Consider the following 60948-nt stretch of genomic DNA (forward strand, 5'->3'; position numbering starts at 1 on the left):
TTCAACTTCTTAATGGAAGAAGGCAAGTTCGCGGCAATCTTCACCTGCGGACGCTGGGTCAGATACAACTAGCTGTCCTCCCCCTTCACCAGTGGGCTAAGGACAACACAAGCCCGGAGTAGTGGGAGGGTAGGCTGAACCTTGTGAAGACCCGCCTTGGCCACAAAGGCCAAGAGAGTGCGCCAACTATTAGGCGCCAGTTGGGAGGGGGACACCCGGTAGTACTCGAGGGCCTCTACTATACTTGAGAGCTATCCTCCGCTTCCTGGGCAGCTGTACATCTAAAGACTCACCACCCTCGCCCCTTACCAACCGCCTCCTTTTCCTTGGCGGAGCCATCTCTACTACTTCTACCGACTCGGAAGACAGACTCTGAGAACCGGTTGCGACAAACATCGTAAAATAATCAAATGTCGGACGGAGTAAAAAAACACAGAACTCACCAGGGAAGAAGACTTTGGTGAAGGGCAACACGTAGAAAAACCGCTGCAGAAGAAAGCCCGTCTCGCCCAAGGAAGACGAAGAAGTAAGAACAAAATGAAATCCCCAAAAAGGCTTTAAAAAGAAGAGCTAGGGTTTCAACACGCGTCGATTGGTCTCCTTTCCTTCTAATCCGATGGGACGCGGAAATTCGAGGAAACCGCCAAAAATCGAAGCGCCATGCCCCCGACGGAAAAGACGCTGCTACCCCTACCACTAAGTGACTTCTCCAGCAAGCCATCCCTAAATTCTCCCCGCCCAAGGGGGAGGAAGGGCCCAGATGGAAAATACCACGTACGGTCGGGAAAAGCTCGAGACCTATTGTTAGGGCCCGACATACAATTCCACAAGATGGAATATATCACGTACGGTCAGGAAAGGCTCGGGACACATCACGGGGGTCCGGCATACAAGGTGACTAGAATGAAAAATACATAAACCGAGCGCAGCGAAAAGGGCTCGGGTCGCATGGTAAAGGCCCGATCTCACTTCTACCGCTACGCTCGAAACATTACGACTACTATGCAAAAGGAAAGGAAACATAAAGCACAAGTCGCAGATACCAAAAAAGGAGAGCCATTCATAAACTAGTTCCTTCTGGCCCACGGGCCTAAAAAAAGGGGGGGGAAAAAAGGGTAAAAACAAAAAGATAAGGGCACGCATGCCTGGGCCCCAAAGACCCCCGACAACAAAAAAAAAAGAAAAAAAAAGGGAACTCCTCCAAAACCCCATCGCCTCCGGCCCAGAAGTAACTAGCCGCTGAAAGAATTTTCTCCGTCAGAGAGCTCCTTATCACTATGCTCCTCCTCCGAAGAACTCCTCCAGCGCCGATCCTCAGCAAATCGAGTCTGGTCATTTAACCACCTCACTCGATTCCTCAACAAATCATTCTCTGCACGCAAGGCCGCTATCTCTCGATCCATGTCGATCATCCGGCTACACACCTCCATCTCCCTACGATGGACATGAGAGAAGAATGAGTGGTGGCGACAGAAAAAATCTTCATGGGACTCCCTCTCGTAAAGGGGAGGAAGATGAGAGCGCGGGGAAAGCCCTTGAGGCAAGTCCCTCCCAGGAATCGTTCGCCGAGACCCCAACCCATCAGGGTTTATCTCGGGGCTACTGGGAGGACTCCCCTCGATAGCAACTCTCCCCTCGCCGCTTATAGAGAGACCTTGGAAAGACGACGACATCTCCGACAAACCCGAAGAAAGGCTAAAAGAAAGCAAAAAGGGAAAGAGGAATGAAAAAGCAATCTGCCTAAAAAATGGAAGGACTCACCCCTTATAAAACCTGTGGGAGACCCTTGGATAGGAAAACGAAGCAACTCGCCCTACGCATGTCCGTTTCCGATTGGATGACCAACCGGCACCACGTAATGGCACCACAAATCCTCGGGAAGAAGCCGCCGGACAAAACGGCATGTCCTCTCGTACCCCAAGGCTCCCATAAATGCTCTCGTCACGATATTCCTTGGATCATTCAATGGACCAAAGGTAGTATTATGAGGGACGTAAAAACGGCGCTGCTCTCAGGTCTCGCCACGTGTCGCCCCTACACCCATGCAGCCTAAACTTCATAAAGAAACGCGATGGGAAACAGCAAGACCGTATGAACTTGACATATGTCACTTCCTCACCACCCAAACCTCATCATCACAAATCACTTCCGACTCCTCCCCACCGAATAAGAGGGAGGGGCCCGGAGGTAGGAAACCAAGCAGAGGGGTCCGACCTCAATCGCACCAGAGGAGAAACACGCACCCAGGCCCGGGGCCCCGACGCGAGGCCACGACGTACGAACACAACAGGCGAAGGAAATTAAAAGCGCTAGGAAAAGGCTCGGAATCCCGCGTAGGTTCGGACAGAACATCACAATTCCTCACAACAAAGATAATTTATATCAAACAGATGAAAAAAGCAACACAAAGAGACATGACACCAATTCATAAAGATCGTCCATTCACATCCTCCTGGCCTACAGGCCTACAAAAAGAAAGGGAAACAAGAAACAGAAACAGGGCACGCAGGCCCCAAAATCCCCGATAGGAAAGAGGCAGAAAGAAAAACACGCAGAAAAACAGGAAAGGTCAGGGACTAATCGGAAGAAGACTCCTCTCCCGAAGGGTTCCCCTCCTCTTCCCAGGAGCTCTCCAGTAGGGGGTCCACCTCATATTCAAACAGCTGCTCATTGAGGAAGCGAACCTTTTTCTGCAAAGCCTCGTTCTCCCGCCTCAACTCCTCGATTTCCTTACCCATCTTCGAAACACGGCCACGCAGTTCCATTCCCTGGTGATAGGCTCGGGAGAAAAAAGACCACTCTCTGGCGACACGGGACCGAGATGACTTGTTCTCCCTAGGCAAGGAGGAAAGGCGAAGAGGGAGAAAGCCCGAGGAAGGGCCCGAGCTCCTCCTAGTCTTCTTCCGACGAGCCGCAAGATCCTCCTCCGGATCGGGAGACAAGTCGGGGTCACTCGACGATTCCGGGGGAAGACAGGCCTTGCCCCTGACTAGCGAAGGAGAACCAGACATGTTGCTGAAGAAGGCACGGAAGAACACCTAGTATAAAAGAAAGGCGGGGACAGAGAGCCACAACAAAGCGCCAGGGTAATCTCCCTTTTTAAGCACAAGAAAGGAAACCTGGTGCCTCGAAACAAGGCAACCCGCCTAACGACGCCACCACTTCCCGAGGACGGCCGCCGGATAAAACGGCACGTCTCCTTGTACTCCGGAGCCCCCATAAATGCCCTCATCATGACGTCGCTCGAACAAAACGTTACTCCCTTGGCCCATTCAATGGACCAAAGGAGTAAGGGAGAGTTATGATGGGACACAAATACGGCATCGCCCACAGAAATCGCCAAGTGTTGCTCATGCACAAATAAGGCCTAAACCATCATGAAGAAAGGCGTGGGGAAACGGCAAGACCATACGATCACGACACATGTCGCTCTCTCGCCGTCCAGGCCTCATCATCACAAGTTATGGAAGAAAATATCCGGCAAAGCCACGCGCGCCGGCGGAGCAGGGGAACGGCCCAATCCTGCAAATGAAGGTTTTCTCTCCTTAATGATGAAAAGACCCGCCCACCTCCCTTTAAAAGGGAGGGAAGGGAAGAAGAGAGCGATCCACGTTTTTTTGGAGAGACTTCCCCTTTTCTCAGCTCCCGCAGAACAACTGGAGAAAGAGGCGAGGCAACAACAGAGGAGACTAGGAACTCAATCCTATTCTCCCTGCTAGTCCCCTCCGACCCACTCATTCACACCCAGAAAAGAACCCGCGTTGTGATCCTGGTAACCCTGATCAAACCCCCTCCTCTTCTCGCCGTCATTTATATTGATTGGTCGAAGGATCTGACTTGGGTGTCGAAGTGGTCGTCCGGGACCCACCCCGGACCCCCTGACCCCCTTTGTTTGTGATTGCAGACCCCGCGGAGGCCCTCTATCGACCGCGCGATCGCAGACCCGGATTCAGATGCCATCACTTGGCTAGTTGCATCATGGCGTTTGTGTGGCTTTGTGCTGGGAATGGAATGCAAACAACATGTTGTTTTTCAACTACAGGAGGTTCAAACTCCATGTATAAGATTGAGGGAAAAGGCTATATATGAAAAACACACAAGAATATAGTATTCAGGAGAGGTAACTGAAGTGTAGCGTAGTCTTACTATCTTTTTATTAGAAATGAGGGAGTAGAGATAAGGCTTTAAGAGCAATCCGTTTTTTAGCTGTGGAAAACTTTTTAGTGATCATAATTAAATGAAAGAATGTTCATACAAGGACACAAAAGGAGGGAATATGGTTAGCTGTCACAAGTCCGGCCTAATACAGTTGATCTCCATTCGTCATCACAATTGGACCACTTAATAGTGCTTTTGATATTGGTCCCAATCACAAGGCACATTAGGGTCCGTTTATATGGTCTCAATAACCAACCACATAATGGTGAATTAGATAAATGGTCCCAATCATGCGTGGTCTTTTCTAAGAGACTTGGTTTTAGTATGCTTCATTTGAGTAAAAATTGAGTGAAATGAGGGGAAGAGGGTATATACAAGTCTGAAGATTGCTAGCAAAATGGAAATCTGTTTCGTGAAATAAAAAAAATGGGTTCCTCTTTTCTGACACTTGATCGAGAGGACAAGGAAGAGAGCTCCAATCCGCACAAAACACCAAAAATAGCCAAAAAAGTGTTGTTATTATTTATTGGATGTGAGTACTAAAATACCATCCCAGGGAAGTGCACCAAGGTACCCACACAAATTTTTAAAGGGGAAAGTGCAGTGAGAGTATACGCTCTGAAAGCTCGTATTTTTTAATAAAATTTTGATTATAATTTGAGGAGAAATTATACGTTGAAGGGCCGTATAAACATGTAAAGGTGGTACGATAGTGGTACCACACTTGATATTTGATCCAACAGCACCTCCTCAAACGGTGAGCTGCTGTTGGATCAAATATCAAGGACGGGATGATGAGTATGTGTTTATAAGGCCCTTCGTCTTATAATTTCTAAGGAAAAATTGCCAATGGGGGACATCAAATTACAATGGGCGACATCAAATTACGAGAATTGCCAACTGGGGACACACTTTTGAAAAATTGTTAGAGAGGGACGAAATGGGGGTTATGAAGTCTCTAAATAGGTATTGACATGCCCACTTGAGAGAGAGGATCAACAGTGCCTTTACTTGGATAGCTTTCGCATCTTAAGTTTATGTGTACTTACCCTAAAAATATCATACTCTAGCGCCCCCTTGTAGCTGGTTTTTGCAAGGGTACCCTTCACTTTAGCATTTCTCAACTTATCTATTCAATCAAAGTCACGAATCCTACGATGTCGAGTGAGATTCAGCAAATCCCTTGACTCATGACTCGAAATGGGATTATTTTGGAGCATATTTTCTTACTAATATATGGATGTTGTAGATATATTTATATTTTTTACTTTAAAAGATACAAACACTATTAAACGCCGCAGTTGAGGTCACTTAATTTGCCACAAAATAGAACCGGCAGTTTCAGAACAATTATTTGCTTTTACTTATGAGTTTTTGGAAAGTCTTCTCATTTTTCTAGTGAGAATAATCGAATTGGGAGAGTATCGAGTTGACTCAACGAGTTTAGCTCAATTCTTCAAATATTCATACAGGCTAGTAGAGTTAAGTCAGTCATGTCTTAGTTGAAGCACCTCGGAAATTAGTTTATCAAGATTAGTCCCAGAAGATCCTCCTTGTCTGGTAGCATTTTCTGCACTCTCCTTCCACTTCATAGCCTTCAATCGCATCTCCTTCCCCTTCCCTCTTCCCATCACTTCCCGAACAACGTGCTCAATTTCCTCTCTTTTTACATCATTACCAATCTCGACGCCTATTCCCCATTCATTGCATGTGTAACGGCAATTAATCAGTTGATCGCTAAATTGAGGCCAGCAAATCATGGGTACACCACCACAGATACTCTCCACTGTCGAATTCCATCCGCAGTGTGTTAGAAAACAAGCTATAGAAGGGTGGGAGAGCACATCTTCTTGTGGGCACCAATTTGCTAACAGAGCCCGACTCTCTATCTCTGTCATGAAATCCTCTGGCAAAATTGCTTGCCCATCAGTCACAATGTCACGCCTTATGATCCACAAGAAAGGATGCTTTGTATTCGCAAGTCCCCAAGCAAATTCATTCAACTGTTGTTTTGTCACGAGTGTAAGGCTCCCAAAATTCACATAAAGGACCGAAGCAGGCTCTTGCTTGTCCAACCATTCCAAACACTCTCTCTCTTCTTTCCACAAGTTTGTGGTAATTGATTTCAAACTACTCTGAGGCATCAGACGGCAATGCAATGTCAATGGGCCTATGGTATAAACGCGAAGATTGATGGATCTCATAGCTGATATTACCTCATGTTCCAAGTCATCAAATGTGTTGAGAACAATAGCTGAAGCCTTGAAGCTATTTTGGGTTTCCTCTGCTATGAATTTAAGCACACTGTTGTTGGGATCTGTCGTTCTATCGAATTGTGAGAAATCCTTGAGATGGGTACCTCTCATACCTGGTATCCAATCAATGGTCCCATTGCTCAATAAACTCTCGTCTGCATGCATATGAAATTTTCATTAAGAGTTGGGTGGTCGGAAAATTTTGAGCATGAAGCAAATTATGCATGATATCTAATATTAACTATTTTTGTACTCAACTATATGAGCATTTCATTCTACACATAAAGAGTACCACAGTGATATTAGGCACTTATCCCTTCCGATAAATACTGGCCTTTACTGGATTTTATATGAAGTATTAGAAATAAGATACAATAAATGATCAGCATAGGAACAACACTAGTTCTTGGTCTTAGCAATAAGATATTATAAATTTGTGGTGCATTAATTATTAGGGCCCCAACTATACATACATGTGTATGTGTATGTGTGTGTGTGTGTGTGTTTGGGGGGCGGGAGGGGGTTGGGTTGTTCTTTACTTGATGGATGTCCATAATTCTGCAAGGAAAAATATGAGCAGGAAAAGTCAAAATAGGAGCCACTTTCTCAAAATATAAGCACGAAAGTTAAACTTTCTCAATGATTCAAACCATTTATTTATTTATTTCACCTTGCTCCTCAAGGGCTTGGAAGAAAAATTTACCCCGATAATGAGACAATCTCACCTCGCCTTCTCTTTTCCTTTGTAATTTGGCTGCTAAGAGCTTTCTGGGAATTGCAATAGATTTTGACTGCTATTTAAATAATAAAAGATTATCAATAGTTATCAAAACATGGTAGTGAGAATATCAATAGTAGCGAGAATATCATATGCATCATATACAATGTCACGGAGCCTCAAGAAGGAGATAGAGCGGGATGTGTGTGGGGGGTGGCGTGGGCGTGGGGTGGGGGGAATAAGACATTGCTTGGGCTAGAACCATAAACTCCAATAAGAAAATTGTCGAATTGGGCCCAAATCACAAGTTATTATCATACTCACTGAGTCAACTCAAAACCCCCGTCACTTAACTTGGCTTGCTAGCAAAACAGTTGACTCGCCCCCAACTCGTCGCCCGCCGCGAAAAAGCAGAAAACCCAGAAGAACCAATGAACTCAATGTAAACCTAGAATCATTGTATTCAATCAATATGTCAAGATCATAAACAAAATAGAACTAATGAAACAGTATTACAAATCTATTAATCCAAGGATCTAACCATGCACGGTACTAAAATACAAAAGAAAGATAAAAAACTTATGTTGATCGGCCATGGCGGTGATTGACAAGGCTGGATCTTCCACTTTCTCTCTGGTCTACTTGATCTCTAGAGACGGAGATCTCCTTTGGTCAAGTTAAAAGACAACATAGACCAACCTTATATTTATAGAAAATGACACCCTAGAGTTCCACCCCAATAGCACTCTATTTGGCTTAATTTGTTTAACTATCTACACTATCCACACTTAATTGATGTATGTGAATTGGGAAACTCACTAACCATCCATGTCTCAATAGGAATGTGAGGCACTGACCTTATACCTTTTACTGATCACTATGGTCAATCGGTAACTCCAGTCATTTCCCTCTTAATCTCATTCTTCAATATAGACCGTCAATCTTAGATCAATGATTGCCCACATAGGATCTTACGCCCATGACCTCTTTTAGTGTAGAATGTGTGAAACAACCAATTACTCAAAAAGCTTAAGCAGTTAGAGTTGGTGTTATTTAATCATTAATTTTTGAATGGTTATTTAATCATTAATACTTCAAAATGAACCAAACCACTGCAACTTGCATCTTTTATTTATTAATAGAAAAATATATGTGCGCAAGGTCTTTTCTAGCTCGACGTTTCTTCTTCGAGTTGACTCAAGCAAAGTTTTTTAACTATGATCCAAAAGTGTATGAAATTCGCAGGGTTTTTAAGATCAACAAGGCAAAATCATCACACGTTACTACCTTTTAGCGGAAGGAGGTCTCTTTCGATCATAATTGGAATATGGATGAAGCCCATGAGACTACAAGCTGCGATTGGCCAGAAGAGGACGCCCGGGATGCCACATTCTTCTGCAACTCGTAGAGTGAAGGTCATGCCCCCGTCGGAAACTATGCAACTGACTCGAGGAACGTTCGTTGACTGATTCAATTTTGTTACAAGATTACGGAATGGAATAAGGCAATTCTTCTGTGTGGAAACGCAGACCATCCGAAGATCTTGTGTTGTGTCTTCTTCGGAAAACTGCATGCCATCGGTTATTGTTTCGAATCGGAATTCGTCTGAGCCCTTAACGGAATCTGGGCCTTGATATCTGAGCAGGCGTGTGTAGAAGAACTCAGTGAGGACAAAGGTGACATAGAAGCCTTTTGAATTGAGGAGCTTGGCTAGTTGCATCATGGCGTTTATGTGGCTTTGTGCAGGGAATGGAATACAAACAACATGTTGTTTTTCAACTACAGGAGGTTCAAACTCCATGTATAAGATTGAGGGAAAATGCTATATATGAAAAACACACAAGAATATAGTATTCAGGTGAGGTAACTGAATTGTAGCGTACTCTTACTATCCTTTTTTTAGAAATGAGGGAGTAGAGATAAGCCTTTAATTGGTCGGGACCTAATTGCCGTTAAGAGGGCTCATGTAATGGGATTTGGGTAGGGGTTTTTGGCTTTTAGTAATCATGTACATATGGGATTGCTTGATGGGACATCTTGTCCCTATTGCCTGTAACATTGGAGAAAAACCTTTTTAGTAATCATAATTAAATGAAGGAATGTTCTAGGCAATTTAGCAAAAAGCCATTTTAAGGCTCACTTTTTCATATAAGGACGCAAAAGGAGGGAATATTGTTAGCTGTCACAAGTCCGGCCTAATACACTTGATCTCCATTCGTCATCAGACTTGGACCCCTTAGTTGTGCTTTTGATATTGGTCCCAATCACCAAGCACATTTTAAATGGTCTCAAGAACCAAGCACATAATGGTGAGTTAGATAAATGGTCCCAAACATGCTTGGTCTTTTCTAAGAGAGTCGGGTATATACAAGTTTTAGGATTGCTAGTAACATGGAATTCTGTTTTGTGAAATAAAATGGGGTCCTCTGTTTTTTTTTTTTTTTTTTTTGAAATGGCAAATTTTATAAAAGAATCAGAAGGGACACTTGAAAGGGAATACCTTTTTTATGCCATTGAAAGCCGCTTGGACTTCCGCCTCCGTAGCATCAGTCACACCTAAAGAGCCCCAAAAAGTCCAAAGAACCTTGCCGGCGGCTGGACCAGAATTCTCAAAGCAAGCACCATCGAAGTTTATTTTTAACACTCCTTGAGGCGGTGGTTCCCATCTCTACACAACTTTATTAGCCCACTCACTACTCAAACACACCACACCCCATCCTTCCCAAAGATCAAACGCTGAGACAAACCGGAAAGATGGATGGCATCTCGTCCAATTAATAACCAATGCAATAATCCGCATATAAAGATAATGAGGAGCCTTGGACATTCCCTCAAACACCCGTGCATTTCTCTCCTTCCATACCACCCACCAAGTGGCAAGCAAGCATACTTCCCACAAAATTTTTCCTTTCTTCTTCCAAGGCACGATGCTTCATTGTTGTAACAACAATTCAATAGATCTAGGGATAATTCAGCTAATCCCAAATCTCAGAAATATGCGACCCCATATAGACCTGGTGAATGAACAATGCATAAATAGATGATCCGCAGATTCCCCATCCGCAAGACATAGGGGGCAATGATCAACAAGCCACATACCACGGTTTCTCAGAAAGTTAATGGTTTGTATCCTATCGCGACATGCGGCCCAACCAAAGATACTTACCCGCGGCGGACAATGAAATTTCCACACCTTTGCTGAAAAGGACGGAGTCGGGCAGGGCATCAGGCTCATATAGAAAGATCTGACAGAAAAAACCCAGAAGAATCTGCAGTCCATATTCTCTTATCCATCCCATTTCTTTTAATGTAACCATTATCCAAAAGCCTCCTAAGTCTAGCAGCAGAATCTTACTCCCAAGCGAAGAACCTTCTTCTATAAGAATGGCACCATTCCCAAACACCATCCCTACTAACCATACACACACTCACCATAGCTTATTTATTCACCGCAACCCGAAAGATTTTCGGGAACAACAACCTGAGTGTGCTATCACCACACCATAAATCACTCCAAAACTTAATTCTATCCCCTCCATAAACCCTAAATCTAATCTTCAGGTAGAATAGGGAGGACATTTTTAAAATATCTCTCCACACCGTTAGACCATTTTTCTTAAAATTATCGAAAGACTCCCACCCTCCGGGTTGACAACCATACTTACTACAAATGACCTTAATCCACAAATGAGATCTTTCTTCGCTGAATCTCCATAACCACTTTCCTAGCAAAGCGTGGTTAAACTCTGTTGTGACACTTGATCGAGAAGACAAGGAAGAGGGCTCCAATCTGCTCAAAATGCCAAAAATAGCCAAGAAATTGTTGTTTGACATTTTCAATTTGCCTTTATTTTCAAAACGGAGCTATGTTTTGCAGTGTTTTCCTACAAGTTTTTGGTGTAAATGATGAACAATGTTGAATTTACTGCAATGCTAATGGGGGTTTGCGGCGATTCAATAGTCCGCTCCATTAATGTAGGAGCATTGGTCATATGTTGACACTTTTTTTTATTTATGATGTGGTTTGTCATTGGGAACTAGGGGCATACTTTGCAGTCGTAAGGGGAAACTGGGGTAATTTCCACAAAGCTGATGTGCACAAAATAAGAAAACGATGTGAGTACTAAAATACCACTACGGGGAAGTGCAGCAAGGTACCCATACAAATTTTGAAAGGGGAAAGTGCAACAAGGTACGACTTGTTAGAGTACACGCCGAAAAGCTAGTATTTTATAATAAAATTTTGATTATAATATGAGGAGAAATTATACGACGAAGGGCCGTATAAACATTTAAAGGTGGTAGTGGTACAACCCTTGATATTTGATCCAACCGCAGCTTCTCAAAAAGTGAGCTGCTGTTGGATCAAATATCAAGGATGGGATGCTGACTACGTGTTCATAAGGCCCTTCATCATGTAATTTCTAATAATATTAGTCCAAGCTAGTGAAAAGAAAGTATAATTTAGTAGGTAGCCCAAGCGTAATCAGTGTTCCACCCCTAGTAGGACCCAACCTAGTAAATAAAGCTCAAAACAATAATTTGTGTGGTACTTGTGTGGAGCATTTTGGTAATTCGATTCTTGACTTCAAGGTAATATCCTTGTGGGGGCTACTTGCCTAAGTGCGACCTGTAGTGAGACTCTTCAAGTCCTGCAGGATAAGTTGTCCCATCCCTGATGATCTCGCTTGTAACATGGTTTACCAGTATGATTCTTAGAGAATCCAGGTCCATGAATTTATAGAATGCTTATTACATATAAATATATGTAGGTATGTATGGGACTAACATATTCATTGGTGTTATATGTTATATACATGAGTAGTGGGGTATATTAATGAATGTCTCTAACAGCAAACACCGCACCCCCCCCCTTACAAAAAAAAAAAAAAAAAAACACATGGACACATACGCATAAAAATCGATCCTATTAAATGGGGGAAGTGGAATTTGGCTCCGCTTGAGTTTCCTACTTGGAGTAGGGGTGAAGAAATTAAATATATGAGAGAGAGAAGTTTAAAAAGTATTTTTAAAAAATTATAGAGTATCCCGCAGTTATTTTTGGGAAATGATAAATGCGCCCCTTTTCATTACTAGGGACACCTAGCTACAATGTATCTATGACTGCAAAGGGGCTGATGTACTTCACATTTGAAGGAATGAAGTGACCTGATTGCCACGTACAATGCAGCTGGGTGTCCCAAGTAGGCGTGTCAAAATTGGCCGAACCGAGCCGAAACTGAACCGAAAATTCAGTTTTGGTTTGATTAAACCAAACCGATTCAAATTTCGGTTCTGTAGAACCAAACCGATTCAAATTTTGGTTCGCTTTGGTTCGGTAGAACCAAACTGATGATCACTTCGGTTCATTTTGGACAATGATAAATGCGGCCCTTTTCATAGGAAAATGATAAATGCGCCCCTTTTCATCAGTTCGGTTTCGGTTCGGTTTGGACATATATATGTTCGGTTCGGTTCGGTTTCGCTTTGGAGTGTAAGCATGTTCGGTTCGATTCGGTTTGGGGGTCAAACCGAACCGTTGCCACCCCTAGTCCCAAGTGATGAAAAGGGGCGCATTTATCATTTCCCTTTTCTCTCCCATGTGTTGTGGGGTGAGTGCAATAGCGAACCCTTTTTAAAATGGGTTTTATCTGCACATAGGAATTTTAAGTGTGAGATCTTCATCCATTTGAACTTGAAATAATTTCCATTCCTTCAAATGTCCCTTCGAGTTGATTTTATGATTTATAGTGTTTGGCTTCTCCGAAAAATCTACTTTATAAAAAAGGTTTTAGTCCTTTGTAGAGTTTGTCTTACAAAACTTTTACAAATATTTTTAAAAACCACTTTAATATATTTTATAAATTGTTTTATAAAATATTTGAAAATTATTTTTAGAAACTTTTTTATAATGTCATAGAAAACATTTTATCAAAAAATTTATTAAAGAAAGCAATTTAGGATTCCTCCTGTAACTCAGTTGGTTAAGGCTTTCTTCTTCAACCTTGATGCCAGAGGTCATTCCGGGTTACTTACCAAAAATAAGAAAACAATTTGGAAAACACTTCCTTTTATAAAGGGAAATGATACTAGCACAACCACGTTTTAATACTTGCACAAACCCAGCTTGCCTTTTGATTTTGAATTGGCTCGTGAGAGCTTTTTGGGTAATGTAATAACCTTTTGACCGCTCGTTAATTACTAAGAGACAAGATGTTTTAGTGAAAATATCAAAACATGGTTGCCTTGATGCCATTTCTTTTCTAAAAGGTTTCTTTCCTCAACTGTTTGCGAATTCTTTTTCCATTTTTTAGAAAGAGAAGCTTTTATAAAAAGGGTCTTCCTTGTTGCGAGGGTTCCAACTTCCAACCATGGATTTAAATTTTGGTTTCGGTTTAGTTCAGTTTTGCCCTTGGCCCTGAAACTGAAATTTCAGCCGAAATTCCAAAATTTCTGCCGAAATCCGGTAATAAAAAAAAAGTATTATTTTTTCCCAAATTTCGAAATAGTAAATTTTTTTTTAAAAAATCATTTTTTCAAAATTTCGCCAAATTTCAGTTTCGGTCCCAACCAAAATCTGAAATTTCAGATTTCGGACGAAATTTAAAACCATACTTCCAAGTCATGGTTTTAAATTTCGACCGAAATCCGAAATCACATAAACTCGAAATGATATTTGATTTCGTCCGAAATTTCGGAATTTTGTTTTTCCAAATTTCACCTAAAAAACCTGTTTTTTCTAATAGACTATTGGTTGAACCCCACAGCATATTATCCTCGCCGATTGCTTCCTCCATTTTTTCCGGCGAATCCAATCTTGAGGATGAGTGCGGTAGCAGATCATCCATTCGGTTATTTTCTATGCGAGAATCGTGTGCCACGTTATCCAATGCCGTTACCTACGAATCTTGAGAAAGAGGAATTTTGTACACGTAAGTCTTCACTCTTGAGGTGTCACAATCAATTTATAATTAATTTATAAAAGAGAGAGTTGGTTGAGTGTTGTACACGTAAGTCATGACTCTCGAGGTGTCACAATCAAATTTTAAAAGAGGGAGTTGGTTGAGTGTTGTGTCTTGAGGTGTCACAATCAATCAAATTATAAAAGAGAAAATGGGTTGTAAACTTGTAATATTTTACCGAAATTTTGGCAATTTTGGTCGAAATTTTGTATAAAATAAAATAGAGAAATAAATTAGAGTTTTCTTTGTTTCGCTTCTTGAGGTGTCACAATCAAATTATAATTAATTTATAAAAGAGAGAGTTGGTTGAGTGTTGTACATGTAAGTCATGACTCTCGAGGTGTCACATTAAAATTATAAAAGAGAGAGTTGGTTGAGTGTTGTGTCTTGAGGTGTCACAATCAATCAAATTATAAAAGAGAAAATGGGTTGTAAACTTGTAATATTTTACTGAAATTTCGGCAATTTTGGCCGAAATTTTGTATAAAATAAAATAGAGAAATAAATTAGAGTTTTCTTTGTTTTGACGATGAATCCAATCTTGAGGATGAGTGCGAGTAGCAGATCTTGCATTTGGTTATTTTCTATGAGAGAATTGTGCGCCACGTTATCCAGTGTTGTTACCCACTAAGCTGGAGAAAGAGGAGTTTTGTACACATAAGTCTTCACTCTTGAGGTGTCACAATCAAATTATAATTAATTTATAAAAGAGAGAGTTGGTTGAGTGTTGTACACGTAAGTCATGACTCTCGAGGTGTCATAATCAAATTATAAAAAAGAGAGTTGGTTGAGTGTTGTGTCTTGAGGTGTCACAATCAATCAAATTATAAAAGAGAAAGTGGGTTGTAAACTTGTAATATTTTACTGAAATTTCGACAATTTTGGCCGAAATTTTGTATAAAATAAAATAGAGAAATAAATTAGGGTTTTCTTTGTTTCGCATGATTTTGGCCAAAATTTCAAAATTTCGGTTTCAATGGGGTCTGAAACCGGTAGCGAAACCGAAATTTAAAATCATGCTTCCAACTAGCAAATAGTTGTAATTAACCTCCAACCACGACAAATCATTTATAACAGAAGTTCATACCCTACGAATTAAGGCAATTCTATACCCAATAGTATGAGATTATCTTTGGGAAAATTCTCAAAAAATTGATTTTTATCTTAAAATCTCAAAAAAGGGTGAAGTTGGCTAATTTCTCAAAAAAGGGTGAAACGCATACCAAGGATTGTTTTAGGACGAAAATGCCGTTGAGTTGCTTTTCCCTCCACCTTTTTGAGAAAAGGATCCTAATGCATTTCACAAACCCTATTCACCTTTTTTTAAGATTCTTCTTCCCCATGCTAAGTGTTGAAAGTCTTGCCTTTGGTAAAACTCCATTGTACAGCCCCCTTCTAGGATGAATTCAACCCTTATTTTTCAAAATAGACTATACAGTCCATACCATAGGATGATCCAAATTGCCCAATTGATGGCCACAACATAAATAGGTTGTGCCCCAAAAATCATTTCCATAGGATGATTCTAACCATCCGATTTAAAGAGGGACATAGATTATGGAAACTTCTATAGATTGGACGGTTGGGATCATCTATGGAAATAATTTTTAGGGCAGAACACATTTATGTTGTGGCCCATCAATTGGGCGGTTTGGATAATCCTATGGTGTGGCTGTATAGTCCATTTTGAAAAATATGAGGTGAATTTTTCACTGCCCTTCTACAAATTGTGTTCAATTACATAAATACGTTTGGCTTTTGACTTAGTGGTAGGGAAGACCTATATTGTTTCTTCATGAGAAAGAGTTTTTATATGGTGTAAACCCATATATTTCAGCATTTTTCAAAAAAGTATTGTACGGGTCACACCATAGGATGATCCAAACAGTCCATTAGATAAGCCACAATGCAAATAGGTAGTGCCTAAAAAATAATTTCCACAGGGTGATCTAATGAAATACAATTCAAATAGTATTGTACGGGTCACACCTGAAGGTCGACCTTTTTACATTCTTCGCAAACAGGTGCGAATTTGCCATAATAGGTCGACCTGCAGGTCGACCTTTATAGCATATGAACAAACATATGAGAATTTGCCTTGATAGGTCGACCTTTTCACCATTTGACCAAATAGGTAGGAAGACCAATTACAGGTCGACCTTTCCACCATTCTGTCAGACAGGAGTAAAACATGTGAAAAGGTCGACCTTTCCACCATTATGTCATACAGTGTTCATAAATTCATTGCAACATTGACACCCAATGAAGCACTATTAAATTATGTGAAGCAATATTTCTACTCTCGAACCACTATTTATACCTTGGAACCACTATTTATACCTTGGAACCACTACATAATGGTAAATAGTGGTTCCTAGGTATAATTAGTGGTTCATAAGTATAATTACTGGTTCCTAGGTATAATAAGTGCTTTTAAGTGTTTAAAACCCTATAAATACAGTCATTCTCACAAGTATTAGGCCATCTAAACTATGAACCACCATAACATCAGAGTGTTTAGAAAACTATTTAACCCATTGTTCATAAATTCATTGCAACATTGACACCCAATGAAGTACTATTAGATTGTGTGAAGCAATATGTGTTGAAAACCCTATAAATAAACTCATTCTCACTTTTTATAGTGTTTTTGAGTGCATAACTTTTTGTAATCACAATTTAAACTCTCGGTACAAGTATTAGGCCATGTAAACTATGAACCACCATAAAATCTGAGTCTTCAGACAACTATTTAACCCATTGTTCCTAAATTCATTGCAACATTGACACCCAATGAAGCACTAGCAATATTTCTATGCTGGAACCACTACGTACTGGTAAATAGTGGTTCCTAGGTATAATTAGTGGTTCTTAGGTATAATTAGTGGTTCTCTGTGTTTAAAACCCTATAAATAAACTCATTCTCACTTTTTATAGTGTTTTTGAGTGCATAACTTTTTGTAATCACAATTTAAACTCTCGGTACAAGTATTAGGCCATCTAAACTATGAACCACCATAAGAACTGAGTCTTTAGACAACTATTTATCCCATTATTCCTAAATTCATTGCAACATTGACACCCAATGAAGTACTAGCAATATTTCTACTCTGGAACCACTATTTATACATTGGAATCACTATTTATACCTTGGAACCACTACATACTAGTAAATAGTGGTTCCTAGATATAATAGTGGTTCTTAGTGTTTAAAACCCTATAAATAAACTCATTCTCACTTTTTATTGTGTTTTTTAGTGCATAACTTTTTATAATCACAATTTAAACTCTCGGAACAGGTATTAGGCCATCTAAACTATGAACCACCATAAGATCTGAATCTTTAGACAACTATTTAACCCATTGTTCCTAAATTCATTGCAACATTGACACCCGATGAAGTACTAGCAATATTTCTACTCTGGAACCACTATTTATACCTTTGAGCCACTATTTATACCTTGGAACCACTACATACTGGTAAATAGTGGTTCCTAAGTATAATTAGTGGTTCCTAGGTATAATTAGTGGTTCTTAGTGTTTAAAACCCTATAAATAAACTCATTCTCACTTTTTATTGTGTTTTTTAGTGCATAACTTTTTGTAATCACAATTTAAACTCTCGGAACAAGTATTAGGCCATCTAAACTATGAACCACCATAAGATCTGAGTCTTTAGACAACTATTTGACCCATTGTTCCTAAATTCATAGCAACATTGACACCTAATGAAGTACTATTAGATTGTGTGAAGCAATATTTTTTACTCTAGAACCACTATTCATACCTTGGAACCGCTTCTTATACCTCGGAACCACTACACAGTGGTAAATAGTGGTTCCTAGGTATAATTGGTACTTCTGAGTATTTAAATATTGGTTCCCAGATATCAACAATGGTTCCGATGACAAAATATTGCATCTACACATTAAAATAGTGGTTGTAATTGTATAGATATGATTTTCATCCAGGTTTACTCTAAATAGAAAAATAGAGGGCAATAGAGAGATAGAGAGATTATGACAATACACCATAGCATTGTAAAGAGGATGATGACAATAACAAATGCCTAACAAAACCATAACAAATTCCTAACAAATACACAAGATGATGACAATACACCATAGCATTGTAAGGAACATGTTCAAACTATGCAAATGTATCACAATGGACCTAGAAGAGAAGTTTAGGTTTCATAGCCAAAGAAAAATAAAGAAATCCAATAAAATCTTGATTTTAGGATTTTAGGAGAGGGGACTTTCACCTCTCTGCAATGGAATTTTGAATGAATTTTTACAACATTTCCTACCCAATAGAGTTTGATTTTGGGGTGGGGAAGAAGAAGGTCAAAAAGTCAAAATGTTAGGTGAAATGCATTGGGATTTGTTGCTTACTTTCTTAGAGGGAAAGGCAACATAAGGGCATTTTCGTCATAAAACAATCCTTGGGATGCGTTTCACCTCTTTTTGAGAAATTAGCCAACTTCACCCTTTTTTGAGATTTTAAGATAAAAATCACATTTTTTTTAGAATTTTCCCATTATATTTTGATCAACACACTTACTCAACCCAATTTTTACAGCATCCCAATAACCAATTTCCTAAAACTTTCTTTGGTAGCATCCAAACACCCATAGCACAGTGGTCCGAGGATAGCAAGAAATCCCATTGTTTCATGTGTACCTGTTTTTCTTGCCAAAATTGTCTAAATGTGCATTACACAGATCCGGTCGAACGAATATAAATATTTCAAAATTAAAATGGGAATCAGAATAGTCCAAATCCAATTTCAAACCATTTTCCCTCCAAAACCTAATCCCATATCACCAAAATTTGGAAAATTTGACCCTTTTGTTCTCTATAAATAGAGCATCAATCCTCTGTGTTGGGATATCGTTTGGGATAGCCTCTCCCAAAGATACACCCACATAGTTGGTGGGCCCCAACAACTAATTGGATAAATCTTAATTAGTAGGAAGAGACATTGGAATTACCTTTTGTGTTATCTTGATAAGGTATTAGGGAGAGATTTGGGTAGGTTTCCTAGACTCCTATCTTGAGAGGGAGTTATAGAATCCTAGACTACTATTTGTATATAAGTAGTCAACAGGCTTTAAAAATAAATATATGATGAGACTGTTGGGTTTAAGTCCAACACAATAAGGGCTTATTTGGAATTTATTTTAACTAGAGGGATAATATGGTCTTTCTATACCTAAAGCATATCTCTAAGTGTAGCCTTAATCTTTAGCAACTAGAGAGACAACACAAAATAGAAGAAAGAAGAGGGAAAATTAGCAGGAAAAGGGGTTTCTGCGCAGCAGTGATCAAACCAATGATCGGAGGTCGATCCGTGGTCCGATTGAGCTGATTTTCGGACAGCAGGTTCGTGACATCTTGATCTACATTCTGAACAGTTGGATTGTGATTTGGAGTTCTCTAAATCAGGTTTCTAAGTCGTTTATGGACAACAGATTTTGGGTGAGATCTTCACCATTTTCTTCAACTTTTTTCTTCTTGTTTGGAGTTGATATTGTTGGTCTATCTTCACTCATATTTGTGGATTCCATTGTTGTTGGAATGGGGGATGTTTATCCCGTTGATGATGTTGAGAATTAGGTTTTGTACCTAAAGTATTATAGTGGAGATTTGGGTGGACTCCGAGAAAGGTCCTGTGGTTTTTATCCTTCACGTTGAAGGAGTTTTCCACGTAAAAATTCTCTTGTGTTGATTGTGGTTGTTTGTTGATATTTTTTTTTGTGGTTAGTATATTTTCATTGTTTGTGTTCAATCGTTTTCTCACAGGTTCGATCAAAGCGGGAAAGGGTTTTTTCCCAACATAGTGGTATCAGAGCATTCGGGTTGTTTGCACACAAGGTGTTTGTGATATTGCTTGAGAAAAGCAAGGTTGTTATTGACTTTGATTGAACGATGGAAATGAATTTGAATAGAATGATCAGCTTGAATGGAAGGAATTATCATGTTTGGAGGGGTAAAATGGAAGACCTTCTATATGTGAAGCGTTGGCATCTACCGGTGTTCGGCGATACAAAACCTGACAACATGACTGATGCCGATTGGACTCTTGAGCATAAAGTTGTGTGCGGGTTCATTCGACAATATGTGGATGATAATGTTTTTAATCACATCAGTAAAGAATCACATGCGAGGACTCTGTGGAGCAAGCTTGAATTGTTGTATGCGCGAAAGAACGACAACAACAAGATGTACTTGATAAAGCAATTTATGGGGTTGAAATATAGAGATGGACAATCTATATCCGATCACTTGAATGAGTTTCAAGGAGTGATAGATCAACTTTCAGCCATGAATATTAAATTTGAAGATGAGGTACAAGGGCTTTGGTTGCTTAGTACTCTACCAGACTCGTGGGAGACATTTCGTATGTCGTTGAGTAATTCTGCTCCTGATGGTATTGTCACCATGGACTTTGTTAAGAGTGGCATTCTAAATGAGGAAATGAGAAGAAAAACTCAAGGTTCTTCGTCCCACTCTGAAGCTTTGGTTGCCGAAAACAGGGGGACAAGTCAAAGTAGAGGTCCAAAAGGTAAACACAAGAGCCAAAGTAAGTCACGTTCATGGAAAAAAGATGTTGAGTGCTATGAGTGTGGCAAGAAGGGCCATATTAGGAAAAATTGCTTCCAGCTGAAAAGAGAGAAGAAAAATGGTAGTGACAACAATGAGAAGAAGGATCACAATGATAATGATTGGGTCGCCACTGCCACTGATGAACTTGTCATTGTATGCTATGATGATAATGTTAATTTTGCATGCAATGAGGCGAGTTGGGTCATTGATAGTGGAGCTGAGCTTCATATCACATCAAAGAAGGAGTTCTTTACTTCTTATACTCCAGGGAACTTTGGCACATTGAAGATAGGCAATGATGGCTTGGCCAAAGTTGTAGGTGTGAGAGATGTGTGTTTGGAGGCAAATAATGGAACAAAGCTGGTTCTCAGAGATGTCAAATAGGTACCAGATATTCGTTTGAATTTGATTTCAACTGGGAAACTTGATGAAGAAGGGTTTTGCAATACCTTTAATAATGGACAGTGGAAACTCACCAGAGGCTCATTAGTTGTGGCTAGAGGAAAGAAGGAGTCTTCTTTATATTTGTTGCAGGCCAAGATTTTCAAGGGTATGCAACTGAGTTGTGGCACAAGCGACTGAGTCATATGAGTGAGAAAGGTATGGGCATATTAGCTAAGAAGAATTTACTCTCTCGAGTGAAGAGTGCAATGCTTGAGAAATGTGCACATTGCTTGGCTGGGAAACAGAGAAGAGTTTCATTTCAATGTCACCCTCCTTCGAGAAAAGCAGATTTATTAGAATTGGTACATTCAGATGTTTGTGGTCCAATAAAACCTTTAACACTTGGTGGTGCTGTTTACTTTGTTACCCTCATTGATGACCATTCCAGGAAACTTTGGGATTATGCCTTAAAGACGAAGGACCAAGTGTTGGATGTATTCAAGCAGTTTCAGATTTCAGTAGAGAGACAGACAGGAAAGAAGTTGAAATGCATCCGGTCAGATAATGGTGGTGAGTACATCGGACCATTTGATGAGTACTGCAGACAGCAGGGTATTCGACATCAGAAGACACCTCCTAAAACACCTCAGTTGAATGGTATAGCAGAAAGAATGAACAGAACATTGGTTGAGAGAGTTAGATGCCTGATTTTAGATGGCAAATTGCCAAAATCCTTTTGGGTTGAGGCTTTAAGTACAGTGGCACATGTTATTAATTTATCCCCCACTGTTGCTTTAGATGGTGATGTGCCTGACAGAGTTTGGTTTGGTAAGGATGTCTCTTATAACCATCTAAGAGTATTTGGCTGCAAAGCATTTGTTCATGTTCCGAGGGATAAGAGGTCCAAGTTGGACGTCAAGACGCGACAATGCATCTTTCTTGGTTATGGTTCTGATGAGTTTGGCTACAGACTTTACGATCCATTTGAGAAGAAAATTGTGAGGAGTCGAGATGTTGTTTTTGTTGAGAATCAGACCATAATGGATATTGAGAAGATATAGAAGACAATATCCCGAGATTCTGATATTTGGGTTGATGTTGACTCAGCCCCATCCACCGAGTTGCAGAGACAGTTGCAAGATCAGGTTGAAGATGATAGTCAGTATGATGTTCAGGATCAGATTCAGAATGACCAGCAGAGTGCAGATGATAGTAATGCTCAGGCAGATGATGTTGTTGATGTTCAGCAGCATGCACCTACAGTTCCACCAGCTACTGCTTTGAGGAGGTCTACCAGAGACCGACATCCATCCATTAGATATTCTCCTGAGGAGTATGTACTACTAACAGATGCAGGTGAGCCTAAAAGGCTTGAAGAAGCAATGGAGGATGTGAATAAGAAAGAATGGGTTGATGCGATGCAAGATGAGTTGAAATCGTTGCATGACAATCACACCTTTGAGTTGGTGACATTGCCTAAGGGCAAGAGAGCTTTGAAGAATTGATGGATTTATAGGTTGAAGGATGATGAGAATACTTCACATCCTCGATACAAAGCTAGACTGGTCATTAAGGGTTTCAGTCAGAAAAAGGGAATTGACTATGATGAGATCTTCTCGCCCGTTGTGAAAATGTCTTCAATCCGAGTTGCCTTGGGTTTGGCAGCTAGTCTTGATCTTGAGGTTGAGCAAATGGATGTGAAGACCGCTTTCATTCATGGTGATTTGGAGGAAGATATATACATGGAGCAGCCAGAGGGTTTCAAAGTGAAAGGTAAAGAGAACTATGTTTGCAAGCTAAAGAAGAGCTTATATGGGTTGAAGCAAGTGCCGAGACAATGGTACAAAAAGTTTGAGTCTTTTATGGGGGAGCGAGCTTATAAGAAGACAACTTACGATCATTGTGTCTTTGTGAAGAAGTTCTCAGAAAATGACTTCATCATTTTACTGCTCTATGTGGATGACATGCTTATAGTTGGCCAGAATGCTTCAAGGATTGAAAAGTTGAAGCGAAATTTGAGTAAGTAATTTTCAATGAAAGACTTGGGGCCGGCCAGGGGCGGAGCCAGGAATTAACAGTTGGGGGGGCTGGATTAATTTACACTGTTCTGCATTGGTCATTGGGGGGGCCATGGCCACTAAACTAGTTAGGCATGCATGTATAGCCATGCACCCATAAAAGGAATTTTGCAAGTCATGGGGGGCGGCATGGCCCCCCTCAAGCTATATGTGCCTCCCCCTTGGGGCCGGCTAAGCAAATTCTTGGTATGAGGATCAGTCGTGATAGAAAGGCCAAGAGGTTATGGTTGTCTCAAGAGAAGTACATAGAGAAAGTACTTCAAAGGTTCAAAATGGATAAAGCTAAAGTGGTGAGCATGCCTCTTGCTATACACTTCAAGCTTAGTAGGAAACAATGTCCATCGAGTGAGAAAGAGGTGGAAGACATGGAAATAGTCCCTTATGCATCCGCCGTGGGTAGTTTGATTTACGCATTGGTTTGCACAAGGCCAGACATAGCTCATGATGTTGGAGTAGTTAGTCGGTTTACTTCAAATCTAAGAAGAGAGCATTGGAATGCAGTGAAGTGGATCCTACGATATCTCCAAGGCACTTCTAGTTTGAAACTTTCATTTGGAAGTGAGCAGTTGATTATTGTTGGGTATACTGATTCAGACATGGCAGGGGATGTTGACACCAGGAAATCTACTTCAAGCTATTTGGTCAATTCTGCAGGGGGAGCTGTGGCTTGGCAGTCAAGATTGCAGAAATGTAATGCCTTGTCTACAACAGAGGTAGAATTCATCGCAGCAACTGAAGCTTGCAAGGAGTTGCTTTGGATGAAAGGGCTTACACAGGAACTTTGTCTCACTCAAGAAAGGTATGTGCTACTTTGTGATAGTCAAAGTGCTATCCACCTCGCGAAAAACTCCACTTTTCATGCGAGGTCGAAACATATTGATGTAAGGTATCATTGGATACGAGACGTCTTAGAGTCCAAAGAGTTGGAACTACAGAAAGTACATACCGAAGCCAATGGTTCAGATATGATGACAAAGGCACTTCTGAGAGAGAAGTTTGATTTTTGCCGGCATCTTGCCGGCATGGAATCCACTTGAGGAGTCTGTGTTGGAATCTCCCTCATTGGGCTGGAGGGGGAGATTTGTTGGGTTTAAGTCCAGCCCAATAAGGGCTTACTTGGAATTTATTTTAACTAGAGGGACAATATGGTCTTTCTATACCTAAAGCATATCTCTAAGTGTAGCCCTAATCTTTGGCAACTAGAGAGACAACACAAAATAGAAGAAAGAAGAAAGAAAATTCGCAGGAAAAGGGGTTTCTGCGCAGCAGTGATCAAACCGACGATCGGAGGTTGATCCGTGGTCCAATTGAGTTGATTTGGACAGCAGGTTCGTGACATCTTGATCTACGTTCTGAACGGTTGGATTGTGATTTGGAGTTCTCTAAATCAGGTTTCTGGGTCGTTTACGGACAACGGATTTTGGGTGAGATCTTCACCATTTTCTTCAACTTTTTTCATCTTGTTTGGAGTTGATATTGTTGCTCTATCTTCACCCATATTTGTGACTCTATATTATGGCATAGAAGATATGGACACTTAAATTTTGGTGGATTATCTTTATTGCAAAAATTGAATATGACTGTTGATTTTCTCTTTAAAATATGGTGGAAAAGTGTGTGAAGCTTGTGTTTTGGGAAAACATCACCGTGAGCAATTTCCAAGTGGTAGGTCTTGTAGGGCATATAAGCCTTTGATGCTTGTACATGCCGATATTTGTGGCCTTGTGCAAACCTTATCCTTGAGCGAAAATAAATACTTTATTTTATTTGTTGATGATTACACAACGATGACATGAGTTTATTTTCTGAAACAAAAAGATGAGGCTTCCTCTATCTTCAAACAGTTCAAGGCACTTATTGAAAACCAAAGTGATCATTCTTTTATTACCCTTCGTACTGACCGTGGTGGTGAATTTATTTCCAAAGAATTTCAGAATTTCTGCAAAGAAAGTGGAATCAAAAGACAGTTGACAGCGAGCTATACCCCATAACAGAATGGAGTCGCAGAGCGAAAAAATAGAACCTTTGTGGAGGCGGCAAGGGGCATGCTGAAAGACAAGGGTTGCCTAATGATTATTGGGCTAAAGCAATGGCCACGATGGTATACCTATGCAATCACGCTCCTACAAAAGCAGTTCAAGGAAAACTCCATATGAGGCTTGGAGTAGAAGAAAACCCAATGTGAGTCATTTTAAAAATTTTGGTTCTATAGCCTATGCTTTTGTTTCATCTGAAAAAAGACAAAAGTTAGATAATAAAAGTAGAAAATATATTTTTATTGGATATAGTGTGGAGACAAAAGGGTACCGACTTTATGATCCTATTTCTAAAAAAAATGATCATAAGTTGTGATGTTATTTTTAATGAAAAAGTTGCTTGGAATTGGAAAAATGATTTTGAAGCCCTCTTATGTATTCTAAATGAAAACACATGAAGTGAAGCACCTTCCCTTAAAATTTGTTTACCAAATCCTAATGAGTCACTAAGTTCATCTGGTAATTCTACTCCTATGAGAATAAGAAGTTTTGATGATATATATGATTCATGTGAGTTTGCTTGTTTTACAATGGAGCCTTGTAGTTTTATTGATATAGTGAAAAAGAAAGAAGGGTGTGATGCAATGAATGAAGAGATTGATGCAATTACTAAGAACAATACTTGGACATTGGAAGATTTGCCTCCAAACAAAGAAGCAATTGAACTTAAGTGGATCTACAAGTCAAAGTTCAATGCCGATGGTTCTCTCCAAAGACACAAAGCTCATTTAGTTGCAAATGGTTATGCCCAAAAGCTAGATGTTGATTACTTTGTTGCACCTGTTGTTAGAATGGATACTATTAGAATTGTTTTGGCTTTAGCTGCTCAAAAGAATTGGCAAGTTTTTCAGTTTGTTGTGAAATCAGCCTTTCTTAATGCAGAACTTGAGGAAGAAGTGTATGCGGATCAATCTCAAGGCTTTGAAATCAAAGGCATGGAGCATAAATGGTACAAATTGAAGAAAGCACTCTATGGGCTTAAACAAGCGCCAAGGGCATGGTATAGTAAATTTGACAGGTATTTTCTTGAAAGCTAATTTCAAAAGAGTGCTAGTAAACCAACACTTTATGTTAAAATTCATGGTAATAATATCCTAGTTGTTAGTTTATATGTGGATGACATGATATACACTGGGAGTTCTCTTGAGTTACTAGCACTCTTTTGAAGATCTTCCTCTAGAGTTAGGAGTTTGTCCTAGATAGAGAGTTTTAGAGTTAGGAGTTTATCTTTGATTTGTTGTGTGCTTGTTTGTATTTGTTTTTAGAGTTAGGAGTTTGTCCTAGAGTTATAGGAGTGCCTCCGTCCGGTCAGTGGGCGATTCAGATCGCCGACTGATGACTAGAATAGGATGCGTTAGTCACCCTTTATTTTCTTTAGGAAATACAGCGTAGTTACACATAGGTTGTAGGAACCACCTGCATTAGCTTAAGGCTAACTTGCATTTAGTTAGGGCATATAGGGTGTCCTAAAATCTACAATTCACTGAAATTTAAATAATCGTACAAGAAGCTTTAAGAACTAGTCCGGTCTTTTAGATCGAGTCTAAGATAGAGGTCTGGGTGTCTTAGGCATCATAGTTTAGAATAGGCGGGGATACGTAGGCTTCTTTGGATGAACATCAGACCATCCAAGGACTCGGGCTAAATGGTTTAGAGTCTTAGGATTTGTTGTATTGTTATTGTATGTTTTGATGTGTTTTCTTACTTTCTTGTACTGATCCTATACCTTTAGCTGTAACATGTATGCGTTTGTTCACCAGAACTCAGACACCAGTTAGGCAATGTCACTAATAACCTAGTTGTCATTAGGTGACACATCTTTTATTTTATTTTGTGTGTGCTTATTATTTTATCCCCTGGTCATGCATGATTAGGTAGACGTCTTCCCGGGGATATTTTGTTCCCATTTCACATGATTTTGCCCAAAAATTCTTCGAAGTTAATAAATAAATGGCATAAGAGACCAAGTGTTCACACTCGGGCGAATTGGGGGTGCTCTTCGGACCTTCTCCATTCGACATCTGGCACGGACCTTTTGTATCTCTAGTTATCCATTGCAAACAGAGCATTTGTTTTGGTTCCATGGTGTATCCATGGATGGCGACTTTGAGTTATTTTTAGATATATCTTGGTTTCGAGCCCTGGCTCCGGATCAGGATGTATCTCTTTCTTTTTATATCGCCACTCATGCTATGCTGTGAGGGTGGCACCGTTTCGAGAGTTCCTTGGTAGAGCTCTCCACTCACGTTGATGATCCAGAGGGTGTTAGGGACTCGTTTCCTCATCGTCCTCTCAGGATCGGGGTCCACACATATGTACCAAATCCGTAATTTTGCAAAGAAAAAAAGTGACTTTGTTCACTTTTTTTATTATAAAAGCATAGAGGGGGGTAGGATTGAAATTATGTGGCTTTAATGGGTGCCTTTGTTAAAAAGCATAAATGAGGGGGTAAGATTGAAAATATGTTGGTTGAATGGGTGCCTTTGTTAAAAAAAGTCAAACAAGTGATGTGTAATTCTCATAGAATTTTGGGTGAAATTCAAATAATTCTCTCCTTTCTCTTCTGCTATATTGTAAGCCCAATGGTTCCCACCACGGCAATCTTCTATGTTTTGATGATTCCAAACACAAGTTGATTTGTGTTGTACTTCTAACGTGTTTGATATTTTAGTGCATGTATTAGAGATTCAAGCATTTTAAACACTTTGGTCAAGGAAAATGGCATGGATCGAGGCTTGTGCATCCTTGAGCATCATTGGAAGCCAAAGGATGATGAATGCTTGGAGCATTCAAGGAGAGAGCTTGGAGCATTCAAGGAGAGAACTTGAAGAGCCAAAGAAATGGAGGTGATCCATGCAAGAGTTCAAAACTTGAAGATGTGCATTAAACCTGTATTTCTCACTTAAACTCCAAGAAACACTGTCAGGACAGCATACATCAGCTTGATCATGAACTTTCTTTTACACTGTTTTCAAACTAAAAACCTGGATTCTAAAATCCGTGTATCCAAACGGCCCCTTAGAATCTATCACATGAGGAAGGCAACCATCATAAATGATTGAAAAATATAAAAAAAACACTGAGTGACAGGTACTGTCGCACATGTCTGATAATTTAGTACATACCAAATTTCATATGTAATTCGTATAAATATACATAATACATGCACCACATTTTGCATGAAATTCGTATAAATATAATTATACAATACATACCGATAGAGTATAACTATTACACTTTTAATTTTGGTTTATGCATGTCGGTCATTTCGGCTTCAATTTCGGTGGGGATGGAAACAAAAACATTTTGGTCGTTTCGTGTCGGTTTCAGTGAAATTTTAAAGCCATGTTCAACTATTCCTTAATACAGATTTGCATCCATGCTTATATGATGAAAAGATAGCAGAGATGGAATTTGAAGCTGTTATTATTATTAAAGCTGAACATTTTTAGTTGTTGAAAAAATGAGAAATCGGCCATGTGAAATTAGAAAAATGTCACATGCGGAGTTTTAAAACCATGTTCAATTATTCCTTCATACAAATTTGCATTCATGCGAACATAATGAAAAGAGAGCAGAGATGAAATTTGTAGCTATTACTATTATTAAAGTTGAACATTTTTTGTGCTGGAGAAGATGAGAAATGGACCATGTGAAATTAGAAAAATATCATACCTTTTTGCTATACTTTAAGTCACGTTTGGGAAGAAAATGTTGCGTGAGATTGGAAGTAGCTGGAGCTTTCACCAGAAGAAACAATTTCATTGGGCCTACAACAAACAAAAGAATGCACTGCGGCTGAGCACCTTAATTAAAATAAATTTTAGTAAATAGACGAAACTAGCAATGAACCTGCATATGAACCACCACCGGCACCATTTGACACCAGTGCTCGAATAACCTGGGCACATAATATCCAGCTTACTTGTAGAAAAATACTACCTAAATTGTGTGCAAATAATAGCAATAAAACCAAGTGAACCTTTCTTGACAGTGAATCTGCAACCTTGCTTTTAGTGGAGTCATTTTCACCTTCAAAAACATCTCTTCCATGTGAAAAGAAAATTTCATAACAATGTAAAGGCCGTATAACACTTGCTCCGAGAATCAAAATAACTCGCTGAATGTCGGGAACTCTGTTGAGTGTCAGTTGCATAGCGGAAAGTAGACTAGAAATAGAATTCCTCAACTTCTCCAGCTTCCTGATCCCCTGCTTTACTTCTCTAATTCTCCCGTTGTGCTTTCTTCGGGAACTTATCTTCAATTCAGTGTTTGTTGGGACCGACTCCTAGAAATGACACTTTCTCAGGATGAAGAAATCATACCTGGATAGATATAAATAATCCATAAAACTATTTTTCCCTTAGGAAACATACCAAGTTTTTACATTTTTTCCTCAATGTATCGAATTCAAGTTCAAGATGTTGTAGAACGCTGCAAATATGTAGTTAACGTAAGATGCCAATATGAAACAAATTAAACAAAAATAACAAGAAATGCACTAGCACATGTGTAATTTGATTCGGATAAAAAGCGATTGTAATATTTCTGCACCCACGAAAGAGGGTGATTTGGACATATTATAAATATGTTCGGTCATCTTACTCGAAAAGACAATATATTGGGATATGTGTATGGTTGTTTGTACGTCATTCAAAGCAGAACAGACTGTCCGTCAAGATCCAATCTTGTATAATGAGTAAAATATTGTGCCTTCTACTACAGCGACATTGTTACAACTTTATACGTCGTTACAAAGCACAATCTCCTATTTTTTCATAGAAATGATTGTCAAGAAAGGTTATAGAAGATGTTGATGTGAGTATCTATAGATTAAAAAAATAATATCCATTTCTGAAAGCACAGACGCACATCTATGTATATATGTATTATACATACATGAGTGTGTGTATTATATATATATATATATATATATATATATATATATATATATGAGAAAACATTTCCTACACACTTGTGTAGGTAAGTTACCTACACACTAGCTTAAAATACAATGGGGGCCCACATTGTTTGGGTGATCCAAACCATTCATTTGAATGGTCCTCACAGAGATAGGGTGTCCACAAAAAATCAGATCCATAGGATCATCCCAACCCTACGATTTGTGGAGGTAAAATGGACGTGTATAAACCTTCACAAATTAGTCCATTTTTTGCCTCCATAGTTTGAATGGTTGGGATGATCCTATGGATCTGATTTTTTGTGGACACCCTATCTATGTGAGGACCATTCAAATGAATGGTTTGGATCACCCAAACAATGTGGGCCCCCACTGTATTTTAAACTAGTGTGTAGGTAACTTACCTACACAAGTGTGTAGGAAATGTTTTCTCATATATATATATATATATATATATATATATATATGAGAAAAGTGTAGCTACACATACGTGTAGCTAACTTAGCTACACCGACGCCTCATACAGTGGGCCCACATTGTTTGGATGATCCAAACCATTCATTTGATAGGCCCTCACATAGATAGGGTGTGCCCAAAAAGTCAACTCCATTGGATGATCCCAACCCTTCAAATTGTGGAGGCAAAAATGGACAGATTTGTGAAGGTTTTTACACGTCCATTTTTGCCCCACAAATTGTAGGGTTGGGATGATCCTATGGAGCTGATTTTTTGGGCACACCCTATCTATGTGAGGGGCCCATCAAATGAATGGTTTGTATCACCGAAACAATGTGGGGCCCACTGTATTTTAAGGCGTCGGTGTAGCTACACCTCTCTCTCTCTCTCTATATATATATATATATAGAGGAAAGTGAAGCTACACCGCCGGTGTAGCTAACTTAGCTACACCGCCGGCTTAAAATACAATGGGCCCACATTGTAACATTGTTTTGGTGATCCAAAGAATTCATTTGATTGGCCCTCACATAGATAGGGTGTCCACAAAAAATCAGCTCCATAGGATCATCCCAACCCTACGATTTGTGGAGGCAAAAATGAACGTGTAAAAACCTTCACAAATTTGTCCATTTTTGCCTCCACAGTTTGAAGGGTTGGGCTGATCCTATGGAGCTGATTTTTGGTGGACACCCTATCTATGTGAGGGCCAATCAAATGAATGGTTTGGATCACCAAAACAATGTGGGCCCATTGTATTTTATGCCGGCGGTGTAGCTTCACTTTCCTCATATATATATATATATATATATATATATATATATATATATATATGAGGAAAGTTATGGTGAGCTTAAGCTCACCAAACTTATGGTGAGCTAGGGGGTGTACCAAAAATCAGCTCCATAGGATCATCCTAACCCCTCCATTTGTGGAGGACAAAAATGGGGCAGATTTGTGTCTATCCATTTTTGTCCTCCACAAATGGAGGGGTTAGGATGATCCTATGGAGCTGATTTTTGGTACACCCCCCATCTATGTAAGGGACTTTCAAATGAATGGTTTGGATCATCCTAACAAAGTGGGCCCCCATGTGATTGGGCAAGCTAGCTCATATATATGTGGAAAGTGTTGGTGAGCTTAAGCTCACCAAACTTATGGTGAGCTAGCTTGCCCAATCACATGGGGGCCCACTTTGTTAGGATGATCCAAACCATTCATTTGAAAGTCCCTTACATAGATGGGGGGTGTACCAAAAATCAGCTCCATAGGATCATCCTAACCCCTCCATTTGTGGAGGACAAAAATGGATAGACACAAATCTGCCCCATTTTTGTCCTCCACAAATGGAGGGGTTAGGATGATCCTATGGAGCTGATTTTTGGTACACCCCCTATCTATAATAAGGCCTTGCAAATGAATGGTTTGAATCACTCCCCAAAATGTGGGACCCATGTGATTGGGCAAGCTAGCCCACCATAAGTTTGGTGAGCTTAAGCTCACCAACAGTTTCCTCATATATATATATATATATATATATATATATATATATATATATATAAGCTCACCAACACAGTTTCCTCATATATATATATATATATTTGCTTAAGAAAGGCATTTAAGGCGTACATCTCAAGGCACTCTTGTTCACAACAAATTTAAGCTTTCAAAAAGAAGCTCTATTGCCGCGTTAATGGGGTATAAATTCAGAGCAAATCAAACCCACCCATAGCAATGCTCTTGGATCCCTCCGAAGCCTGGAGAATTCAAAATTAATTCGGATGCATCTTTACACAGTGAAGGAGGAGGATTAGGAGGGTTAATTCGAGATGATAAAGGTATGTATGTTAATATCAATGTTCTCTCTGAATGTTGACAAGAAGGAGATTTATGAGCTGGAATTAATGGCAATCCACAATGGCATTGTTCAAGCTTCTTCTATGGGAATCAATAATATTTGGATGAATCGGATTCGAAATTTGCAGTGGATGTCATCAATGGCAAGTCTTCAACTCCCTGGTGAAGTCTTGAGATAGTAAACCAGATGAAGGACATCCTCCCCACTTTTAACTCTTGGAAAATAACTCATACTTGGAGAGAAGCTAACTCAGCTGCTGATTTGCTTTCAAAAAAAGCTTGGCCTTGGAAGGAGTTCTTCATCCCCCTCCCTCTTTGCTCTCAAAATCTTCTATCTTGTCTGTCTATGGATAGAGAGGGAGTTGTATTCCAAAGACTGTAATCTCTTTTTCTCATGTATTTTTCTCTGGTGGGGGTCTGCCCAACCCCAGCTTATCAATAAATAAAAAAAGTCTTGAGAAAAATCAAACACATAGAAGTACTGAGATCAAATTTCCCTCTTTCAGGAAGAGCTTTTATTAAAATAGTGGGGATGTATACTTCTAGCTCCAATGGCTATTAAGTATATTTCTTAAACAAAGAAAATGCATTTGATTACTCATCAAGAGATTCCCCGAATAAAATAATTTATGAAAGAAAATACCTTCGATTATTCATCAAAAGATTCCTAACTAAATCATGACTATTAATATTCCAACCACCATGGTTTGATAATCGGGCAAACTCACGTTATATTTTCTTTTTAAAGTGGTAGATGGGAGATTTTTTGGGACTTGTAATAGCCTTCGAATTTTCTTGAATTTTTTATATCTTGAAAACCTTTTTTTTAAAGACCGGTTTTGAGAGAAACTCCATTGATTCGTAAGAGAATGTTAATATTTTAATTTTTAACTCTTTTTTTGTACAAGAGCGCCTCCCCCCCCGATGCAGTGCCAATATGGCAGCCATGTCATGCCTACGTGGTTTTGGTGGAGTTCCAAGGTGTAGTCCCTCATTAATGTTGCTGGCCCGTTTTGAACTTGATTTTTGAGCTCCTAAATGGAAGCATTATGGAAAGTGGTAAACTACAAAGTTGTAGGTCTCTTTGATATCTTTCCAACAAGTATTTGTTCTTGAAGATTGGACAAGAGACTAGAAAGTTATGACAGTTTTTGTGGACTATGTCTGTGGGTTCCCAAAACAGTCAAAGTTAGTGAGTTCTAATGCAATTAATGTTATGTTAGTCCCTAAGCTAGCTAGTGGAGGAGCTTGAATAAATTTGCTTTGGTTTTCTTTTCTTTAAAGAGTTAGAAACCATCTTTAGAGGGGATTTTGGATGTTTATAAACTTATGTAATTGATGGAATATCAATTGGGTTGAGAATTGCTCCCATTTTCTTCTTCTTCTCTTGTTGTGTTCTTGATTTCTGGTATCAGAGCCAACGTTACTCTCTTGGGCTAGCTTCGATTTGATTTTCTTGGCGGCACGAATAGGTAGAGGAAGGCATGGTAACCAAATGATGAAAGATTTGAGTGATGAAAGAGATGATGAACTTCAAGCACTTCGAAGACAAGTTGAGCAACTTACCATGCGACTTGAACGCCAAGAGGCTCGTAGTGAGCATGGTAGATCAAGCCGTGGAGGTTCTAGTGATGAATCCGATGTGAATCCCTTCGCCAATACTCATGAAGATGCTAGGTTGGGAAGGTTCTATCGTGATTTCGACACCGTCAAGATTGACTTGCCGGAGTTCCATGGTCGTCTACAACCTGAAGAGTTTCTTGAATGGCTTAGTGTCATTGAGAAGTTCTTTGATTACAAGGAGACACCCGAAAGCCAACGTGTGAAGCTTGTGGCTACAAGGCTTCGTGGCTACGCTTCAATATGGTGGGATAAGGTTCAAGAGATGAGAATCCGCAAAGGAAAGCGTAAGATCTCTTCTTGGGAGAAAATGAGGTCAAGGCTTAAGGAGAAATTTCTTCCGTTAGATTTTTCCCAAATTATCTTTTCTCTATTCAAAAACCTACACTAAGAATCCAAAGGACAAACATGAAGCTCTCAAGCACATCAACAATCAAGGAAGCCTAAATCGAAGACATGCAAAGTGAGTTTCTTTCTTACAAGAATATACTTTTGTGTTAAAGCATAAGAGCGGAAAGTGCAATCAAGCGGCGGATGCTCTTAGTAAAAGAGTGGCTCTTCTTAATTCCGTGAGTGTGCAACTTGAAGGGTTTGATACCATTAGAGACATGTGTGCAAATGATGAAGACTTTGGTGAAATTTGGAAGCTTTGCAAAGAAGGGAAGCATGAAGATTATCTTCTTCAAGATGATTTTCTCTTTAAGGGGAGTCGCTTATGCATTCCAAAATGCTCCCTTAGAGAGTATGTTATAAAAGAACTACATTCGGGAGGTTTGGGAGGACATTTTGGAAGAGACAAAACTATTTTACTAGTGAAAGAAAAGTATTTTTGGCCGTCCATTTACCGAGATGTGATGCGTTATGTGAAGAGATGCCGAATATGCCAAACATGCAAGGGACAAACTCAAAACACCGGTACCTACACTCCACTTCCACTTCTTAATGCTCCATGGGAAGATGTTAGTATGGATTTTGTGGTTGGCTTGCTGAGAACTCAAAGAGGTAATGATTCCATCTTCGTAGTTGTTGATCGCTTCTCTAAAATGGTCCATTTCATTCCTTGCAAGAAGACTATGGATGCTTCTTATGTTGCTAATCTTTATTTCAATGAGGTAGTTAAGCATCATGGTGTTCTGAAGTCCATTGTTTCAGATAGGGATACTAAATTCCTCAGTCATTTTTGGAGATGCTTATGGAAAAGAATTGGTACTCTTTTGCTCTATAGTAGCGCCTATCACCCGCAAACCGATAGACAAACATAGGTGGTGAATCGAACTTTGGGAAACTTGCTTAGGAGTTTGGTGGTAAAGAGGCCCAAGCATTGGGATATGGTGCTCCCTCAAGCGGAGTTTTCTTATAATTATGTTGTGAATCGTTCTACCGGTAAGATCTCATTTGAAGTGATTTATGGAAAAACTCCAAAACACTATCTTGATCTTGCACCCATTCCCGATCCATAGTTGTCCAACAAGAAGGCGAAAGATTTTACTACTACCATGACAAAGATTCATGAAGAAGTGAAGAAGAATCTTGAAGAAAATACCGAGAAGTACAAGCAAGCGGCCAATACTCATCGTCGAATCAAAATCTTCAATGAAGGTGATCTTGTGTGGGTTTATTTGAAGAAGGAACGATTTCCAGGTGGATCCTATAACAAGCTCAAGGAGAAGAAGATTGGTCAATGTCAAATTCTCAAGAAAATCAACGACAACGCATACAAGATTGAGCTTCCTACATTGAAGCTCACAGTTGTTATTTATATATTCAAACATGTTCAGAATCTAGACAAATCATCACTTCTTCATGGAGATTATGAAGCGGAGTTTGATCTTGGGAAGTTTCAATTGGTGATCATTCTTCGATACTTCAAGGTTCGAGGGCGAGTTTTCTTGAACCAAGAAAATTTAGCAAATTTCAAGATCGTGTGGATGCCCATTTTCAAGTGCTTAAGAAAATTGGGGATAATGCATTCAAGGTTGAGCTCCCTCCAAATATCAATACTCACCCAACTTCAATATTAAAGACTTGACAACTTATCATGGAGAGCTTGATGAGAACTTGTGGGCGAGTTCTTTCTCACCCGGAGATAATGATGCAGTGCCAATATGGCAGCCATGTCATGCCTAGGTGGTTTTGGTGGAGTTCCAAGGTGCAGTCCCTCATTAATGTTGCTGACCCGTTTTGAACCTGACTTTTGAGCTCCTAAATGGAAGAATTATGGAAAGTAGTAAACTACAAAGTTGTAGATCTCTTTGAGATCTTTCCAACAAGTATTTATGCTTGAAAATTGGATAAGAGAGTAGAAAGTTATGGCAGTTTTTGTGGACTGTGTCTGTGGGTTCCCAAAACAGTCAAAGTTAGTGAGTTCCAATGCAATTAATGTTATGTTAGTCCCTAAGCTAGCTAGTGGAGGAGTTTGAACGAATTTGCTTTGGTTTTCTTTTATTTAAAGAGTTAGAAACCATCTTTAGAGAGGATTTTGGATGTTGATAAACTTATGTAATTGATGGAATATCAATTGGGTTGAGCATTGCTCCCATTTTCTTCTTCTTCTCTTGTTGTGTTCTTGATTTCTATTTTTCTTCTTCTTCCCTCTTAAGCACCCGCATTACCCTCCCCGCCCCAAGAGAGGATCTCCTTCGGAATGTTACAGAATGTTAATAATTTAGCTCTCTTGTTTTTTTGTAAAAGAGTCCTCCCAAGAGAGGAACTCCTTGAGTCATAAAGAATGATAATTATTTGACTTTTCTTTTTAAAGAAGTCCTCTCGAAAAAGGAACTATTTTGCGTCGTAGAGACTGCTAACAATTTGACTCTTCCTTTGTAAAAGAGCCCTTCTGAAAGAGAAATTCTTTTGAGTCGTAGAGAATTCTAACAACTTAACTATCATAGATCGAGATCATTGATCTCCGATTAAAGAGATCGATGCAATTCGATCCATCGATCAGGGGATCTACGGCCAGGATTTAATCAAGATAATGCAATCCTTCGCCCCTTGGCACGGCGTGGGTCGATATATCATTTCTTTTCAACACAAATCGCAACCTATGGCTCTGATACCATGTTCACAAACTTGTAGTATTCATAGCTCCATCAGAGAGAAGAAGAAGAAGGAGAAAAGAGAAGAAGAGAAGAGCTAGAGGGAAAAAGAAGAGTGAGTAGAATAGCTCCCCCTCCCATAACATGTAATATATATGTGAGTCACTAGGGATACATGTACAATGTCAAAAATACCCCTAATCGGGTATGTAATTACACCACTTCATCTAACAAAAACTATGATGTTGTAGTTTTTAGTTGAAGACATAGCCACAAATATTTCTGACATTTTTAAAATATCGTGATAATTTGTGATCTTTTGATAAATGACATAATCTCGAAATTTTGTCAAGATTTTGAAAAATATTATCTTCATATTTAATTTTTTCCTACAAAAATATTGCGATAATTTCATAATATTATTTTTTCCTTAGTTTTGTTGTCAACCTACTTCAATGCTATTTTAAGTGGTAGAAGGCGTTGTAATAGAATTAAAATCCTTATTGTGAATGGCGAGCTGAGAGACAAGAAAGAAGTGATTTCGAAGGAGATAGTCGATTACTATATGCAGTTGTTAACGTCAGAAGAGCATTCCCGCCCTACCCCGAATCAAGTAGACTTCAAATCCATAGGGGACGTGTCTAGAAAGAGGCTCGAATTGCCGTTATTCGAGGAGGAAATTGAAAAAGGAGTCTTTTCACTTGAAAAGGATAGAGCCCTTGGTCTGGATGGATTCCATCTTGGGATTATGTCAAAGAGGACATCTTGCATTTGTTCTGAGAATTCTATAATGGAATGGGATTGGATAGGGTATAGGGGCAACTTTCATTGCCTTGATTCCAAAAGTAAAAGGAGCATATGCAGTGACTGATTTTCTCCCTATAAGTTTGGTAAGGTGTTTGTATAAAGTTCTAGCAAAAGTACTTGCGGAAAGGCTAATAAAGGTCCTTCCAGACATCATCTCTTATAGCCAAAGCGCTTTCGTTAGTGACAGGCAAATCATCGACTGCTCTTTGATTGCTAATGAAACAATAGACTTCTACCAGATGGTGGGGCTAGCCGGAATTGTCTATAAATTGGATATGGAAGAAGCGTATGACAGGGTGTAATAGAATTGCTTAGAGTGCCTTATGGAAAGAATGGGCTTTGGCAGGCATTGGAGAATGTGGATGAGGAGTTGCATATCATCTGTTTGGTTCTCTATTCTTATAAATGGCTCCCCTAAAGGTTTCTTCAAATCTTCTCGTGGCTTAAGGCAAGGAGATCCTCTTTCCCCTTTCTTTTTCGTCAATGTAGCGAAAACCTTAAGCTCTCTTATGGAGAAAGGGAAAGCCTGTGGACTGATAGAAGGCTTCAATATTGGTTCTGGAGAGGTACAAGTATCGCAGCTTCAATTTGCTAATGATACCCTCCTTTTCAGTTCTCCTGATCAAGGACGCAAGAATCGCACTCTGAATCGGGGAATCACTATTCGCCGGAACGCGATTCCGAATCGGGAATCTCGACGCTTCCCCAAAAAGTGGGAATTACACTTACCCAAAATGGGAATCGTGCTTCCCCAACAATGGGAATCGCGCATCCCCAAAATGAGAATCAAGCTTCCTCAAAATAGGAATCGCGCTTCCCTGTCGCTTCCCATTGTTTTAATTTTATGGTAATCACAAAAATAGGAAACACGCTTCCTTGTCGTTTCCCAGTCGCACTTCCCCGTCGCTTCCCATCATTTTAATTTTATGGTAATCACAAAAATGGGAAACACGCTTCCTTGTCGTTTCCTAGTCGCGCTTCCCCCGACCCTTCATGCTTTCGCTTCCCGCTCTGGCAATCATGATGCCCTGAAAGTGTTAAACTTGAAAGCAATTCTTTGATGCTACAAAGTGATTGCATGCCAAAGATCTAATTTTAACAAATTTAGAGTGTTTAGTATTCACGTGTAAGAGGACAGAGTATTATGTCTGGCGGGTATCTTGGGGTGCAAGATAGATTATTTTTCATCCTTACTTGGGTCTTCCTCTTGGTGCGGGTAGAGCAAAGAGGGGCAGTTGGGACCAAATAGTTGAGGGAGTGGAAAGAAGGTTGGATACTTGGAAAAGAAATTTAGTCTCGAGGGGAGAGGCTTATCTTAATTAAAGGGATCCTCGCTTACATGCCGAGATGTCTGTTTTCAAGTGTCCAGTAAGTGTTTCTGATAGGATAGAGCAAATTCAACGTAGGTTTCTTTGGGGAAGAAATTGTGAAAAGAAAGGGATACCTTTAGTGAAATGGGAGGTTGTATGCACACCTGTAAAATCCGGAGGGCTGGGAATAAGAAGAATTAAAAAAATGAATATTGCATTGTTAGAAAAGTGGCTCTGGAGGTTTGGTAAGGAAAGGTCTCATCTCTGGGTGAAAGTAATTGAAGGTAAATATATGGGGCACCGCCTGGTCAATGGAGCTCAGAGGTTGATCTCGGGCGCTAGTTGGGAGTCCTTTGGCTATTGATAATATTACATTGCGCGCTTTAGGACCTGTGAGTCCTGCGAACGAGTGTTCGCCTTGGGTACGCTACTTGCCAATAAGGTTGGAAATTGGCCACAGAGAAGACTATTAAGTATTTATTTTCCAAATGGAAAACTGCAAAACCAAGTGGTTGAAAATATATATTCTTTGTCAATGATTTCAAAGTGGAAAATTGCATAACCGAGTGGTTGGAACCATTTTTGTAAAAACAGGTACTTTTCTTATGTAGCTTATGTAGAAATGATTTTCTTGCTTCTTATCAATTTCTACATAGGCTAAAATTTTATGGCACGTTACTTCTTTTCCGCACCAGCATGTTTTCGTTTTCCTATTAGCTGACTTGGATTTGGGAAAACCAGCTGGGCTATTAGCTCATTATGTGGTTTAACAATTTTCAGATACAGAGGAGCGACAATAGACTTGCTGAGTTCAGGCACTTAGATTGGAACCTAAGACATTTCCTGCTTTCTTTCATTATTTTTAGTTTAGAAACTTTTGTTATTTTACTAAGGTGATTGTCGTTGAATAATTATTGTTGGAATTTAGACTTATGGACCTATATATGTATTTCATTTGAGCTTTAATTGAAACTTAAATTTATGCATTTATTAGTCGCTCTAAATATTGAGAATAGTTGGTTGTGAAGAAGCCTTGCATGCTTGTGGGGGTGACCCTATGGGTGTGCGGCGGCTGTCACGTGTGCCGGACCCCGGATTTTTGGTTCGGGGCGTGACAGTTAAAGTGGTATCAAAGCTTAGGCTTTAGGTCCTACATGCTAGTAATATGATGCAAGCCTCTCCTAGACCTCTTGGACTAAGGATCGGGAGAGTAACAAACAAACACTCAATTGCTCAAGAATTCGGACTCAAGAAAACAGATTTACGAAAGCTCGGTAAAATGAGCGTATCGCCCTCGATATAGGTCGGAATGACTTGATTCAAAAGCCACAATTTCAAGGACTCAAAGATCTACAACTTTACTGACAAAAGTTTGCTCAGACAAATACTGGAAATAGCTCAAAATGGTGATGGAAGTGGATGAAAGCGAATTGACAGGTTTCTGGAAATAGAGTGGGGCACAATAGGGAAAGATAACTTCAATGCCTACTCTTATAGGTTGCCAAGGAAGATAGGTAACATTAATTCCTCTAGATTGATGGTTGCAACTCTTCAAGGATGCAAACAATAGGGGAAAGCTCCTACTCTTCTAGGAAGGAGTGAAACTCTTCTAGGTTTCAAGGAAGAACTCTTCAAGGTTCAAGGGAAAATGCACTAAGCAAATTTTCATTCAAATATTCAACTAACTCCATTACATATGTTTGATACTCTTTAAGTAGAGAAATACATAAGAAAATTCGTTCAAACTAGTCCACTAACTAGTTTAGGGACTCACATACATCATTAATAGCTTAGGAACTCTAAACACATTAACTAGTCAATGCTAGCAAACACAATCTACCAAAATAACCATAACGCTTCAACTACTAAGCCAAATTAAGACCATTAATATCCATTGGAAAGATAATTCAAAGGCCTACAACTTCTTAGTTAAGCATTTTCTCTGATTCATCCATCTAGAGGTCCAAAAACGTGCTTCAAAACTTACCAGAATCATTATGACGAAAATACAACTGGATTAGGTTTGAATTGGAGTGTCCATGATCTTGGGCCGGAATTGGCCTTTATGCTTTGTGGATTCAAGTTGGGCTTGGGCCTTGTGTTGGGCTTGAATGCGAGCTGATCTTCTCACTTGCTTGGGATGGTTCATGTGTGCTTCAAATTTGTCAGTCACATGAGTTGGGGTTGCATCATTCCCCCCTTGTTTGAAAGAATTCGTCTCTGAATTCGAGGCATCATCATCAGTGTAATCTCTGATATAAGGTGTCAAATGGCGGACGTTAAACACATCATGTATCTTCATATGGGAAGGAAGCTTGAGACGATACGCATTGGGATTGATGCGTTCAAGTACTTTAAGTGGACCAAGCTTTTTATTACGAAGCTTGTTGTAGCTTCCAATGGGGTGACGTTCCGGTGTTAAGTAAGCCCAAACAAAATCTCCGGGTTCAAATATGACTTCACGACGCCTCTTATCAACAACCTTCTTATAGGTCTCAGATTTACTTTCCAGCTTACGATGAACATCTTCATGTAAAAGCTTCATTTGAGATCCAAAATCTTCAACTTGGGCAATGGGCTTTTCAGCAAATGGAATAGGTGCAAGATCTAGTGCTGACTTGGGTTGTCGCCCATAGATAACCAAGAAAGGGCTGCAACCTGTAGAGCGGTTCATCGAACTGTTGTAAGCAAATTCTCCAAGTGATAGGCGATCTTCCCAAGAACGGGGATTGTTATCGATCAAGGTTCTTAACAAATTTCCCAATGATCGGTTAACAACTTCGGTTTGCCCATCAGTTTGAGGGTGGAACACAGTACTATACTGCAGTGTGGTCCCAATACTCTTCCATAATTGACGCCAAAAGTGACTAAGGAACATCGTGTCTCTGTCGGAAGTGATGGTATTTGGTACTCCATGCATTCTGAAGATTTCTTTGAAAAATAAGCTAGTAATGCGTGAGGCATCCATAGTCTTTCGGCAAGGTATGAAATGTGCCATTTTGGAAAATCTATCAACGACCACAAATATGGAATCCATTCCTCGGTAGGTCTGGGGCAGTGCAAGGACAAAATCCATAGATATATCCTCCCATGGTGCATGTGGTATAAGCAAGGGCAAGTAGAGACCAGCATTTGTAGTTTGTCCCTTACCAATTTGGCAATTTTGGCATCTCATAACATAATGATGTACATCCCGTTTCTAATGTGGCCAAAAGTACTTTTTTGAAACAAGTTGGAGAGTTTTGTCACGACCGAAATGACCTTCATTATGTATCTCACCAATCACCTTTTGCCGAAGAGAGCAATCCGGTACACATAAGCGATTTCCTTTGAAGAGAAAACCATCACATAAGGTGAAATCAGCAAGCTTCTTATCTTGAGCATCTGATATGAGTTTGGAAAAGTATTCATCCTCCATGTATAGCTGTTGGAAGGAGTCAAAGCCGAGCACAGTAGTGCGCATGGTATTGAGCAAGCTTCTTCTTTCGGCTAAGAGCATCGGCAACCTAATTTTGTACACCCGCTTTGTGCTTGATGTTGAAGGTGAAATTTTGAAGATATTCCGCCCATTTTACACCCCGAGAATTTAGCTTTTGTTGACCTGAAATGTACTTCAATGCTTCATGGTCAGTGTACAAAATAAATTCTCTATGGATTAGGTATTGCCTCCAATGCTCAAGTGTGCGAAACATGGCATAAAACTCCAAATCATAGGTACTATATTTGAGTTTGGCACCATTCAACTTCTCACTGAAGAATGCAATGGGACGTCCTCCTGGACTTAGAACTCCTCCTATGCCGGTTCCGGATGCATCACAATGAACCTCAAAATTTGATCGAAGTTGGGAACCGCAAGGACCGAGGCTGTACATAACTTTTTCTTGAGCTGTTCAAAGCTTCTTTGGGCTTCAATGGTCCACTCAAAAAGCCCAATCTTCATACAAGAAGTGAGAGGGGCAGCAATAGAATTGAAGTGTGCAATGAATCGTCGGTAGAAGGAAGCTAGGCCATAAAAACTTCGAACTTCATGCACATTTGTTAGGGTTGGCCATTCTTGGATCACCTTGATCTTGGCATCATCAACTGAAATCCCTTCTCTTGAAATGTTAAATCCAAGGAATAGGATTTGTGGCACCGTGAAGTAACACTTTTCAGAGGCTGCAAATAAGCGTGCTTGCCTTAGCAAGCGTAACACATCTTGAAGGTGCTGCAAGTGCTCATTAGTAGTCTTACTAAAAATCAAAATATCATCAAAATAAACAACCACAAAACGTCCAAGATATGGTGTAAGCCCAAGGGTCTACTCTCCTATATTGTTTTGATGATTCTAAACATAATTGATTATGTTCTTGAATACTAATCAATTTGCCTTGAAGTGTTGTGTTAAGATAGGTTGATCATTGAAGAAACCAACACTCTACATGGTCATGCTTGAAGATGTACCAAACAAGAGTCAAAGGAGCTAAGTGGAGCTCACATCATCTCTCAACCAAGCATACACAAGTTGGAAGACCAATTGAAGACCAAGGCTAAACAGAAGTTGAAGGTTACCTAGATTTCATTGTACATATTTTCTCTTTAGATTTATAAGTCAAGGCAAGGGTTTTTCAAAAGAGTTTTTCAAAACACTTAAGAACTTAAATGGTTTAGTGAATGGTTATGTGATGGACCAATATGTTGGGACCCTCATAACATTCCAAATTATCTTAGGAGTTGAGTTCCAAAAGCCCAAAATCAAATAGCAACAAAAAGTATAAAAAGTCTGCTAATTTTAGGCTTCTCGGAACTCCGAGATTTTTCTCGAAGCTCCGAGCTCGGAACTCCGAGAAATGGTCTAGTAGTATTTTTCACTTCTGGCCATTTTCTCGGAACTCCGAAAATTTTTCTCGGAACTCCGAAAAATGGTCCAGTAGAATTTTTCCATTCTCTGGCCGTTCTCTCGGAACTCCGGCAGCTCAAAATATAGCCTTTGGTTTTTGAATTAAAAATTGGTTTTTGATTTTTATAATCCCAAACGGTCATATTTTGTCAAGAGGCTATAAATACTCATTCAAGATGATTATTTTCCTCTCTTGAATATTTGGAAAAACCTCCTTAAGCATTCAAACAAACTTGCAACTCATTTGAGCTTAAGAATTTGTTTTCTCCCCAAACTTGCCTTGCACTTACAAATCTTTTGAGTTTGGATTTAGGGCTTTCAACTTGCAACCTACTTTGGAGAAGCATTCAAGGCACTACAACGTGCATCAAGCTTCCAAGAGAAGCCAAGCTATTCATCTTCTTTTCTTGTAAAGGTGGCTAGGGCATCCTATCTTAATACCCTATGGAGTATCGCTTAGAACTCGTTGAAGAAGGAGATTCGGTGTAAAGGTGTCAAGGGCATCCTCATTTAATATCCCTTGGAAGTGTAATCGCCTCGAAGCCGGGCATCGTGGAGGTCTCGCATAGTGAAAATCCTTAAGGACGATCTTAAGAAGAGTGGAGTAGGGCTTTGCCCGAACCACTATATATCGGTGTGTTCTTTCTTTTTCTTGCACTTTCATTCTTGATTGTGGTTTGGCATTTCATTTTGTTTTGATCTCATTTGAACTAACCAGAATCTAATCAAGAGAAGAAAATTCAAATTAGGTTCAATACTTAAATTTAAAAAGGCATAATTTAGTGTTAAAACCAATTCACCCCCCTCTTGTTTACTTCATACGGCTTTAGAACCTGTGTCATGAACCTCATGAAGGTGGAAGGTGCATTAGACAATCCAAATGGCATGCCTAGCCACTCAAATAGTCCATCTTTGGTCTTGAACGCCGTCTTCCATTCATCTCCGGGTTTGATTCGGATTTGATGATATCCACTCTTTAAGTCCAACTTTGAGAAGATGGTGGCACCGGAAAGTTGGTCCAATAGATCATCAAGACGAGGGATCGAAAAGCGGTATTTGATGGTGATTTTGTTTATGACTCTACTATCAACACACATTCTCCAAGTGCCATTTTTCTTCGGCACCAAAAGGGCTGGAACGGCACATGGGATGAGACTTTCCCTTATGAAACCTTTGTTCAATAGTTCCATGATTTGCCGTTGTAGTTCTTCATGCTCCACCAGACTCATCCGATAGTGAGCTAGGTTGGGTAAAGATATACCGGGCAGCAAGTCAATTTGGTGCTGAATGTCTCTCATGGGGGGAAGGCCAGAGGGAAGGCCAGAGGGAAATATATCTTTAAATTCTTCCAAAAGAGGCTTGACTTGGTTCGGAATGATTGGTGCAACCACATCTCCAATATCGGACTTGTTAAGTATATAACACTAACCCCTACCATAGCACTCTTTACATCTTTCATCACAAGAAAATTAGAGGATGGGGAGTTTTCAACCAAAGGAGTTTGAATTGGCTCTTTACTAGCTGCTAAAGTAATCTTCTTTCCTCCATAGTCAAAAGAGTAAGTGTTGTGATACCCGTCATGGATTGTTTTCTTATCAAATTGCCATGGACGGCCAAGGATGATATGACTACAATCCATAGATATATCATCACACCATATCTTTTCAAAGTAGATGGAAGCAATAGAAAGATTGACAAGACAACATTTGGAAACGGTTACCTCCATACCTCGCTTTAACCAAGACATCTTATAAGGGGTTGGATGCTCTTTCAACTCCAATTTCAGCTTGCTTGCTGCCGCCTCAGAAATTATATTTTCACAACATCCAAAATCAATGATTAATCGACATGCCTTTCCAGAAACGGTGCATGCCGAGTGGAAAATATTGTTGCACAACCAACGATTTCCAGCTTCTTGTTTTGGAGTTAGAAATTTTTTCGCATCATAAGGAACTCACCGGTATCGGCATTAAGCACTTGCTCATCCTCCAAGTTACTTTCATCATCCTTTGGGTCAATATCAGTGTCTTCCTCACCCGGATCATTAGTTTCATTTTTCCCAAGTAATGCTTTACCCGCTTGTCGCTTCCGACAATTGCTAGCACGATGTCCTATCTCACCACATGAATAACAACGCATATCGGTTGTAGAGCTTTGACAGGTAGGAGGGGCTGATTAGAACCCTTGGGCGGGGCAGAGGCTTTGTTGATGCTATTGGTGTGTGCACTTGTGTTTCCGGCTTTGGTGGTGCCAACCGAACCTTGAACTGCTCGATTTGTGAAGGATGTGGATTGTTGCTTTCGAGAGCGCGAACGCTCCACCTTGAGAGCTCTTTGGTGTGCATCTCCCAAATCCCAGATGTCAAGAACATCAAGGGTGTCTTGGATATGAAGTTGAAGGCCTCCCAAATACTTGTTCACGAGCATCTCCTCCGGATCTTGAATATTGTTGCGAATTACCAACTCATTGAATTCATTGGTGTATTGTTCCACCGATCGCGTACCTTGCCACAAATTTTGGTACCGTTGATACAGATCCCTCTTGTAACCTTTGGAAAGGAAGTACTTGCCGATCTTGTCCTCCATCTTTCTCCATTGAGTGATAGGATCCTTACCGGCCGAGTGGCAGGTTTGCTTCTCACGTCTCCACCAAGCTATGGCCTTGCCTCGGAATCGCATTGCAATGATGCCAACACGACGCTCTTCCGGGACATTTCTATGATAAAAAAATTCATTCACAAGTGTTAACCAATCAATGATTTCATCAGGGGAATCAGTTCCTAGGAATTCTGGAATGTCTCTCTTGATTTCCTTTTCCCAATCCGTTCTCGAACACCTTGTGTGTGAAGTTGGGGGCGCCTTCCTTGTCGCAAAGATTGAACACTTTCTGAAGAACAAGAATCACCATTGGTTCTTCCGGATCTGGAATGGGGTGGAGGATTGTTTGCTTCAGCATGAAGACGTTCAACTTCTAGAGTCAAATCATTGATTTGTTGTTGCATATGCTGCTGCAAGTTTTCAGCAAGTGTGTGTACTTCATCCAAGGGGATTGTTCTACCACCTCGACGTCGGGCTTGTCTTGGAGGCATTGTCCTCTCCTCCAAAGCTTTGTTACCAAAATGATGCAAGCCTCTCCTAGACTTCTTGGACTAAGGATCGGGAGAGTGACAAACAAACACTCAATTGCTCAAGAATTCGGATTCAAGAAAACAGATTTGCGCAAGCTAGGTAAAATGAGCGTATCTCCCTCGATATAGGTCGGCAGGACTTGATTCAAAAGCCAAAATTTCAAGGACTCAAAGATCTACAACTTTGCTGACAAAAGTTTGCTCAGAAAATACTGAAAATAGCTTGAAATGGTGATGGAAGTGGATGAAAGCGAATGGACTGGTTTCTGGAAACAGAGTGGGGCACAATAGGGAAAGATAACTTCAATGGCTACTCTTCTAGGTTGCCAAGGAAGATAGGTAACATCAATTCTTCTAGATTGATGGTTGCAACTCTTCAAGGATGCAAACAATAGGGGAAAGCTTCTACTCTTCAAGGAATGAGTGAAACTCTTTTAGGTTTCAAGGGAAAATGCACTAAGCAAATTTTCATTCAAATATTCAACTAACTCCATTACATATGTTCGATACTCTTTAAGTAGAGAAATACATGAGAAAATTCGTTCAAACTAGTCCACTAACTAGTTTGGGGACTCACATACATCATTAATAGCTTAGGAACTCTAAACACATTAACTAGTCAAAGCTAGCAAACACAGTCTACCAAAATAGTCATAACTCTTCAACCACTAGTCCAAATTAAGACCATTAATATCCATTGGAAATATAATTCAAAGACCTACAACTTCTTAGTTAAGCATTTTCTCTGATTCGTCCATCTAGAGGTCCAACACGTGCTTCAAAACTGACCAGAATCATTATGACGAATATACAACTGGATTAGGCCTGAATTGGAGTGACCATGATCTTGGGTTAGAATTGGCCTTTATGCTTTGTGGATTCAAGTTGGGCTTTGGCCTTGTGTTGGGCTTGAATGCGGGCTGATCTTCTCACTTGCTTGGGATGGTTCATGTGTGCTTCAAATTTGTCGGTCACATGAGTTGGGGTTGCATCATAATCTGAGAAGTGATAGTTGGGTGGAATCTAAGATGTTAGGACCATGCAAGGTTCTTTTTAGGTAGAGCACGGGTTGTGACCTTGTGGATCTTTGGAGCATAATTGGTGAAATTGGAAACTAAGGAAATCTTAGGCATGGTCATATACACAGTGAGAACCTAGTTTTATGATCTATGAATTTTTTCTTTTCTTTTTGTGGATATAGAGGATGACCTTGGGAGCTAGTGGAATACTAGACATGATTTCGTGCACTATGAGAGCATAGGCTTATGATCTTGTAGCCCATTAGAAGTTTATCTATGATTTTGAAGATTATTGAAGAACCTATCTTACAACATTGAGGATTGGTAGGTAGTAGTTTTCATTTCTTTTCACAAATGTCAATCTCACTTGTGATCAGCCAGTAAGCATGATAGATCTGGAAGAATCCAGTTTCAGGAGGTGCATCGTTTCAAGTGTTAAGTTCAGTTTAGAAATCGTTGAGAGAGAGAGAGAGACAGAGAGAGAGAGAGAGAGACTATTCTTGTATGTGAATTTCGAGGATGAAATTCTTTAAAGGGGGTAATTATGTAACAACCAGCCCCAATGACAGAACATGTTTTAACTACTTGTAATGGGTGTTATTATCAAATGGACTTATGATTAATTTCCTTGGAATGAGTGTCGTTACTAAAATCGAAATTAGGAATATTTGCTTGGAAATGAGTGTCCCTACCAAAACTCATGCCTCTAGAATAGGGTAATTTTTTAAAAGTGTTAGTTTTTTTAGTAGGGTGTCATTATCAAAATCAGGTATTTGATGTTTTACTAAAAGTAGCTTTGCTTTTAAGCAAAGGCCCTAAATAAAGTATGAATAAGATTTTTGTGCTCATTAGGGATTTCAATTTCAGTGACTAGTGATTGAATTAGAAATGTTTTAATTTTAAAGGGTCATGATGATTCCTGGATGATACTGTAGGGTCCTAAATGGAAGTTCTTAAATAAGAGTGTAAAGAATGATACTCCCCTATCAATGTTATTTAAAAAGGGAAAGTAAGAGAGAAGGACCCAATTCGTTGGGTGTCTTCTTTGAATTTTTGGATGGGCATGATTTGTTGCCATAAGAATAGCCCAATTAATTTCTTAACTAAATATAGTATGGTGGGCAATCAAGGCAATTTGGGTTGGTGTGTTGGATTGGCCATGGACAAGGAAGGCAAGTTACCTAATCCAATAAAATTGTTTACCTTTTAGTCATGGGCAAGCAAGGCAATTTGCCTAATCAAATTTAATGGTTGTCATGGTCGATGAAGGCAGTTGTTGCCTTTCTTACAAATCAAGCCTTTATGGAAAATGAGTCACTTTCTTAACATCTATTGGAAGGGGGTGGATTTGGGGGAGAGACCATTGTTGGTCTTTTCCCTCTAGTGAAGGTTATATCAGAGACTAGATCGGTTCTCTTTGAAGGCATAATTTTCGCTCTTCCTTGAATGACAACAGCCACCATTTGTATTTGTGCCCTCACCTACAACATCCCCTAAAATTCAATGCCAATGGATTCTAATTCCATACAAACAGCCACTACTGCTAATTGTTTCAGCCTGGATCCACCCTTCATTTGCATTGTTTAGCCTCCTATCTTAGGGTTTTGAAATACCTTGGAAGTTCTGTGTCGTCTTTGGTGCAAAGTGCAAGAGGAAGCTTGCTATCTTGGGACCCTCCATTTCATACTTGTAGTCGCCTTTGACACGACCACAATTGGTTGTCGTGGTTCCTTCTCAACCAGGAAAAAGCCTTCTATTGCTTGGTCTTTGCAACGAGAGGTGAGTAACCTTCTACCCCAACAGTCCTATAGAACTCTAAGCTTTTCTTTCATTTCAGCTACTTACTTTACATCATATCTCTCTACGCTCTTGGAAGATCTTCTTTGTGGGTCTTGACCTTGCAAAGCAAATTCCTGGAGTAGCGCTTAAGGTAGGTGATCCTACCTTATGTCAGTGTATTATCAAATATTTACATTTAGCTAAGTTGAAAGCTTTCTATTACAATTTTTGCATATCTACTCTCATTTGGAACTTGTTTTGGAGAAGATTTCTCACTGGTCGGGTTTGAGGATGTCATTCCGAATAGTTGAATGTCATTACGCATGGTATCCTTTAGTCTTGAAATGTTTTCATTACTATACATAATAATGAAGAACATGATTTTGAAAACTTGAATTCATGAAGCAAAAAATTTGAAAAGCATTTTGTTTACGATATGGTTTCCCCTATGGCTTGAAGCGTTTATAAAATTTTTGGCACGGTATTACAGACATTAAATTGCTTCTCTCTATATTTGTATACAGTCTTGGTATGGAATGGATTCCGCCGGTAAGGTTGATCTTTGGCGGGGATTTAGTGCCCAACCTGCCAGTGGGTGAGTACGCTGGACGTGATCACGTTGACCGGTCAAATTTATCTGCCCGTAAGGTTGATCTCAGGTGCCAGTTGGGAGTCCTCTGGCTATTGATAATATTACATTGCACGCTTTAGGACCTGTGACTCCTGCGAATAAGTTTTCGCCTTGGGTACGCTACTTGCCAATAAGGTTGGAAATTGGTCACAGAGAAGACTGTTAAGTAATTGTTTTCCAAATGAAAAACTGCAAAACCAAGTGGTTGAAAATATATATTCTTTGTCATTGATTTCAAAGTGGAAAATTGCATAACCGAGTGGTCGGAACCGTTTTTGTAAAAACAGGTATTTTTCTTATGTAGCTTAGGTAGAAATGATTTTCTTGCTTCTTATCAATTTCTACATAGACTAAAATTTTATGGCATGTTACTTCTTTTCCGCACCAGCATGTTTTCGTTTTCCTATTAGCTGACTTGGATTTGGGAAAACCGGCTGGGCTATTAGCTCATTATGTGGTTTAACAATTTTCAGATACAGAGGAGCGGCAATAGACTTGCTGAGTTCAGGCACTTGGATTGGAACCTAAGACATTTCATGCTTTCTTTCATTATTTTTAGTTTAGAAACTTTTGTTATTTTACTAAGGTGATTGTCGTTGAATAATTATTGTTGGAATTTAGACTTATGGACCTATATATGTATTTCATTTGAGATTTAATTGAGACTAAAATTTCTGCATTTATTAGTCGCTCTAAATATTGAGAATAGTTGGTTGTGAAGAAGCCTTGCATGCTTGTGGGAGTGACCCTATGGGCGTGCGGCGGCTGTCACGTGTGCCGGACCCTGGATTTTTGGTTCGGGGCATGACAACTCTGGAATCAAACACATGAGAAAATCATAAGGGAGGTCATAGTAAGAGCATTTTGCATATAGAAAGCTCCCATTCTTTTGGATTCTCTAAGAAAAAAAGTCCAATAAGATTTTCCTAAGCTAAAGAAAGAATTTCTGGTAGGAATTCTCTTGAAGAAATTCACACTCATGAACTGATCTTCCAAGCACTAGAGGAAGAACAAGCTAAGGAGCTCCACAAAAATCCACCTTCCAGGTTAGTAGCTTTAAATTTCTTTAGTTTTGATGAATTTTAATTGCTGTTGTAGTAGGATCTATTCTTCTTTCAAATCTAAGCACTCTAGGTCTTTTCCTTTGCATATAGAAGTACAACGTGCACTAACGAAGCACTACTATGAACCCTAGCGTCCTGCAACCCACTACTTTGGTTCTGCATAAATGTGTGCGATATTATCTAAAGGCTACTATAAATCTTGGTATTCTTCGTTGAATGCATCAGAATCACCCCACTCTCTCCCCACTCTAAGCCTCTTTATATATCGACTGGATCAACTACCTCGATGATCTAAATTCTACAAGTCGTTACTGTTGGAAAGATTTTCACCCCTGTGCAGCGGAACTAAAAATATATGGGTATTATCAATATATATTTATGTTTTTTTTATTTTAAAAGATACAAACAATATTAGGTGTAGCAGTTAAGGTTGTTAGATCCTACAAAAAAATGGACAGCAAGCTCAAGGACTATATATGTGAACTCTCCTTCTCCATGTGTAGACGTGTTTTCAGCATCACCAAGGCGCGGGCCCCACGGAGTGTGCCGGGCACATTAGTGATGGATGGAAAACAAAGCCAGGGAGCGTGAGAAATCCAAAACTAGACAATATTTACATAGTGAGGTCGGGGCAGGACAAAATGGTATCAGATTCATAACTAAGCAGTACGGTGTGCTAGCGAGAACACTGGGCCCTAAGGGGGTGGCTTGTAAGATCCTACATTGGAAAGGGAGAGAAAGTTCTTGGGCTATATATGTGAAATCTCCTTCTCCCAATGCAGATGCGTTTTCAGCAACCACAAGGGTCGGGCCCCAAGGAGTGGATTGGGCACGGTTAGTGCTGCTGGAAAACAAAACCGGGGAGGGTGACCTAGAAAAGTCGGGGCGTGACAAAGGTCACTTAATTTGCAACAAAATGGAAATGACGGATTCAGAACATTCACTCGCTTTTACTCACTAGTTTTTGGCAAGTCTACTCATTTTGCTAATGAGACTTTATTCTTCAAATATTCATACACGCTACTAGAGTTGAGTTAGTCATGTCTTAATTGAAGCACCTCGGAAATTAGTCTTTCAAGATTAGTAGAAGAAGATCCTTCTTGTCTAGTAGCATTTTCTGCACTCTCCTTCCACTTCATAGCCTTCAATCTCATCTCCTTCCCCTCCTCTCCTTCCATCACTTCCTGAACAACGTGCTCGATTTCCTCTCTTTTTACATCATTACTGATCTTGATGCCTATTCCCCATTCATTGCATATGTAACGACAAGTAGTCGGCTGATCACCAGATTGTGGCCAACAAATCATGGGTACACCTCCACATATACTCTCCACTGTGGAATTCCATCCGCAATGTGTTAGAAACCATGCTATCGAAGGGTGGGAGAGCACTTCCTCTTGGGGGCACCAACTTGCTAACAAACCCCGCCCTTCGATCTCTGTCATGAAATCTTGTGGCAAACTTGCTTGCCCATCGGTCAAAATGTCACGCCTTATGATCCACAAGAAAGGGTGCTTTGTATTCGCAAGCCCCCAAGCAAATTCATTCAACTGTTGGCTTGTCATGAATGTAACGCTCCCGAAACTCACATAAAGGACCGAAGCAGCCTCTTGCTTGTCCAACCATTTCAAACATTCTGTCTCTTCAATCCACAAGTTTGTCCTACTGGATTTCAAAGAACTCTCAGGCATCCCACGAGAATGAAATGTCAAGGGGCCTATGGTATAAACACGATGGTAGATAGATCTCATAGCACTTAATACCTCATGTTCCAAGTCATCGAATGTGTTGAGAACAATAGCCGAAGCCTTGAAGCTATTTTGGATTTCCTCTGCCGAGAATTTGAGCACAATGTTGTCGGGATCTGCTGTTCTCATGCCTGAGAAATCTTTGAGATGGATACGTCTCATACCTGGTATCCAATCAATGGTTTCGTTGTTCAATAAACTCTCTTCTGCATGCATAAAAAAATTTCATTAAGAGTTGGGTCGAAAAATTTTGAGCATGAAACAACTTATGCCTGACATAGCTATTTTTGTACTCATTCTGCAGTAGAAAGAGTACCACCGTGGTGTTAGGCACTGATTCCGCCGTGGATACCTGCCTCTACTGTAATTTTTAGGAATTTCCTAGGCGATTTCGCGGAAGACAATTTCGTAGATTACTTTTGCATTAGAAAACAGCCACCTCAGATGAATTAAATAAATAAGACAAAATATGCTGAAAAGTGAGCTTGTGTGTCTGTTCTCTCATGGAAAAGTCAGCCACGAAATGGCTTTCCATGAAATTGTCTAGCATATCCCTAATTTTTATATTTAGTGTTAAAAATAAGATAGTATAAATTTTCAACTGGAACAAGGTTAGTTTCTGGTCTGAGCACTTAAGTCTTACAGATTATAAATTGAATAAAAAGAACCAAGCCACTACTAATTGCATCTTTTTATGTGTTTATGGAAAAATGTGTTCTAGTTCTTTTCTAGCATGTTCTTCAAGTTGACGCAACCCACTTTGGGATCTGGAGTAATTCGTTCAGTAAATATGATCTAAACACGGCCTTTGTTGCGGTCCTAAGTGCGGTCTGCTTAGGTAGGGGATGGGTCCCAACATGGTATCAGATAGGTTTAAAGGGCCTAGCCTAACATCTGCCAACGGCTCCGGAGCTTTTGGCATATTGGTTAGGTACCTAACACTTTGTATCATCGGCAGCAACCACGTCACGTTTTCATGCCTAGGTATGGGACTAGGTAGAACCCAACCTCGTATGGGACAGGTGCAAAAGGCCTAGCCTAATGCTATGGAACGTTTTGCGTATTGGTTAGGTACCAAACATCCTAAATTTGCAGATATCTCAATTCTAACAAGGCAAAATCATCACAAGATACTACCTTTGAGTGGAAGGATCCCTCTTTCAATCATCTCACGTAAATGGATGCAAAACATGAGACTACACGCAGAGATGGGAAAAAACAGGACGCCGGGGATGCCATATTCTTCTGCAACTCGTAGAGTGAACGTCATGGTCCCGTCGGAAAGTATGCAACTAACTCGAGGAAAGTTTGCTGACTGATTCAATTTCGTTACAATATTACGAAATGGAGCAAGGCAATTCTTCTGTGTGGCAAGGCAGAGCTTCCCAATATCTTGTGAGGTGTCTTCTTCAGATGACTCCATGCCATCAGTTATCGTTTCGAATCGGAATTCGTCGGAGCCCTTAACGGAATCTGGGCCTCGAGATCTGATCAAACGTGTGTGGAAGAACTCAGTGAGGACAAAGGTGACATAGAAGCCTTTTGAATTGAGGAGCTTGGCTACTTGCATCATGGAGTTTATGTGGCTTTGTAATGGAAATGGAACACAAATCACATGTTGTTTTTCAATTAGAAGAGGTTCCAACTCCATGTTTCAGATTGAGAGAAGAGGCTGTGAAATATGCAATAGATAGTATTCAACAGAGATAACTAAAGTGTAGGCCACTATGCCGTCTTCTTGTTAGAAGGGAGGGAGAAGAGACAAGGTATAGAAGCCATCCGTTTGAGATGAGGAAAACGATGTCGGTGGTGAAGTCAACAGCAGCTGCTGCTAACCTACCACTGTGGTAGCCCACGTGACATCCTTTTGTTTAAATATGGCCGGCCAACTCTCCCTCACTTTGTTCACATGTGGCCAGCCACGAACCATGGGTGGGGGCCACCACCCTTATAAAAGGGGTCATTCTTTGTAATATCCGGTCCCAAGTATTTTTTTTATGTAGTTGTCCTTATCAAAGTGAACATGCTTTTTTTTCTAATGGGTGTCGTTATCAATTTTTAGCTTACAACTATTTGTTTGGAACGGGTGTCATTATCATAGTTGAGCATATGGGTATTTGCATATAATGGGGTGTCATTATCAGTTACTAGGTGGGTAAATTAGGAAAGAAACCCTACATAATTTTGCCACATTAGAAATTCAAACCATTTTGAGAATGTAAGAGGCCAAGTAAACGATCCATGCCTCTTGAATTATTAAGCCTAATTACGAATTATACTAACCTAATGCATTGATTGAGTTGGCACCTTGCAAACCAAAAAGGGAAGCACCTCTATTTATGTGTGAACGTTCCATATGAGTATATTATTATGGATTTTTTTAATGTAGTAGAAATCCTTATTTTAGTAAAGACAGAAGATTATAATTCATCCCTTCTATATATAGGAGTGCCTACACAGCTGAGATTTTCTTGTTTTAAAATGCATGAGTAGTGTGTGGTGATTCATGGAGAGAGAATGGTATGAGCTTTTTGTTTTTTAGTTAGTTCCTTTTTCCTTGCCTCAATTAGGATGCAAGTGTATTTTGGCTTAAGCAATTTCCTTTTATACATTCTTCTAGAGTGGTAAGTTACTTAGTCCATTAGCATATTCCTTCTTTTACTTGGCTTAAAGTTGGTAGGTTACTACTCTTACTTTACATATCAGCACCAAGAATGATTTTGAGACTATTACTCTTCTCAAAACGTATGGGAATTTGGAACTTTCCTAGGCTGCTACCTTTTCTCTCCACTCTCCTCCTTTCATTGCATGAAAGTTGGTGGTTTGTGGGCTTTAGAAAGAAGGAATGTAGGTGGTGTTTGAGGCCATCGGGATGATTGAAACTCTCCTACAAGACCAAGTTCTACAGCACTTTCGAAGTCTATAATCAGCCCTGGAAACCATGGCAAACCAGTCCTAGAACCTCTGCAAACTGCTATTGCTGCCCGGTAAATAAACCACTTTCCACCATCTTGTTGTCCTTGTCTTTAATGACCAAACATCTTGCAAAAGTCTAGAAATTTTAGAACTCGTAGCACTTGCAAAAGTAGCCGCTTTTAGTCAAAACTTCAACAAGTATATTGCTGAATCGTCGCCAACCACTAGAGTCTTTCCTTTCACAATTTCATCATCTCTTCAAGCTTCAATAGGGCAAAGTGAAAGCAACATCTACTATCTCTTCTCGCATTGCAATCCAGGTTAGTACACTGCTACAAAAGTGAAAATCCTACATCATGTTTTATGCTTTTCTTTGCCTTGATACCAACCTCGCAGCCCCACTATATTTTCTTAGTTGTATCAACCAATCTCATTACCTTGATGTCTTTCAACACAAGCTAACTGGCTGCTCATTTCTTGATCAGCCAACAACACATTCTCAGTTGACAGCAGCCCTTGTTTTATTCTCCAAAGCCTACTTCTAGTCGTTAGGTTGATGCCGATTGAGGTTGTCATTAGCATTAGTAAACTAGTTCTTCGAAGTTCTCTCCATCACCAACTACCCTTTGTTTCGAAAACCCATTAATGGTCATGTGCCTTGCTTTCATAGCCACAAGTTCAGAAAGCGAAACTATTGCAAACAATTCTTTTAACTAACATTTATGAGTGTATTTTTCCCACCTCAACAGTCCTATATAACTCTAGGTTTTTATTCCTTTCAGTCTCTTACTTTACATCACATCTCTCTACGCTCTAGGAAGATCTTCGTGGGACTTGACCTTGCAAAGGAAATTTCTGGAGATAGTGAATAAGGTAGGTGATCCTACCCTATGTCAGTGTATTACGAATATTCCATATACTTAGATTTGTTGCAAGCTTTATTTGCAGTCCATTATATGGGACTTGTTTTGGAAAGGTTTCTCATTGATATCTTTTAGCATGTCATACTAATGGTTGAATTGTCATTATCCATGAAATGCTTTAGTCTTAACATGCTTCCTTATTTATACAAAAAAAATCTTTGTGACTAACATGATTTTGGAAACTCAAATTCATGAAACACTATTGAAAAGCATTCTATATATGATATGGTTTCAATGGTTTGGAACGGGGGAGCCCCCAATGGTTTGAAACGTCTTCAAAATTTATGGCACTGTATTGAAAACATTAAATTGCTTTTCTCTATATTTGTATACAATCTTGATATGGAATGGATTCCGCCAGTAAGGTTGATCTCTGGTGGGGATCTAGTGCCCAACCTACCACTGGGTGAGTACACTGGACGTGATCACATTGACCGGTCGAGTTTATTTGCCCATAAGGTTGATCTCGGGCGGTCAGTAGGGAGTCTTCTGGCTATTAATAATATTACATTGCGCGCTTTAGGACCTGTGAGTCCTGCGAACGAGTGTTTGCCTTGGGTTACGCTACTTGCCAATAAGGTTGGAAATTGGCCACAGAGAAGACTGTTAAGTATTTGATTTCTAAATGGAAAACTGCAAAACCAAGTGGCTGAAAATATATATTCTTTGTCATTGATTTCAAAGTGGAAAACTGCATAACCGAGTGGTTGGAACCGTTTTTTGTAAAAAAACATGTATTTTTCTTATATAGCTTATGTAGAAATGATTTTCTTGCTTCTTATCAACTTCTGCATAGACTAAAATTCCATTGCATGTTACTTCTTTTCCTTACCAGCATGTTTTCGTTTTCCTATTAGCTGGCTTGGATTTGGAAAACCGGCTGGGCTGTTAGCTCATTATGTGGTTTAACAATTTTCCGATACAGAGGAGCGGCAGTAGACTTGCTGAGATCAGGCACTTGGATTGGAACTTAGGAGATTTCTTGCTTTCTTTCATTAATCCAGTTAGAGACTTTCGTTATTTTATTAAGGTGACTGTTATCGAATAAGTATTGTTGGATTTAGACTTATGAACCTATATATGTATTTCCTTTGAGCTTTAATTGAGACTAAAATTTCCGCAATTATTAGTCGCTCTGAATGTTGAGAATAGTTGATTGTAAAGGAGCCTTGCATGCTTGTAGAGCGACCCTATGGGCATGTGGCGGCTGTCACGTGCACCTTACCTCAAATTATGGGTTCGAGGCGTGACAGTTAAAGTGGTATCAAAGCAATAGGTTGAAGAACCTTAGGCAATTTGTATTTTTACTACCTTTCGATTATTATTATTATTATTATGTATTTTATTACCTGGAGCCTTACTAGTGTTTGCTATTGTTGGGATAGGTATGGCTCGTACCAAGAGAGTGGCTGACCTTGTTCGTGCCCCTTTATTGCGCGGACCCGAGTTCAGCGAAACCCTGTACCGGCCTCAGTCCAGCCAAACCCAGTACATGAGGAGGAGCCTCCCACCCCTATCGTCTATTCTGCAGAGGGGGGAACTCATCAGGAGGAGCCTCCTACCCCTGTCGTCCATACTGCAGAGGGGGGGACTCATCAGGAAGAGTAGGGGTTACCCCGATTAGAGCATATGATGGAGACGTTGGTTGGGGTAGTGACCCAACAGCAACAACAATAGCATCAGCCGCATCCACCACAAGTTGAGCCTCGTCAGCAGAGTAAGATGACCGTGTTTCAGAGGATGGCCAGTACATTCGGAGGGACCACTGATCCCCTCATGGCTGATGAATGGTTGCAAGAGACGGAGAAAATCTTCAAGTTTCTGGGGATGGAAGCGCAGGACAAAGTAGTAGCTGCCACGTTCATGCTTAGAGGAGGCGCAGATGCTTGGTGGAAAATGGAGAGGCGTGTCAAGGGGACTGCTATCATTGCATGGGATGAATTCACTACCGCTTTCTACGACAAATATTTTCCTGATAGTGTGAGGATTCTGAAGGAAAATGAATTTTTCAATTTAAAGCAAGGGAGCAGATCTATCATAGAGTATGAGGCAAAGTTTATGAGATTGGGGATGTTTGCACCCATATTGGTCATGGAGGACGACGGGCTTCTTGCTCGCCGTTTCCAAGATGGACTCAGGGAGCCTATCAGGCATCGAGTAAAAGATTTCCAGCTTAAAACCTATGCAGATGTGTTGAGTAAGGCCTTACAGGTTGAGGAAGGAGTCATCAGGTCTCAGCAGCATAGGGACCAACAGAAGAAGAGATTCAGGACAGGAGGTCAGCAGGATGGCCAGAGTTCAGGAGGGCCAGCTAAGAGGCCTAATTCCTACCGCCAGGGAGGCGGATCACAGCAGAGGTCAGGCAGCCATCGCCCGCAGCATCAGAGTGCTGGTGAGAGGTCTAGCACACAGGAGTCTGGATTGTGTGCCAAATGCAAGAAACCTCATGCAGAAAAGGATTGCGCGTGGGTGACTAGGGCATGTTTTGAGTGTGGCCAGCTGGGTCATGTAGACACCCCATTTTGACCGTGCCCTAAACCTTCCAATTTTGTGCAAAACCCCATCAGATCAATGATCTAGGGTCCCAAACTTAACCCTAGGCTAGCTTTGGGTCCCAGCTAGGTCCCCGCAAAATTTCGTCAAAATCCGAGTACGTTCGCCTAGCGAACGAGCAGAGAAAGGACCGTAGTGTAAACCAGAAAAGGGGGGTGAATTATCCTGGAACGGTGCAGAGCAGATTTCGAATAAGACACGATTGGATGGTGCGCCCATCAATTTTTCCGCCAATAGTGCGCCCATCAATATTGGTAGTGCCAATATCACCACCCTGTTTTTATAAAATAAAAAAAATAAAAAAAATAAAAAATCCGTTTTTTTAGAGAGAGAGAGAGAAGCGAATCGTCGGTTTCTTTTATTTATATATATATATATATAATATAAAATAAAAAACCATCATCATTGTCCCCCCTTTTTCTCTTTTCTTGGGCCCACACCTCCCATTTGACGAAAAAAAAAAAAAAGAAAAAAAAAAAATCATGATGACTCATGATTGTTTTCTCTCTCGCGAGAAAAAAACCAAAAGACCAGGGGAGAAAAGAGAGGAGGGAGAGAAGAAAAAAACCAGAGGGAAGAGAAAAAAAAAAAAGGAAAAAAAAGAAAAACCAGAGGAAGGAAAGGAAGGAAAAACCAGAGGAAAAAAGAGAAAGGGAGAGGGAGAGAGAGAGATAGATCTGCAGAGGGGAGAGAGAGAGAGAGAGAGGAGAGATCTGTAGAGAGAGAGAGGGAGAGAGAGAGAGAGAGTCTTCTCCTCCGGCAACCCAGCCGGAATCCGGCGAGGCCAAACCCATCTCCGACCGGCCATCCACCGATCACCACCACCTTCTCCGGCATCCTCCCAACCAACCACCGGAGCTCCACCGGCATCCACATCTCCTCCACCCCACCTCCAGCGGGCCCCACCTCCAGCGGGTCCCACATCAGCGGGTCCCACATCAGCGGGCCCCACACAAGCACGACTCTGTCAACACCTTCCTGGATCTCTTGTGGCGTAAGTTCATTTTTTTTTTTTTTTAATTATTCATTCTTTGCACTACACACACGGGTCCCACAGCGGGTCCCACAGCGGGTCCCACATCCGCGGGTCCCACAGCGGGT

General features: G+C 40.1%; 2 protein-coding genes across 3 annotated transcripts; both read right to left on the bottom strand.

Annotated features, from left to right (window-relative positions):
- Positions 1-5406: 5406 nt before the first annotated feature.
- Positions 5407-9079, bottom strand: LOC143853447 (7-deoxyloganetin glucosyltransferase-like). 2 transcript variants are annotated; one of them, XM_077363210.1, is made up of 3 exons: positions 8419-9079; positions 6375-6568; positions 5407-6293 (listed from the first exon to the last, which is right to left on the bottom strand). In XM_077363210.1, the coding sequence occupies exons 1-3, from the start codon at positions 8930-8932 to the stop codon at positions 5646-5648; spliced, it is 1356 nt and encodes a 451-aa protein (XP_077219325.1). In that variant the 5' UTR covers positions 8933-9079; the 3' UTR covers positions 5407-5645. The 2 variants fall into 2 exon arrangements, with proteins under 2 accessions (XP_077219325.1, XP_077219324.1); XM_077363209.1 differs by having other exon boundaries at positions 5409-6568.
- A 43369-nt stretch (positions 9080-52448) lies between these two features.
- LOC143852889 (7-deoxyloganetin glucosyltransferase-like) lies at positions 52449-55301 on the bottom strand. Its single transcript, XM_077362528.1, has 2 exons — positions 54593-55301; positions 52449-53661 (listed from the first exon to the last, which is right to left on the bottom strand). The coding sequence occupies exons 1-2, from the start codon at positions 55104-55106 to the stop codon at positions 52742-52744; spliced, it is 1434 nt and encodes a 477-aa protein (XP_077218643.1). The 5' UTR covers positions 55107-55301; the 3' UTR covers positions 52449-52741.
- Between the last annotated feature and the right edge of the window lie 5647 nt (positions 55302-60948).

Source organism: Tasmannia lanceolata, unplaced genomic scaffold (assembly GCF_043159265.1).
Source record: "Tasmannia lanceolata isolate RefF3 unplaced genomic scaffold, GAP_Taslan_0.1 ptg000019l, whole genome shotgun sequence".
NCBI lineage: Eukaryota > Viridiplantae > Streptophyta > Magnoliopsida > Canellales > Winteraceae > Tasmannia > Tasmannia lanceolata.

Coding starts and splice junctions, on each gene's coding strand:
- LOC143853447 (XM_077363209.1), bottom strand. CDS start 8,932: ATGGAGTTTGAACCTCCTGTAGTTGAAAAACAACATGTTGTTTGTATT. Junction 6,569..8,418: donor AGACCTCCTTCCGCTAAAAG/GTAGTAACGTGT, acceptor ATATGCATGCAG/ACGAGAGTTTATTGAGCAAT.
- LOC143852889 (XM_077362528.1), bottom strand. CDS start 55,106: ATGGAGTTGGAACCTCTTCTAATTGAAAAACAACATGTGATTTGTGTT. Junction 53,662..54,592: donor AGGGATCCTTCCACTCAAAG/GTAGTATCTTGT, acceptor TTATGCATGCAG/AAGAGAGTTTATTGAACAAC.